Consider the following 68,636-nt stretch of genomic DNA (forward strand, 5'->3'; position numbering starts at 1 on the left):
AATCCCTATCAAAATACCATCAGCATTTTTCACAAAACTAGAACAAACAATCCTACAATTTGCATGGAACCACAAAAGACTGAATGGCCAAAGCAATCTTGAAAAAGCAAAACTGGAGGTTTCACATTCCCAGATTTCAAGATATACTACAATGCTGTAGTAATCAAAAGAATATAATACAGGCACAAAAATAGACTTAAAAAGATCAATGAAATAGAATAGAGGGTCCAGAAATAAACCTACCCTTGTATGGCCAATTAATCTACAACAAAGGGGGATCCCTGGGTGGCGCAGCGGTTTGGCGCCTGCCTTTGTCCCAGGCCGCGATCCTGGAGACCCGGGATCAAATCCCACGTCGGGCTCCCGGTACATGGAGCCTGCTTCTCCCTCTGCCTGTGTCTCTGCCTCTCTCTCTCTCTCTCTCTCTGTGTGACTATCATAAATAAAAATTTAAAAAAAAATCTACAACAAAGGAGGCAAGAATATACAATGGGGAAAAGACAGTCTCTTCAACAAATGGTGTTAGCAAAACAACAGCTATATACAAAAGAAAAGAAAAAGAAACTGGGCCCCCTTCTTTCAGCACACAAAAATAAACTCAAAATGGATCAAAGACATAAGTGTGAGACCTAAAGCCATAAAATTCCTAGAAGAAAACATAGGGAGTAATCTCTTTGACATTAGCTGTAGAGCCATTTTTGTAAATATGTCTCCTGAAGGGAAACAAAAGCAAAATTAAACTATTGGGACTTCACAAAAATAAAAAGCTTTTGTGAGGTGAAGGAAATCAAATCAAGAAGCCAACCTACTGCATAGGAGAAGATATTTGCAAATAATGTATCTGATAAAAGGTTAATATCCAAAATATATAAAGAACTTATACAACTCAACACCAGAACACCCAAATAATCCATGAATAGATGTTTTTTCCAAAGAAGACAGAGATGGCCAACAGACTCATGAAAAGATGCTCAACATCACTAATCATCAGAGAAATGCAAACTAAAACCACAGTGAGGTATCACCTTACACATGTCAGCAGAATGACTAAAATGAAAACAAATAATAAGTGTTGATGAGGATGTGGAGAAAAAGGCACTCCCTTGCACTGTTTGAATACAAGCTGGTGTAGTCACTGTGGAAAACAGTATGGAGGCCCTTCAAAAATTAAAAATAGAACTATCACATGGTCCAGTAATTCCAATAGTGGAAAATGGAAACACTTATTTAAAAAGATATAGGCACCCCTATTTATTGCAGCATTGTTTACAATAGACAAGATGTGGAAGCAGCCCAAGTGTCCATCGATAGATGAAAGGATGAAGGTGTGGTGTATATATGTACAGACATATATACATACAATGGAATATTAGCCATTAAATAGAATGGAGTCTTGCCATTTGCAGCATGGATGGATCTAGAGGGTATGATTCCCTCTATACTATGCTAATTGAAACAAGTCAGCCAGAGAAAGACAAATACCATATGATGCCATTCATATGTGGAATTTAAGAAACCAAACAAATGAACAGAGAAAAAAAGCAAACAAAACCCCCAGACTCTTAAAATATAGAGAACAAACTGGTGGTTGCTGGAGGGGAGATGGGTGGCTAGATGGGTGGAATAGGTGAAGGAAAGTCTGAGTACGCTTATCATGATGAGCACTGTTTAATGTATAGAATTGTCAAATCATTATATTGTACATCTAAAATTAATATTAATCTTGAATTTAAAAAGAAAAAAATAAGGGATCCCTGGGTGGCTCGGCAGTTTAGCCCCTGCCTTTGGCCCAGGGCGCGATCCTGGAGTCCCAGGATCGAGTCCCACGTCGGGCTCCCGGCATGGAGCCTGCTACTCCCTCCTCCTGTGTCTCTGCGTCTCTCTCTCTCTCTCTCTGTCTATCATAAATAAATAAATCTTTAAAAAAATTAAAAAATAAAAAAAATAATAAATCTGAATAACACTATCAATCATATTAACCAAATTGACATTTATGGACCACTGAACCCAACAATGGCAGAACACTTGTACTATCCAAATGCACATGGGGAATTCACCAAGATGGATCTTACTCTGGGCAATAAATAAGGAATTTTAAAGAATTGAAATTATTCAAGTTATGTTATCTGGTCATAACAAAATTATATTAGAAATCAATAACAGATGGGCACCTGGGTGGTTCAGTTGGTTAAATGTCTACCTTCAGGTCAGGTCATAATGTTGGGTTCCTGGGATGGAGCCACATGTCAAGCTTCCTCCTCAGTAGGGAGCCTGCTTCTCCTTCTCCCTCTGTTCCTCACCCTGCCATGTGGTGCTCAATCTCTCTCTCTCTCTCTCAAATAGATAAATAAAATCTTTTAAAAAAGAAATCACAAAGATATCCTGAAAATCCCCAAATATCTAAGCATTTTTAAAAACTCAATTCTAGAGCGTCAATCCTTTGGCTTAGGGCGTGATCCTGGAGTCTCAGGACCAAGTCCCACGTCAGACTCCCAGCATGGAGCCTGCTTCTCCCTCTGCCTGTGCCTCTGCCTCTCTCTCTCTCTCTCTCTCTCAATCTGTGTCTCTCATGAATCAATAAATAAAATCTTAAAAAAAAAAACATAATTCTAGATGATCCACGAGTTGTAGAAGAGATCAGAAGAAACTATTTAGAATTGAACAAAAAAATAAAATCAACATATCAAAATTTGTAAGATATAAGCAGTGCTTATTGTGAGCCAAGCAGTGCCTTTAGGTAAAGTTATAGCAATAAATGTTTATATTAGAAAATAAGAAAGGTCTAACTTAATACTCTAAGCTCTTGTCTTAAGAAATTGGAAAAGAAGAGCAAATTAAATTTGAAGCAAGCAGAAAGAAGAAAATAAAGATGATAAAAAAATAATCTAATGGCTCTTCCCCATCTTGCAAGATGGCAGGTGACAAAACTGAGAAGTCAGATACTAAGGAGAAGAAACGTAAAACTGAGAAGGCTGATGCTGGTGGCAAGGTTAAGAATGGTAACCTGAAGACTAAAATGCCAAAGAAGGGAAGCCCCACTGCAGCTGAAACCCTAGTTGGAGGATCTGGTAGATATTCCTAATTGGCTGTGTATTTCAAAAAGGCCATGTACAAGAGGAAGTATTCAGCAGCTAAATCCAGGGTTGAAAAGAAAAAGGAGAAAGTTTTCCATACTATCACAAAACCAGTTGGTGGTGAGAAGAATTGGTGGTACCCAAGAGGTTAAATTTCACAAAATGCTTAGGTATTTATTATCCTACTGAAGATGTGCCTCAAAAGCTGTTGAGCTGGCGGAGGGTGGGGGGACACCTTTCAGACAGCATGTGAGAAAACTGCAAGCTAGCATCACTTCTAAGACCATTTTGATCATCCTCACTGGACACGACAGAGGCAAGAGAGTGGTTTTCCTGAAGCAGCTGAGCAGTGGCTTGCTGCTTGTGACTGGCCTCTGGCCCTCAATCAAGTCTCTCTGCTTAAAACACATCAGAAATCTGTCATTACAACCTCCACCAAAATTGATAACAGTAATGTGAAAATTCCAAAACATCTCACTAATGATTACTTACTTTAAGAAGAAGCAGCTGCATAAACCCAGACACCAGGGGATCCCTGGGTGGCGCAGCGGTTTGGCGCCTGCCTTTGGCCCAGGGCGCGATCCTGGAGACCCGGGATCGAATCCCACGTCAGGCTCCCGGTGCATGGAGCCTGCTTCTCCCTCTGCCTGTGTCTCTGCCTCTCTCTCTCTCTCTGTGACTATCATAAATAAATAAAAAATTAAAAAAAAAATACAAGAGTTCCTTTATAAAAAAAAAAAAAAAAAAAACCCAGACACCAGGAAGATCTTTGACATAGAGAAACAAATGAGATTATAGACGAGCACAAGGTTGATCAGAAAGCTATGGACTTTCAAATTCTGTCAAAAATCAAAGCTATTCTTCAGAGCTACCTACAAAGGACCTAATTAAAAACTGATCTGTTAAAAAAAAGAATAATCTAATGATTACTGGTTTCACTCATATGGGGTATATAAGAAATATTGATAGGGATTGTAAGGGAAAGGAGGGAAAATTAATGGGAAAATTTAGAGAAGGTGACAAAGAGACTCCTAACTCTGGGAAACGAACCAAAGGGTAATGGAAAGGGAGGTGGGCGGGGGGATAGGATAACAGAGTGATGGGCATGGAGAAGGGCACTTGATGGGATGAGCACTGGGTGTTATACCATATGTTGGCAAATTGAACTTCAATTTAAAAAAAAGAATAATCTAATGAAATTGAAAATAACAAAATCAATGAAATAAAAGCCTGGTTCTTTAAAAATTCAATAAAATTAATAACTAGTCAAAGAAAAATGAAGAAAACACATTTCCAATATGAGGAATATTGTATGTAAAGATCAGAAAAAGAAAGAAGGGAGGGTACAGATTTTGGTACCTCTGAAAAGGTAAAGATTAGAATACAATAAATGTGAAGTGTCTCTATTCACAAATTACAGGGCTGTTGACAGAGAAAATCTCAAAGAACCTACAAAATAAGTGAGTTCAGCAAGGTCAATAAATAAAATCAGTTGTATCTCTATATACTAGCTATGAATAACAAAGATTGAAACTTAAAAAGTGCCAACTACAATAGCACCGAAAGATATGAAATACTAAATTATAAATCTAATAAAATATACATAGGGCCTTTATGATAAAAACTATAAAATGCCAAGGAAAGAAGTAAAAGAAAACTTTTATATATATATAAAATATATATATATATATATATATATATATATATATATATATATATATGATATACTGTGTTCAGGAATTGAAAACTAAACATTGTTAAGATGTCATTTCTCCCAAGACTAATCTATAGATTTAATGCAATCTCAAAACACTAGAAGGATTTTTTTGTAGAAATCAGAAATCTGCTTCTAAAACATACATGGGAATGCAAAGGAATGAAGACATCCAAAAACAACTTTGAAAAGAACACAGCAAGTTATTTTGTGAATACAGAAAACTGATTCTGAAGTTTGCACAGAAAGGCAAAAAGGCACAGTACAGCCAATACAATATTGGAGGAAAAGAACAAAGTTGGAGGACTGACAGTAGCCATCTTTAAGACAAAAGAAAGCTACTTTATTTATTTTTATTTTTATTTTTAATTATTTATGAGAGGCACACAGTGAGAGAGAGAGAGAGAGGCAGAGACATAGGTAGAGGGAGAAACAGGCTCCATGCACCGGGAGCCCGACGTGGGATTCGATTCCGGGTCTCCAGGATCGCGCCCTGGGCCAAAGGCAGGCGCCAAACCGCTGCGCCACCCAGGGATCCCAAAGAAAGCTACTTTAGTCCAGATAGTGTAATATTGCCCCCCGCCAAAAAAAAAAAAAAACCCGGGCAAATAGATCAATGGAACATAATCCCCAAGCACAGACTCACAGAAATATAGTCAATAGTCAAAGGAGCAAAAGCAACTCAATGGAGAATGGATATTCTTTTCAACAAATGGTACTTTAAAAACAGGACATACACATGCAAAAAAAAAAAAAGAATTTACACATAGATCTTACATCCTTCACAAAAGTTAATTCTAAATAGATCATAGAGCTAAATGTAAAACACAAAACCATAAAACTCCTAGAAAATAATATCAGAGAAACTCTATGCAAACTTGGCAACGGCTTTTTAGATATAACACAAAATCATCATGCATAAAATAAAGTGGATAAGTTGGATTTCATTAAGATTAAAAACTTTTCTTATGCAAAACCCAATGGCCAGAGAATGAAACAAACCACAGACTGAGAAAATGTTTGCAAAACACACATCTCATAATGGACTGGTATCTAAAATATACAAAGAACTCGTAAAACTCAACGATAAGAAAACAAACAACCTGATTTTTAAAATAGGCAAAAGATCTGAACAGATACCTTATCAAAGAAGATACAGATGGCAAATATGAAAGATGCCCAATGTCATATGTCATTAGGGCACTACAGATTAAAACAACGAGATGCCACTACACATCTATTAAAATGGTTAAAATCCAAAACACTGACAATACCAAACGTTGATGAGGATATGAAACAACAGGAACTCTAAATCATTGCTAGTGGAATGCAAAATGATATGGTCACTTTAAGGGACAGTTTAGTGGGGTGCCTGGGTGGGTCAGTCGGTTAAGCATCTGCTTTGGCTCAGGTCATGTTCTTAGGGTCCTGGGATAGAGCCCCACAATGGGATGCCTGCTCAGCTTCTCCTTCTCCCTCTGCTGTTCCTCCTGCTTCTGCTCTCTAGCTCTCTTTCTCTCTGTGTTAAATAAATAAAAATATTTTTTAAAAAGTTTAGCAATTTCTTACAAACCTAAACATACTCCCTCCATATGATTCAGCAGTTATACTCCTTGGTATTTACCCAAACGAGATCTAAACTGTAGACAAATGTTTACAGTAGCTTTATTCATAATTGCTCAAACTTCGAAGCAAGCAAGATGTCTTTCAATAGGTGAATGGATAAACAAACTCTAGTACATCCGTATAATGATAAAAAGAAATGAGGTATCAAGCCACAAAAAGACATAGAGGATTCTTAAATGCATATTGGTAAGTGAAATAAGCCAATCTGAAAAGGGCATATAGTGCAGGATTCCAACTATATGATACTCTAGAAAAGACAAAACTATGGAGATAATTTTTTAAAAATCAGTTGTTGCCAGGAGTACAGAGGGAGAGAGGGAGGCAGAAATAGGTGGAACACAGTGTTTTACAGGACACTGAAGCTATACCATATGATGCTATGATAGTAGATACATGCAATTATACATTTTTCAAAACCTACAGGAGGTAGACACACACAATGAATCCTTATCTAAACAATGGCTTTTAGTTAAAATATATTGATACTGGCTTATCAGTTATAACAAATGCACCATATTCATAATAGAGGAAGCTGAGTGGGTGGGGTAAAGTGTTAGAGGATATATGGGAATTATTTATATTTTATGTCCATTTTGCTGTAAACCTAAAACTGCTCTTAAAAATAGTCAATTAATTTATTTTTTTAAAGATTTTATTTATTTATTCATAGAGACAGAGAGAGAGAGGCAGAGACACAGGCAGAGGGAGAAGCAGGCACCATACAGAGAGCCTGACGTGGGACTCGACCCAGGGTCTCCAGGATCATGCCCTGGGCTGCAGGCGGCGCTAAACCGCTGCGCCACCGGGGGTGCCCAGTCAATTAATTTAAAAGAACAACAATAACAAAGTTGGAGGACTCACATTACCTGATTTCAAGATTCACTATAAAGCTACAATAACAAAGAATACATGGTATTGGCAGAAGGATAGACCTATAAACCTGTGGGATGGAATAGAGTTTTGAGGTAGATCCTCATATGTATGGCCAACTTATTTTCAACAAGACTCAAAGTAAATTCAATAAAGAAAAGGTGATCTTTTTAAGAAATGACACTGAGAAAATTGAACATACATATGCAAAACAAACATCAACCCATATCATGTACCCTATAAAAAAAAATTAACTCGAAATGGATCATAGGCCTCAGGTATCATGTAAAATGATCAAACTTCCAGAAGAAAATATAGGTAAAAATCTTTATTAACTTTGTCTTGGCAAAGTTTTCTTTTTTTTACTTTTTTGTATATATTTTTTGTTGGAGTTCGAAATGCCAACATATAGAGTAACACCCAGTGCTCATCCCATCAAATGCCCCCTTCAGTGCCTGTCACCCAGTCACCCCAAGCCCCCGCCCACCTCCCTTTCCACTACTCCTTGTTCGTTTCCTAGAGTTAGGTGTCTCTCATGTTCTGTCACCCTCGCTTGATATTTCCCACTCATTTTCTCTCCTTTCCCCTTTATTCCCTTTCACTATTTTTTATATTCCCTAAGTGAATGAGACCATATAATGTTTGTCCTTCTCCAATTGACTTACTTCACTCAGCATAATACCCTCCAGTTCCATCCATGTTGAAGCAAATGCTGGGTATTTGTCATCTCTAATGGCTGAGTAATATTCCATTTCCATCGTATAAATCTTCTTTATCCATTCATCTTTCGATGGACACCAAGGCTCCTTCCACAGTTTGGCTATTGTGGACATTGCTGCTATAAACACTGGGTTGCAGGTGTCCCGGCATTTCACTGCATCTGTATCTTTGGGGTAAATCCCCAACAGTGCAATTGCTGGGTTGTAGGGCAGGTCTATTTTTAACTCTTTGAGGAACCTCCACACAGTTTTCCAGAGTGGCTGCACCAGTTCACATTCCCACCAACAGTGCAAGAGGGTTCCCTTTTCTCCGCATCCTCTCCAACATTTGTTGTTTCCTGTCTTGTTAATTTTCCCCATTCTCACTGGGGCGAGGTGGGATCTCACTGTAGTTTGGGTTTGTATTTCCCTGATAGCAAGTGATGTGGAGCATTTTCTCATGTGCTTGTTGGCCATGTGGATGTCTTCCTCTGTGAAATTTCTGTTCATGTCTTTTGCCCATTTCATGATTGGATTGTTTGTTTCTTGGGTGTTGAGATTAATAAGTTTTTTCTAGATCTTGGATACTAGCCCTTTCTCTGATAATGTCATTTGCAAATATCTTCTCCCATTCTGTAGGTTGTCTTTTAGTTTTGTTGACTGTTTCTTTGGCTGTGCAGAAGCTTTTTATCTTGATGAAGTGCCAATAATTCATTTTTGCTTTTGTTTCCCTTGCCTTCATGGGTGTGTCTTGCAAGAAGTTGCTGTGGCCAAGTCCAAAAAAGGGTGTTGCCTATGTTTTCCTCTAGGATTTTGATGGATTCCTGTATCACATGTAGATCTTTCATCCATTTTGAGTTTATCTTTGTGTATGGTGTAAGAGAATGATCTAGTTTCATTCTTCTGCAGGTGGATGTCCAATATTCCCAGCACCATTTATTGACGAGACTGTCCTTTTTCCAGTGGATAGTCTTTCCTGTTTTGTCGAATATTAGTTGACCATAGATTTGAGGGCCCATTTCTGGGTTTTCTATTCTGTTCCATTGATCTATGTGTCTGTTTTTGTGCCAGTACCACACTGTCTTGATGATCACAGCTTTGGAGTACAACTTGAAATCCGGCATTGTGATGCCCCCAGCTCTGGTTTTCTTTTTCAATATTCCCCTGACTATTCAGGGTCTTTTCCGATTCCACACAAATCTTAAGATTATTTGTTCCAACACTGTGAAGAAAGCCCACGGTATTTTGATAGGGATTGCACTGAATGTGTGAGTTGCCCTGGGTAGCATTGACATTTTCACAATATTAATTCTTCCAATCCATGAGCATGGAATATTTTTCCATCTCTTTGTGTCTTCCTCAATTTCTTTCAGAAGTGTTCTGTAGTTTTTAGGGTATAGATCCTTTACCTCTTTCGGCAAAGTTTTCTTAACTATGACACTCAAAGCATAAAAGAAAAAACTTAGTAATTTGGACTTCATCAAAATACAAAAATTTTGCTCTTTGAAAAAAACAACAAACACAGACTGGGAGAAACATTTGAAAATCACATCTGAGAAATGACTTGTATCCAAAATGCATCAGTAATGCTCAAAATAAATAAAGAAAACAAACCAATTGTTTAAATATGCAAAATAGTTGATATTTTGCCAGAGAAAATATATGGGTGGCAAATATGCACAAGAAAAATGCTCATCATCATTAGTCTTTATGAAAATGCAAGTAAAATCACAATTTAACCACACTACACATTTATTATAATTATAGAGTATGATAAAAATCTGAAAATACCTAGTGCTGACAAAGAAATAATGCAAGTGGAACTCTCATATTTCTCTTATGTTGCTAGTGAGAATGCAAAATGGTATATATAACCTCTTGTAAAATAATTTGTCAGTGTCTCATAAATTTAAACAATATACCACCTAAAAATCTTACTCCAAGGTTTCCACTCAGGAACATTGAAAACTTAACATTCACACAAAAATTTGTCTGCAGATATTATTTATAGCAGCTTTACTCATAATCACCAACTGACATTTTGAGTGGTAGTGAATACCTCCAAATGATTAATGGATAAAAAACTGTGGTACATCTATATAGTGAAATACTACTACTCAGAAATAAAAAGGAACAAACTACTGGTATACATAACATGGGTGAATCTGAAATACATTATGCCTAATAAAAGAAGGCAAACCCAAAAGGCTGCACACTATATAATTCCATTTAAATGTACCTTCTGGAGATGGCAAAACTATAGGTACAGAAAACAGTTCAGTGATTACCAAGGTTTTGGGGTAGATGGAAGAGTTGAATAAATTAGCTACATAGGGCCATGAGGGAGTATTTTGAGATGATAAATGAGGGAATGTGGGGATACGTACCTTGAATGCAGTGATGATTACATTACTGTATATATTTGCCAAATAGAACTGCACTAAAAAGGGTAAATTTCACTGAATATAAACTATATCCCAATATATAAAAAGATTTTAGGAAAAATTTCCATTTCTCAACCACCTTTCCATCCCTTCCCATATATACAATTATAAAACCTAACAATGCTATATAAAGTATGTTTTAAATCCTATCAAATGCTTGCTGAACTTTCAAGAAAATAAAACAGTGGGCAAAAACAAATAAAAAGCTAGAAAACAGAATGACAATCAGTCACTAAGATCATGTTTTTCAGGAATGTTTGTAAACAGACTTCAGAACAGGAAGCAAACTCTTTACCTACACAATATAGGAAGTTAGAAATGAAATCTTGACTAAAGCTTGTATCCTCAAAGGTCTACACACTCAGTAAAAGAATGGACAGGGAAATAATCTTTCCATTGGCAGAGGAAAACAACATGGATATCTGTTTATGTTAGCCTGAATTCTGGGGAAAAAATAGTCCTTGAAAATTTATGATCACAAACCTTCACTCATGAATTTATACTTTGTGCATGGCCCCAGAATAATAATTCTAAACCAAATAATTATAAGATGATTCTGAGTTTGTACGTTTCTGGAATACTTGATAGATACAAACATAAATCCTCTCACAAAATAGACTGCACAAGATTTCCTTATGTGAAGTCCAGCTAAATATGGGCTGATAATCCAAAATTACAAAGCTACCATTCTGAGCAACAAATACCAGAAACAAAAAATATCACTAGTGACACCTTAGTATTTCCAGACAATGGAATTTTTGGCTTATTAATACCATGTAAGTGTGTTTAAGATGTCCAAAGAAATAAAATCTAAAGTTGAAAACATGAGAAAGGAACAAGATACTATCAGTGAAGCAGATATATTGGCAGAAAAAAATAAGATATAGAACTGCAAAATAGTTTTTGAAATAAAAAAACTTAGACATTTCAACAGTACCTTACACATCAAAGAAGAAACAATTAGAAAACTTATGAGATGTGGAGCTAAAGAATTACCCAGAACACAGCTCAGAGACCGTAAGATAAACTAAAACAAAATGGAGTTAGGTGGCAAATAGAATGATAAAAACTAATAGAGGCGCCTGGGTGGCTCAGTCAGTTAAGCGTCAAACTCCTGGTTTCATCTCAGGTTGTGATCTCAGGTCAGGGATCAAGTCCTGAGTCAGGCTCCAGGAGTCAGCTTGAGACTGGAGTCAGCTTGAGACTCTCTTTCCCTCTCCCTCTGCCCCTCCCCCACTCAAACAAATCAATAAAACTTAAAAAAACAAACGAATATACCAGAAAGAATGAAGAAGTGATATTTTAAAAGATAATGGCTGAATGATTTTTCCCAAGTTAATGAAGAAGTTTTATCTTAAATTTAGAAGGGATAACAAATCTCCAACAGGATAAATAAAAATTAAAAAGGTAATAAAATTTCAAAATTCTGAATACAAAAAGAAGGTCTTAGAATAGCCACAGAAAAGGATATTATTGACAAGAGATATTAGACCAAAAGAAGGATTTTTAGTAGCAAAAATAGAAACCAAAATATCTGGATTCTGGCTCATCAAGGATAACAATAGCTACCTAAAACTGAATCTCTCCACAAATACTTTTAAAACAGTATAGGTCAAAAAAATAAAAATAAATAAAAATAAAAATAAAACAGTATAGGTCAAAAAGAAGAGATAAAACTCACAAAACACACGCCTCAGCATAATTGGAAGACAAAGGGTGCCACAGACTTCAAACCACTCTAAGCAGAAAAACAGAAAATATAAACAAATCAATTCTTCATGCTCCCTTGTCAAGCTTTGGAGAGTAAGGGCCTTTCAGAAAAAAAGCGTGGAAGAAAGAAGAGAGGATTTAGTGAAGCACCTTGATTTATCTAAAATCACTTCCATAAAAAGAGAGTCTACCCAATATTAGAAAAGACTGAAAAGAAGTTCTGGGATTCTAGGAAATGCAGTTGGGAGTAAACTCCACTCTCTTTTACAATTCTTGTAATGTCTGCTTCCTGGAAGGTGGTGTCACATTAAACCTGTTAGCTTCAGTATCTGAAACTCCAGGACATTCAAACTCAACAGAATTATGCATTTACTATCTCATTATTGGCCCTGTAGTCTCTGGCCACCCTCTCAGCAGAGACCGAAATGCTGCTCTTATAGCTTCAGCCCTGTGCAATTTCTAAGCCCATCTAAAAAAGGCATGGAAGGAAATTATAACCTCTCCTCTGACAGCAGAGATATGCAGAATTAGTCTTGTTGACATGGGCCCACTCTTTCCTGTGCTGCTTGTAAGTTCTGGGTCTTGTTTGAATTTGAATTCTAAGAAACCAACTGTAAGAAAAAGAAAAGCTTATGAGAAAGGAGGATATTTTGAACGTGACTGGATAGCTGATTCAGTTCAGGAATTGTTCTGAATAAACATTTTTCCAAAGAAAACAACTATTCATTGCATTTCCCGCAGTCCCATGTTGGACTAGATCTCCCTGAACCCCTTGGGCTGAGGGTCAGAGTGATCAGTTCTAGATAGGTTCTGCCTTTAGGAATGAGGGTTCTTGGTCTGACATAGGGGAGCAGGAAACATGAAAACACCCTGACCCTTAATTCTTCCAAACAGCAATCTTGGGTGGGGAAAAGATTCTGCTTAGGAAATCTGAAACTAACTCAGAAGTTCCAGGGCCCTTTGCCAATGGACAGGTCCCCCCAAGGATCCTAGGACTGGTTTGACATGTGGTCAGACTTAATAAGGCAAACTGAAAGAATAGATTTTTCATCTGTTACAATTAGTCTCCTCTCAGTGACCAGTGAGGAGTAGCCTCTACCTCCCTAGTGTTAAGAGCCAACTGGATATCCTGTTACATCTGTGAGGGAGAGGATGTGTGTGAGAGAGAGACAGCATGAGGATTTTTTGACATTAGGGAGCAAGAAACATGAAAACACCAGAGGGAGCAGAGAATCAGGAGGTCACACCATAAATGAGCAGCTGGTTTACAGCAGAACTTACTGCATCCTCACTATGCGCCCGATAGTAGCACAGCCAGTGTCCTCACCTGCAGATACTGAAGCCCATGGAGAAGGTCAGTGAATATGTTCACTTCTCCTGTGCTGAAAGTTGGCATCTCTCAGAGATGAATCTCACTGCCTCCTTCAGCAATCACCTGTGTTCAGACTTGCACACTGTGGCCATTGATAAAATGTCACCGATCTTGACTCAGTTTACCTCTGCCTTACTGTTTCTTCTCTAGATGTCTAGCCATGTCTCTATTTTGTTAGCTCTTCCAGCTAGTTGCTTCTTTCTCTGTGTCTCTCCTCCATGTTTCCATCACGCTCTGAGTCTGCCCCACTGCCCTTTTGGCCCTGGCTAAGGGGCAGATAACTTGGATGAGAGGGCTGGTCTGGTTTGAGGTGACCTGTCTACAAGGCAGAAAGAACCCAGAGACCAGACCAGTTATTTTCAGAGTCACCTGGTTGAAGTGAGGAGATTCTAAACTCCTAGATTGGGGGATTGGTTTAATATAATCCAAAGACATATGCCATTATACTTAGGTGGGTCTCTCAGTCTGTTTCCTATTTGGCTTTTTATCTTTCTGGGGATTTTTTTTCTCTCTCTCTTTTTCTAGCCTTCTTTCTGCCTTCAGCATATCCTTCACCTCCCTCTCTCTAGATCCCCCCTTTTCATCATTTCCCCATTCTCTTTTACCATGAATAGAAGAAAAAGCACTGTCCCAGGAGCCAGAAATTTTCTTTTGATTTTAATATTTTATGTATAAGTGGCCTTGATCCACAGAGGTTTGAAGACACTAAAAGACCATAGTTAGAGTCTTGCCTTTATCCCTGTCTTGCTACTTAACAAGTCTTATTCTTGCTTATTCTTTCCTGAGACTCCATTTCTGCATCTTACAGTCTTGTTAGTGGCATCCTTTTAGAGCACAGGTTCCTTACAGGTTATTGTGAGGAACATCTGAGAGAATCTATACCATGGAGAGAGTCAAGGAAATGGGAGGGATTGCTGCAGTTATGTCTCTCACACTGTATTCTTGTCTCCTCTTATTTCTAACTTTCACTTTATTTTTCTATTTGACTTTATCTTCCATTTTCTTCTCATCTGTTTTTTTTCTTTTCTTTTTTTTTCAAAGATTTTATTTATTTATTCATGAGAGACACAGAGACAAAGAGAGAGGCAAAGACACAGGCAGAGGGAGAAGCAGGCTCCATGCAGGGAGCCCGATGTGGGACTTGATCCTGGGACTCCAGGATCCCACTCTAGGCTGAAGGCAGGCGCTATAGTGCTGAGCCACTCAGAGATTCCCTGTTTTTTTTCTTTTATCTGCCTCACTATTTTTCTTCCTCCTTCCCCATTTGTGTTTTTTTCTCAATCCGTTTGCCTGTGTAAATAGTTTTCATATGTATCTGTGCATTTTTCTTTCCTGCTTCTTTGAGAAAAAATGGGTTAGGGTTCTTGAAGAGGTTTGTTAATATATTTCAAAATAAGGTAAATAATGTGAAGATTCAATTTTTCTCATTTCCTCTAAGATAGATAGAATAAATAAAATTAAAAGGAAATGGGTCAAGGAGTCAAAGATAGGACAGGAGTTTAATCTGCTAAACAAAAGGATTTTCTGATCTGGAAAAAGTTTTTTTCCTAGGTGGAAACTATGGTTTCCACCTAGGAATTTTCCATGGCAGTGGAATATTGATTCAAGATCTTAAAAGATTTCTTCTAGCATATGAGGTACAAAGAAGAAAAGATGGGAGCAAAGTAAAGGAGAAGTTAATAAACATATACTAAGCAGTTACTATCAGTCACTTTAAGTGTATTATTTCCATTATAAATTTATCTTTAGGCCATTCGATAAGCCAGAGAGATTATCTCAAAATACTATTAGTAAGTGTCAAAGCCTCAGTACTGGTTTATCTAATTCCAAACCCTAAGCTTTTTCTACATATTTACTATATATATGTGAGTTTCACATGTGGATGTTGGATCTCAAGAAATTACTATTTCACTTCTTTTTTTTCCAAAAGATTTATTTATTTTAGAGAGAGAGAAAGCAGGAGGAGGGGAAGAGGGAGAGAGAGAGAGAGAGAAGCTCAAGCAGACTTCCCTCTGAGTGTGGAGCCTGACACAGGCTCAGTCCCAGGACCCTGAAATCATGACCTGAGCTGAAATCAAGAGTCGGACACTTAACTGAGACATCCAGGACCACCTATTTCATTTAATACTATCTATATCATTGACTAACGAATTATTTAGTTCTTTCCAGAACTTTCATATGTATCTATTTCATGTCCCTATCTTTGTGTTTCTGATTATTTTTACAATCAGTGCAATTTTTCAAGACAATATAAATGACATGTAGTTCACATTAATGATGGCTGAAAACACTGCTGTAAAAAGCTAATCTAATGCTCAGTTTTGCCTTCATCAATCACAGTCTGTCTGTATAGTTTCCTACAAATCAATCTTGTACAAATAGCCAAACCCTTAATATTTAAGGATTAGTCGTTCTATTGTGGATTAATTGTTCACCTTTTCATCTTGTTTTCTCAATATGTTTTAGGGTATTTTGGGGTCAGGAGGCAGTTTATGGGGGACTTTAGGAGATTTAGGGACTCTTTTCAAAAATTGTTTAAATCCCCTTCTAAGAGTAGCCATTGTCAAACCATAAGGCATGTATTCTTGGCTTTATTTGATTTTTTGCTCTCTCCATATATAGCTTAGATTGTTCCTCTAGAGGGGAAACTGTGAATAACTATTAAGTATTTTAGCAAAAAGGATAAATGAATATTACATCCCTCTAGAATTAAGAAAAAAGATTGAAATAAAGATCTAAAATAAGGTTATCTGTGCTGTCTCTCACTCATGTGGATACCAGAGAAATTTCACTGTAATAGAACTTGTGCTTTGTCTTGTCCTTAGCAGTAAAGATCTGTCATGCCAAGCAAGGGCCCCCACACTGTCAGTCAGACCATCATTAGATGTGAAGTGTAGTTCAGAGTCTCTCAATTATAGAAATAATGGAGACATTGCAGTGGATCCAACTATAAGAGGGTAGGATATATAATAGGGAAAAAGAAAAGAAACCAAATTACCTTGAAAAATGTCTAGATACATAGTTGAAATTATTATAATTTAACAAATTTGTTGTTTGTCTTCACATAGTAAAGAAAAGATGAACATAAATCCCAATTTTTACTAAGGCTAGGACAACATAAATTGCTCCAAAATAGATGTAGGTTAGACCTAGCCAGGCATTTGATATCAGTATTCCTTTTAATTCCCATAAAATATTCCATTACCTATTTAGTTATTAATTCTACTATGGCCCCAAGAGAGCAAACTAAGTATCCTAAAACCAATTCTATGAACCTAATGGTTAATTTTCACAATGTCAGGTTGACATTTATTAAATTTATAACATATGTAATTAAATGACTTCAAATATTTTCTATTTTTGCATTTGTTTATGAGTCCATCTTTGTTTCTTAATATTAACATCTAAGAAAATCATCTTACAATATGGTTGTCTGAAGTTGATATATATAAAAATTACGAAATTTGTTGGACTTTGGTTAATTATACCATGAGTCTCACCCTCTTAAATCCTTTTAAATCCGAGATATATATTTTTAGATGTCTCAAGATTCTTTTAGTCAAAGCCATTCTCACTTTATTTTCTCAGTTCCAGTGGAATGGGAGCATCATGAAAACAATAATCTTGATCACTTGCTATTTTCCAAGTGTCTAAAACAGGGCCTGGCCCATAACAGGGTCTTAATAAATATTTGTTGAGTGAGAGAATAAATTAGATATTTATTAAATTGATTTATCTTTTTTTAATGTTCTCAATATATTTTAATTACATACATATGTAACCATATATTTATTAAACAAGCTAGTACTACACAATGTTCAGTTTAAGAGGGGTATTTAAATACTAAGAGTAAGAAAGTTAATGGGTAAATGAGAAGTGTGTTATCTTTGGTGCACTAACAGTTAAATCAGAGAATAATAATATTACACACAGTGTCACTTTCTACCTTGAAAATGTATATAAAGAAATATGTAAAAGTAAAGAATGCTGAGTTTTAAATAAATGGAAAGCAGAGAAAAACTTTCCATTCATTTTAAACTCAGCATTCTTTACTTTTACATATTTTCTCTGTGGGGAGTCTGATTCTCCCTCTCCCTCTGCCTGCTGCTCCTCCTGCTAGTGAGCTCTCTCTCTCTCTCTCTCTGTTTCAAATAAATAAAATCTTTAAAAAATAAAAATAAAAATATTTTATAGCTCTATCATCAATAAGCAGCCATTAAACATTTTGGTGAACTTCCTCCAAATTTTTTATCAATGCAAAGGAAATTTCTTTTTTATTAATGTAGTGAGAGTACCAAATATACTGGCTTGCATTTTGCTTTTTGTTTCACTTAAAGTTATAATGTATTTCAATATTATTACACAGAATTCATAAACAATTTTAATGACTGTATAATATTTCATTAGTTTAATTTTCAATGATATAACTATTCTATTATAGCTTCTTATTTTTGCTATTATAAATAATGCTAATTTACAATTTTGTATATAAAGCTTTTTCTCAATTGGTGATTTCTTAGAGTAAATTTTTTAAAAAGATTTTATTTATTTATTCATGAGACAGAGAGAGAGAGAGAAGCAGAGACACAGGCAGAGGGAGAAGTAGGCTTCAGACAGGGAGCCCGATGTGGGACCCAATCCTGGGTCTCAGGATCACATCCTGGGCAAAAGGCGGCACTAAACTGCTGAGCCACCTGGGCTGCCCTTAGAATAAAATTTTTAAATAGTTAAATCTATTCACATTTAGCAGACTGATATAGCACTATGTGCCAGGCACTGTTCAAAAAACTTCACAAGTATTTATTTAATCTTCATAATCCAATAAATTAAGTACTATCACTATTATTCTCATCTTAGAAAAGAAGAAACTGAGGCATGTTCATTTAAGTCATTCAGTTTACACATTTGCTAAGTGGTGAAGCCAAGATTTAAATCCAGATAATTGGACTCCAAGGTCTGTATTTTTAAAGGAACCTTACATTAAAAGGAATTAACTTTTTTAAACTGCCAAACAGCTTTCCAACCAACAATGGAGTACCATTTCATCAGCATTGATGCTATAACTTAAATCTTTTTAATTTAATGAATCAGAAATGGCATCTACCAAGAAACAATCCAATCATGAAATGGGAAGAAGACATGAAGAGAAATTTCACCAAAGAAGACACACATGGCCAACAAGCACATGAGAAAATGCTCCGCATCACTTGCCATCAGGGAAATACAAATCAAAACCATAATGAGGGGATCCCTGGGTGGCTCAGCAGTTTGGCACCTGCCTTTGGCCCAGGACGTGGTCCTGGAGTCCCAGGATCAAGTCCCGCATTGAGCTCCCTGCGTGGAGCCTGCTTCTCCCTCTGCCTGTGTCTCTGTCCTTTCTCTCTGTGTGTGTGTGTCTCTCATGAATAAATGAATAAAATCTTTTTTTAAAAAAAAACACAATGAGATACCACCTCACACCAGTGAGAATGTTGAGTTAACAAGACATGAATCAACAAATGTTAGAGAGGATGTGGAGAAAGGGGAAACCTCTGTATTGTTGGTGGGAATGGAAACTGGCACAGCCACTCTGGAAAAGTATGGGGGTTCCTCAAGAAGTTAAAAACAGAGCTATCCTATCACCCAGCAATTGCACTACTGGGTCTTTACCCCAAAGATACAGATGTAGTGAATGCTGGGACACCTGCACCCCAATGTTTATAGCAGCAATGTCCATAATAGCCAGACTGTGGAAGGAGTCACGATGTCCTTCGACAGATGAATGGATAAAGAAGATGTGGTATATTTATATATACAATGTCGTATTACTCAGCCATCAGAAAGGATGAATATCCACCATTTGCTCCAATGTGGATGGAACTAAAGGGTATTATGCTGAGTGAAATAAGTCAATCAGAGAAGGGCAATCATCATATGGTTTCACTCATATGTGGAATATAAGAAATAGTGAAAGGGATTATAAGGGAAAGGAGGGGAACTGAGTGGGAAAAATTAGAGAGGGAGACAAATCATGAGAGACTCCTAACTCTGAGAAACAACAAATAAAGGGTTGCAGAAGGGGAAATAGGAGGGGGAATGGGGTAACTGGGTGACTCGCACTGAGGAGGACACTTGATGGAAGAGCACTGAGTGCTATGTTGGCAAATTGAATTTAAATTTTAAAAATGGGGCAGCCCCGGTGGCTCAGTGGTTTAGCACTGCCTTCAGCCCAGGGCCTGATCCTGGAGACCCAGGATCGAATCCCACATCGGGCTCCCTGCATGGAGCCTGCTTCTCCCTCTGCCTGTGTCTCTGCCTCTCTCTCTCTCCTCTCTGTGTATTCTAATGAATAAATAAATAAAATATTTAAAAGAAAGCTTACTCTGTTGGAGAGCCAGTAGATATTTTTGTCCCACAATTATATCCCTGTAGTTATTTTTCCCCTCACTATTTTGGTCCTGAGATTGATTCTATGTTAATGAATACAGATATTTAAATCAGAATTATACCAGCACCAAATTCATATAAATTATTGATATGAAATTACTCTTAATAATTAATTCCATTAACTTGAATCAATCCCTTAACCAATTTTCTATTATACTACTTATATACTTCCAATTTTGTCATCAGGGGAGGGGGGGTATGGGGTAACAGGGTAATGGGCACTAAGGAGGGCACTTGATGTAATGAGCACTGGGTGTTATGTGCAACTGATGAATCAGTAAACTCCATCTCTGAAACTAATAATACACTGTTAATTAATTGATTTTAAATAAAATAAAAATAATAAAAAACTAAAAAGACTATAAAAATACTAAATTATTTTCATCCAGACTGATTCATTTATGTTTAACTTATAAAGCAGTTCTGTTACCAGTCTTTGTCCAAATCAAATTTTACATAATAGCTTCTGCTACTATGTGTTTTCTTTTATGGGCATTATTTTTATCCAGTCCCATTTTCCCAGGTCAAAATTTATAGATCTACATTTTACAACATCCAGTTTTGGCTATTTTAATTTTTATTTTTGTACTGATTATTTCTGTCAGTTATATTTAGTATTTATTTCTTAGCTAATCCATTATATAAAATGTTAAATATCTCAGCATTGGTCTCTTCCCAAGAATGGATATAAAGCCAATTTAATTCTTCTGATTATTTTGAGGGCCTTGTATAAACTGTACACAGCACTTATGGCTCAAAGAGAAAATAGTGTTGCAGTGACAGATGGTAGCTACACCTGTGGTGAATATAGCATAACGTATAGAGGTGTTGAATCACTATGTTGTATACCTGAAACTAATGTAACATCATGTGTCAACTATACTCAAAAAAGAAAAAGAGAGCTAATAATGGAATAAAAAGAACTTACTTTGCCAAAATTAAACTATTTTCAATAAGAGAAAGTGGGAGGGGGGAATGGCAAGTTATTGGGGAAGACTTTGTTAAGGAAGTGGCATATGATCCACATCACAAAAAAATAAGAATTTCACTAGACGCCAATAAAGATGAAGGGCATTACATAGAAAACAACCAGAATGTGTGAATTCACGGAGGCAAGAAGGAGTGGAGTATGTGCATAGTAGCCACCAACTAATACCTGAATGAACAGATGGACGGGTTTCTATATGATAAATAGTAACTGCAGTATAAGGTGCATAAAGGTGGTGGAAGAGGTGAAATGAGAAAATGAAAGACTAATTGCATGTGGAAATGAGTGAGTAAGAAGCAGAAAAAGTCACCCAGTCTTCTACTTAAATAAGTGGATGTGTCTTGATGTTGTTAAACAAGAAAGCAAACAAGGAAGTGAAGGCTCCAGTCCACTCTTTGCTTTTGGACTGTTTTGAGCTGAAACAAGACCTGATGCTCTGGAATCTGTCCTAATTTTGGACACAGAGCATCCAATCACTTTGATGCTTTCAAATCCCTCATTAAAATCAAAATATTCCTTTTTCTCTATTTTAATACTCTTGTTGCACTTACCTCCATTCCTATTGGTCTGTCCTGTGGGAGTTGTAGAGCAAACAGCTGGTTGCTGTATTTGAATAGGAGTATTTTTCCAGATTGTTCTTTCTTAACCTCTTAAATCTCTCTTTTCAGGGTTCTGATTCAACCCCCTCATTAGTATATAATTCTTTGTTTCAGGGATGATCTGATCAGCCTGTCAGCCAAGGGTATTATACACATTCAATTTTTTAAAATGCAAAATGTGCTTATTTAGTTCTTATACTTTCTTTCATGTCTCCAATCCATTTCTTCTTTAGTTGTTCCTTTTCTTATTTCTGGAAACTTTAAAGGTAATGAGGAAATAAGGATAGCAAGACCTGATAAAAGCTCATGAATCCTCATGAATATTCAGCTTGAGGGACAAGGCTAAAATGGTTCATAAATGTATTCAAATTTCAAAGGGATTTCCGTGCCACACACATACACACAATAAATTGTTCTCTATCATGATTAAATTCAAAGAATGAGGAATATAACTATAAGGAAATGTGGGTCAGCACATAGTGTGTGCATGTGTATTCTTGACTAAATGGAACATTAATTAATGGTGTAACTTGCAAGAGGTAATAACATCTCTGCCCTAGCCACCTTGGTATGGTGGAAAGGTATTTTGAGGCCTTTTTTTTTTTTTAAGATTTTATTTACTTATTCATGAGAGACACACAGAAAGAGAGAGAGGCAGAGACACAGGGAGAGGGAGAAGCAGGTTCCTTGCAGGGAAACCCATGCGGGACTCGTTCCCGGGGCGGGGATCACGCTCTCTGTCGAAGGCAGATGCTCAACCGCTAAGCCACCCAGGCGTCCCTTCTAAGGACGTTAAAGATCTGGTCTGAGTTTCATTGGTTTCATGTAATAGCTGTATAATGTTAAGCAAGTTACTTTAGCTCTCTGAGTCTCAGTTTCCTGATCTGTGAAATGGAGGTAGTATCTACTTCACAGGATTTTTGTGAGAGTTAAATGGGATAATGTATGTGAATGTGCTTTGTAAACTATAAATTACTATAAATGGGTAAAGAAGTTTTATCTGAGTAGAATTGATTTGGAATAATTTGAGAGATTATATGTGAGAAATTATATAAATTTATAGGGCACCATCTTTTCCAGAGAGAACCCCAATATCAGATGTTCTCTCCCTGGGCTAGCTCATCCTCAGGCTCCATGAGATTGTCTTTCTTACCTGTTACAGTGATTTGGTGACAAAAAGACCATTTCCAGCCATAGCAACAGAATGAGGTAAGACTCAATTTCCAAAAGATTGTCCCATTTGGTGCATGTACCACAATATATATAACCAGTGCCCAGCTGAGGGATATTTATTTCTAGAGTAAAGATGAACAGTGGGATGAAAATGTTTCCTGTAACATTACTCCCCCTTAATGGGAGAAATTTAGGTAGAAATTATGGCCTCCCTATAGGTTGAGGCAGAAACATAAAGAGAGGAGAAATTCACTCTACTCCTGGAAATATCTTCTGCAAATGATAATTCTTCCCTTTCCTTTTCATTCCAGTGGTGTACTGAAGCCATTTGGTACCAGCTCTCAAAAGCCATTAAGTTTTCAGAAAGTTTAAGAACTAGTTGTCAAGTTTATATAAGCTTACTACTAAATAAATTATATTTAAAAACAAAGGTAATGCTAAAAATTTGTTACTTCCTAAGTTTTTTCACTCTCTTAATATTATCTATGCTATCAAGATTATTTACATCTGTTATGTATGTATGGTTGCAAAAATTATAGTAACCTAATGAACATATTTTCCTAAAGCATGTTTAGTGATGTCACATTTCTAGCTTGAAATAGGTCATGGTGGGAGTATTTACACTATAGAAATTGGCAAATGCTACAAATCAGAGCCCCTCCCAGATATCTGTTAAACACTTACCAATACACCACTCCTTTAATTTGTCATATGCTTTGGCTAATAACTTGTAGGGCAGTCAAAACCCTGAAAATGTGGGAGTAGTTGACAGTGAAGCTTCTGGAATCTGACTTCCCAGGTATTAATTTAAGATTCACTGTTCATTTACTGTGTGAAGCTGGGCAAATCACTGACTCTTTCTGTGAGGTTAAAAGAAAGATTGCCTACCCCATATATTATTTTGAAGTTTAGAACAATTACTACTTAAAGCACATGTAGAACAAACAATATCTAACACATAGTATGCATTATAATTCTTTTAATTTAGATAAATTTTTAAATTATGACATGGAAGGCTCTTTCTAGTCCTATTTTACTAAGGATTTTTTTTTAAATCAGACATTTCTGTTGAATTTTATCAAATGTCTTAACATTGCATTGATTAGAAATTTTTCATCTTTGTCATATTAATATGGTGAGTTGTATTAGTAGAATTCCTCATATAAGGAAAACTTTAAATCCCTGGGATAAATTTTACTTGGTCATAGCACAGTATGCTTTGAATGCACTGATAGATTCCATTTGCTAGTAATTTGCTTTGCCTATTTCATTATTAATAAATTATCTTGGTCACAACTTTCTTTTGTGTGTACTTTCTCAGGTTTTGGTATCAGTTGGTTTGATGACTTCTTAAAAATAATAAGCAAGCTTTTATTTTTTCTATTCTTGTAAATAGTTCTGGTAGTCTTCAAAAATACCTGATTGGTGTGAAGATTAGAAAGAACTCATATAAAAACTGTCAGGGCCTGGCATTATTTGGTTATAGCCTTTTGTCTCCTTTCTTTACTTTGATAATTCTCAAATTTAGTTGCACCATTGGACTTACTTACCTGGTGAATTTTTAAAAATATTGATGACTGAGTGAAATAAGTCAATTGGAGGACAAACATTATATGGTTTCATTCATTTGGGGAATATAAATAATAGTGAAAGGGAATAAAGGGGAAAGGAGAAAAAAATAAGTGGGAAATATCAGAAAGGGAGACAGAACATGGAAGACTCCTAACTCTGGGAAATGAACTAGGGGTGGTAGAAGGGGAGGAGGGCGGGGGGTGGGAGTGACTGGGTGGCGGGCACTGAGGTGGGCACTTGACGGAATGAGCACTGGGTGTTATTCTGTATGTTGGCAAATTGAACACCAATAAAAAATAAATTTATTATTAAAAAAAATATTGATGACTGAGCCATCTCAATACATTCTGTTTTAATGTGTCTGATATGTGGCATCATTAACATACAGTATTATATTAGTTTCAGGTGTACAATATAGTGATTCAACAACTACCCATTACTCAGTATTCATCATGATAAGTGTACTCTAATCCCCATCACCTGTTTCACCCATCTACTCACCCTCGTCCCCTCTGGTGACCATCAGTTTGTTCTCTATAATCAAGAGTCTGTTTCTTGGCTTCTCTCTCTCTCTCTCTCTCTCTCTCTCTCTCTCTCATCTTCCTTTGTTCATTTGTTTCTTAAATTTCACATATGAGTGACATCATATGGTATTTGTCTTTGTCTGACTGATTTATTTCACTTAGTATTATACTCTGTAGCTCCTTCATATTGTTGCAAGTCTTGAGATTCATTCTTTTTTATGATAGAATAATATTCCATTGTGTATATATACCACACATTCTTTATCCATTCATCTATCAATCAACAAATGAATAATTTGGCTGTTGTAAATAAAGCTTCTATAAACATAGGCACGCCTGTATCTTTTCAAATTAATGTTTTTGTATTCTTTGGGTAAATGCCCAGTAGTGGAATTACTATGTTCTACTACGTAGTGGATCATATAGTAATTCTATTTTTAATTTTTGATGAACCTCCATACTCTTTTCCACAGTAGCTACACCAGTTTGCATTCCCAACAGTACATGAGGGCTCCTGTTTCTCCACATCCTTGCCAACACTTGTTTCTTGTGTTTATTTTAGCCACTCTGACAGGTGCGAGGTGATACTTGAGTGTGATTTTGATTTTGATTTCCCTGATGATGAGTGATGTTGAGCATCTTTTCATGTGTCTGTTGTCCATCTCGATATCTTTGGAGAATGCCTGTTCATATCTTCTGCCAAGGAGACAATTAAAGGCTCTTCAAGTGAATATAATGTGAAGCCAAGGTTTAGAACAACTGCACTTTATTCCTTTCACTCAGAATAGTGAATACCCCTTCAGCGATTTTGTTTTTTTATTTCATTTCTCTCTATTTCTTTTTGTTGAGTAAAAAAACGATTTCAGGCTACTTTAACAAATATATGTGTATAGTCCTTAGTATATGCTGCTTTTCATTACTAGTATTTTTTTAGATAGCCAGTAATTACTGCTTTGATTGGTTGTTTGATCTAAGGATTGTTTTCAGAGGGGTTTTGCCCTAATTTTCAAGTAGGTGGGGCTATTTTCATAATCATGTCTAGTTTTATTGTCACAGAACTGCTTCTGAATTACTTGGACAATGCTTCTAAAACATCTGCTTGATCTTTTCTTTTTTAATTGCTATTGAAGGACGTCTACTTTATCTTAATTGAACATGTGTAACACCAGGCACTTTAAAAAGGGAAAGCAACTGATACAGTGAGTTTAATAAACAGAAAAAGAAGAGGTACCAGCTGCCCTTCCATTCAGGCAAATTGGTCTCCTAGTTTTAGCCTTCTTCTTGGGAAGAAAGTGCTTGAGTCTGGATGCACCGGAATCCCAAGTGTGTATTCGGGACTAAGTAAGGCCTTTTCATTGCTTCTCTTACACACCCTTTATGTCTTCTGTAAAGGGGCAGGTAGTAAATATTTTAGGCTTTGTCTGTTGGGTTAGTCATATTGCACAGAACATATTTATAATAAAAAACTATTCAGTGTCTTAAAAACACACTTAAAGCATCTTATATTTTTATTTTCTAAATCTGACAACCTTATTTATAGGCTATATGGTCTCTGTGGCAACTACTAAGCTCTGCCATTGTAGTGGGAAAACAATTATAGAAATACGTAAATAAATGGATGTAGCTCTGTTCCTCTTAAACTTTATAAAAATAGGCAGTGGATTGTATTTGGCTGAGGGGCCATAATGTGTCCACCCCTGTATTAAACCAGTAGTTTTAATGTTTAATGTGCATCAGAATCACATGGAGGGCTTGTTAAAATACTGGTTTCTGGGCCCCATCCCTAGAGTTTATGTTTCAGTAGCTGGAATGAAGCCCAACAGTTTGCGTTTCTATCCAGTTCTCAGGTAATGCTGCTGGTGTTGGTGGTCTATGGACCACACTTTGTATGCCAGTGCATTATAAGAAGTACTTTTTGCCTTTTTATTCCCAAAATCCACTCAGAGCAACACAGGCCTATTAATTGTTATTCATTCAAAATTTCACCAATCTAATAAGACAAAAAATGTAAGTGCCGAAATTTAAATATTAAATATTCTCACAGCTGGATCTTCTTGATCAGCAGTGCTTCCCTAGCACATATGGTACCTTTGGGATAATTACAAAAAGTCACTGTCTCAGAGAAGAATTAGAAAGAAGGCACCACTTCTGAACTCACACCTCACTAGGGTGCACAGCTTGATGAATTGAGCACAGGCTACATTGCACAGCCTGGATTTCAGCATTCATGCTGTACACAAATGACATAACACTCCTGGCGACCTTGCAGATCAGAAGAATGTTATTTATAATTTATTTATCAAAAAACACATCATAAATTTAAAATATTCAGTAAGAATTTACTTCTTTCCTTGAAGTAAAACAAAAACAAAAAAAACCAGCAAGCAATATTCTGTTTTATCCATTTGGATTTGACAGACTTTTTTCAGCTTTAATTAGGTATAATTGACAGTTATAAGATATTTAAAGTGCACAGTGATGGGATGCCTGGGTGGCTCAGTGGTTGGGCATCTGCCTTTGGCTTATGGAGTGATTCTGGGACCCGGGATCATGTCCCGCACCGGGCTCCCTGCATGGGGCCTCTTCACCCTCTGCCTGTGTCTCTGCCTCTCTTTCGCCATGTCCCTCATGAATAAATAAATAAAATCTTTTTTTTAAAAAAGTGCACGGTGATAATAAACAATATTGGTAAGCAAAATCCTACATACAAGGTGATCAACCACTTGTGCTTTTTTTCTCTCTCAAGGGAAGAAAATAAACACAATTTTAAGAAATCTCCTCTATACAGAAATTTAAGAATATTAATGCCTGGTGTTAGCATAGTGAATATAGTCTGAACTGTTTTGGCTCTTTGGAGTTCATTTAAGGTTTCTTTATACCCTAATACATCAACAGTATTTTACAAGTGTTCCATGACCCTTCAAAAGAATACATTCCCTATATGGATGCAATAGAATTTGAAATATATTTGCTTATACAAGTATGGTTTTTTGTTATTCCATATATTAACATATACGTTAATCCATACTCCATATATTATGTGGATTCTTTATATTCTTACTTATCCCCTTAATCTAATGACCTTGAATATAGTATAATACCCATGAAGTCAGAGAGAAAATTCTCATGCATGATTCTATATATATATATATATCCCTGGCACCTTGCACGATATATGGAACATGGTAGACACTCACGTATTAAATAAGTAAATTATTTTGGACTATAAAATGAGATGCAATGCAATTGTTCCCAGTTGCCCATTCAAACAAAAAGTGTATTTTTATCCTTTATACTTTCTCCCTGTTGGACTTACAGCAGATCTTCCAATCAGGAGCCAATGCTACATTTCATCCTAAAGATATAGTGCTCACCAACACTAAAGTTTTGAAGGCAGGTTCTGCTCAGGCCATATGTTGAACTTAAAAGCTTTTAAAATATAGAAAACAAAATGGTTGGGGATCCCTGGGTGGCACAGTGGTTTGGCGCCTGCCTTTGGCCTAGGGCGCGATCCTGGAGACCCGGGATCGAATCCCACATCAGGCTCCCGGTGCATGGAGCCTGCTTCTCCCTCTGCCTGTGTCTCTGCCTCTCTCTCTCTCTCTGTGACTATCATAAATAAATAAAATTTTAAAAAAATAAAAGATTAAAAAAAAAAAAGAAAACAAAATGGTTGAAAAGACATGAACTAAAATATTGATGTGTTTCTCTTTGGGTGATTCTTTTTTATTTTTATTATCTTATTTAAATTCAATTAATAAAAATATAGTGTATCATTAGTTCCAGACATAGAGTTGTTATTCATCCCTTGAATATTACACCCAGTGTTCAATACATCACATGCCCTCGTTAATGCCCATCACCCAGTTACCCCATCCTCCAACCCACCTCCCCTCCAACAACTCAGTTTGTTTCTTATAGTTAATAATCCCTTTGGGTTTGTCTCCCTCTCTGATTTCATCTTATTTTATTTTTTCTTCCATTCCCCTATGATCCTTTGTTTTGTTTCTTAAATTCCACATATGAGTGAAACCATATGATAATTGTCTTTTTCTGATTGACTTATTTCACTTGGCAAAGTACCCTCTAGTTCCATCCACATCATTGCAAATGGTAAGACTTCTTCCTTTTTGATGTCTGAGTAATATTCCAGTGCGTGTGTGTGTGTGTGTGTGTGTGTGTGTGTGTGTGTAGCACATTTTCTTTATAAACTCATCCATTAATGGACATCTGGGCTCTTTCCATAGTTTGGCTATTGTGGACATTGCTGCTATAAACACTGAGGTGCAGGTGCCCCTTCTGATCATAACATTTGTATCCTTTGGGTAAATACCTAGGAGTGTAATTGCTGGGTCATAGAGTAGCTCTATTTTTAACTTCTTGAGGAACCTTCATACTGTTTTCCAGAGTGACTCTACTGGCTTGCATTCCCACCAACAGTGTAAGTTTTTCCACATCCTCTCCAACATCTGTTGTTTCCTCAGTTGTTAATTTCAGTCAATATAACCAATATGAAGTGGTATATCATTGTGGTTTTGATTTGTATTTCCCTTATACCAAGTAATATGGAGCATTTTTTCATGGGTCTTTGGCCATTTGTGTGTCTTCATTAGAGAAATGACTGTTCATGTCTTCTGCCCATTTCTTGACAGAATTATTTTTTTATGGGTATTGAGCTTGATAAGTTCATTATAGATCTTGGATACTAGCCCTTTATCTGATATGTCATTTGCAAAGATCTCCCATTCTGTAGGTTATCTTTTGGTTTTGTTGACGGTTTCCTTTGCTATGCAGAAGCTTTTAATCTTGATGAAGTCCCTATAGTTCATTTTTTATTTTGTTTCCCTTGCCTTTGGAAACATGTCTAGCAAAAATTGTTGTGGCCAAAGTCAAAAAGTTTGCTGCCTGTATTCTCCTCTATATTTTGATGTATTCCTGTCTCACATTTCGGTCTTTCATCCATTTTGAGTTTATTTTCTGTATATGGTGTAAGAAAATGGTCCAGTTGCATTCTTCTACATGTGGCTGTCCAGTTTTCCCAACACCATTTGTTGAAGAGACTTTTTCCATTGGATATTCTTTCCTTCTTTGTCAAAGATTAGTTGACCATGGAGTTGAGAGTCCATTTCTGGATTCTCTTTTTGTATATTTTTTATTGGAATTTGATTTGCCAACATATAGTATAACACCCAGTGCTCATCCCGTCAAGTGCCCCCCTCAGTGCCCATCACCCAATCACCCCATCCCCCACCCACCTCCCCTTCCACTACCCCTTGTTCATTTCCCAGGGTTAGGAGTCTATCATGGTCTGTCACTCTCTCTGATATTTCTCACTCATTTCTGTGTTCTCTATTCTGTTCCACTGATGTATATCTCTGTCTTTCTGCCAGCACCTTACTGTCTTGATGATTATTTTTATTTACTTACTTTTGGTTTTCTTTTTTGGTATTTTCTAGATGTTCTGTAATGAATAGGCATTACTTTTATATATAAGAGAAGAAAAATGTACAATCATAAATATCAGGGGCAGCCCTGGTGGTGCAGCGGTTTAGCGCCACCTGCAGCCCAGGGCATGATCCTGGAGTCCCAGGATCGAGTCCCACGTCAGGCTCCCTGCATGGAGCCTGCTTCTCCCTCTGCCTGTGTCTCTGCCTCTCTCTCTCTCTCTCTCTCTCTCTCTGCATCTCTATGAATAAATAAATAAAATCTTAAAAAAAATAAATATAAAAAAATAAATATCAGTCATTTTTTTCTTTGACATTTCTGCTCTTTGATTTGAGTTCTACTCATTAAGATTATATAGAAAAATAAAATTCACTCTACTAGATGCAGAACCCATTAAGATTTATTTATAAAATTATTTTTACTCATTTATTTTCATTTCCAGTTTTTATTTAAATTCTAGTTAGTTAACATACAGTGTAATATTGGTTTCAGAAGAAGAATTTAATGATTCAACACTTACATATAATACCTACTGCTCATCACAACAACTGCTTCCTTAATATTTAAATAGATCTCTCAGATTCTCCTTGAGTTAAGGTGCCTGGGTGATTCACTTGGTTAAGCATCTGACCTCAGCCCAGGTCATGATCTCCGGATCCTGAGATCAAGCCCCCATCAGGCGTTGTGCTCAGCATCAAGTCTATGTGAGATTCTCAGTCTCCTTTTGCCCGTTCCAGTCATGTGTGCTTTCTCTCTTTCTCAAACAAATCCATAAAATTGATTCTACTCAAGTCTTTGGGGTTTTTTAAAAAAATTTTCTTGATATATGAGAGAAAGAGCATAGGAGCAGGGTGAGGGGCAGAAAAAGAAGCGGACTCACAACTGAGTGGAGAGCCAGATGGGTGACGTCATCCAGGAGTCTGGGATTATGACCTGAGATTAAGTCAGATGTTTAACTGCTTGAGTCACCCCAACTCAAGACCCCTTGAGTCTTCCTTACAGTTTCCTTCAAAATATTGTCACATGGTTCCTATATTTTGACAGCTAGCATTTTCAATGCTCATGACAATATGGATACATGTGGAGTATGCTAAAATTCCTGGTTTTCATTCCTTTGTCCTCAAACTTTTTATACAACTAGGTAGCATCTATACACAACTATCTCATGTGTGCTTTTCCTGTCCTCCCTCCTCAAGCATGTCACAGATGGTGGAACTTAGGAACAGGATCACAGTGACAGAGTTTATCCTCGTGGGCTTTGAGCAGAGCTCCTCTTCCACTCAGGCACTACTCTTTGCTCCCCATGTCCATGAATGGCCTTATCATCTTCATCACCTGGACAGACCCAGGCTCAACAGCCCCATGTACTTCTTCCTTGGTCACCTGTCCTTCCTGGATGTCTGCTTCATCACCACCACTATCCCACAGATGCTGATCCACCTGGTGGTCAAGGAATATCTCCTTTGCCTCTTGCTTGACCCAAATGTATCTGGTTTTTGGTGTAGGTGTGGCCAAGTGCACCCTCTTGGCTTTTATGGCCTATGACGGTTATGTTGCTATCTGCCACCCACTCAGCTATGCCCAGATCATGAGTCACAGGTCTGTGTGAAGCTGGTGAGTACTGCCTGGCTCTTTGGGCTGATCAATGGCATCTTTCTTGAGAATATGTCATTCTGGAATCCCTTCTATAGAGACACCTACATAGAAAACTTGTCACTGGCCTGGATGCATGTTGTGCAGTTTAAATATTTCCCTTTTCTCCATGAAGATTCCTTCCTGTGTCTTGCTTTATTTATAATACACTACATTTCTTGAGGCTCTGCTCACACCTCTTCTTTTTCTCCTACCCCTAGTCAGTTACCTAAAGTCTAGAGCATGGGTTCTCAGCAGAGATGATTCTCTTGCCCAGGAGGTATTTGGCAATATCTGAAAACAGTTTTTAGTTGTCACAACAGGAAAGGGATGTGTGCTACTGGCACCTAGTAGGTAGAGGCCAGGGAAGTTGCTGAACATCCTATAATACATAGAACAGCCATCACAATAAAGAGTTATGCAACCCACGAAATCACTGGCACTGAGGATGAGTAACCCTGGTAAGGAGATGAAGTATTTAAAGAGCAGAATGAAGAAGATGATGAAAGATATTAATATTGCAAAAAGAAGAGGCAAGATAAAACCAAGAATTTAGAATACAGAATTCTATATAAAAATAAACATTTGGTTTACTGTGGGCATGATTCCTGTTAGCACTGCCATGGCAACAATCTATATAAGTAGTCGTAATAAAAAAAAAAAAACCCTACTCTAAAACCTCTATGTTTGTCTCTATCTGAGCTTACTGTACCCATAGGTTTATCAAGTTACAGGACTTTTCTACCCAGTAATGTCCTCCTTGAGCCACTAGCATGGACTCACTTAAAATCTTCCCTTTTCCAGTGTTACTTCAACCCAAACCTTATCTACTCAGTAGTCATCTTTCCCTTGTTCCCATCAATCTCACGTTCCTGCCTAACTGAAAACTAATATTCATCACCTTTGCTCATTTGCAGTAAGACTCCTGCAAATGCCATTTAGTGCAAAACCTGAAAACCATGTAGGAAGACTTATGGGAATACTTCCTAAAATGTCAACATTTTTCTCATTCACTTTATTAATCTCCTTCTTTCACCAACGCATATATTTCCCCATCCAGATGGTCCACTCTACCTTTTACGCATGCTACATATTTTCTTTTGCCCCTCTAGAACTAAATACACACTTTTCCCTCTGGTCTGTATCTGGAAGACAGACTTTGTTGGTTGCCTCATTGGTTGCCTTCTACAACCTAGGTGGCCTCAACTAAGAGTTACTTAGTAGGATAGAGGAAGGCAGGAGAAGAATATTTGAGGATGTTTATTGACCTGGTCCTTCCCTGATGTGCCAGAGTTACTGTCGGGTGGCCTTCTCCTACAGCTCCCTTCCCTGGCCCAATAAGGTGTTATCTGCTCCTTTCTCTTGAGAGGCCAGGATGCTTCACCATCCCTTTTTGATTCCTCTTAACCCTTCCACATCCTTGTAAGCACCTCATTATTCCTATTTAAGTATACCAACCATTTCCCCCCAGCACAGTAACCTAGTAAAGGTAGCAGGCATGTATTACCAAACACAAATTGAAAATATCTCAAAATAGAACATATACTAGTCCATAGAGCAAATCTCAAATCATGTCAATGATATGAAGTCACACAGACCAAGTTCTCTGATGATAAGGCACTTAAGTTAGAAATCAGTATCAAAAAGTTAACTAGGGGATCCCTGGGTGGCGCAGCGGTTTAGCGCCTGCCTTTGGCCCAGGGTGCGATCCTGGAGACCCGGGATCGAATCCCACATCGGGCTCCCGGTGCATGGAGCCTCCTTCTCCCTCTACCTGTGTCTCTGCCTCTTTCTCTCTCTCTCTGTGACTATAATACATAAATAAATAAAAATTTAAAAAAAAAGTTAACTAGAAGGAAACCCATATGGTTGGAAATTAAGAAACAGAACTCTAATTCTCCCACTTACCAAAGAAGGAATAGAAGTCTGGTCCAACATGGAAAAAGTAAAGAGCTTGGACATTGTCACTTCCACCGTCACCAAAAACCAAGGGTAAACCAAGGGAACGTCAACAACACTTCTTAGATCTATCACAGAATTAAAGGCACAGGGGAAAGCACCACCCCAAAAACTGGGAAACAGGCGAACACAGAAAATGACAGCTTTCTGGGAGTAGAAACTGTAACTGGAGACTGGCCAGAATACTTAGAGGGGCATCGACTACTTATTGGAGTCTGGGAACGGGCTAACTTCAGAGATAAAAACTCCTAAGGGTCTGCCCTTCGTGGAACCCTCATAGATTCATGAGTTTTAGTTCCAGCAGCTTCACCAGATTCTCATGATAAAGATTAGGAAAAAATCCCCTTGTGATCAGCAGGGAGAAGGGACAAGTTAACCTTTAGAAAGAAGCCCAGAGAGCACTGTCTGGCCTCAAGGAAAACTATCTTATGAGATCCGAACGAATCTAAGGAAGGATTCATGAGACACAGACACAGAGACACACACACACAACACTGAGAAAGACCATTGAGTGTTACAGCCCGGGGGTACAGGCACACTGGAAGACCTAATCATAGGACTATGGAATGCTTCTGCTCCCCTTTACCTAACCACCACATCAATATGGTGGCAACTTTCAAAGATCACAGCTGAAAGAACTGCAATGCTCAGACCTTATTTAAAGAGCCTAAAGGGAAACCAAAAAGGACAGCAAAGGAGAGAAAAACAAGGACATGAAAAGAAATGTGAACATCTGAAACCACAGATATAGCAAGCATTAAAGCATTTGTTAGTCTAATGCCTAACAAAATTTCCCACTAAGTGCCTATTTGTGCCAGTTCCTTTTAACTGATACCTCATGTTGGGGTTTCAACAACAGAATTGATTATGATACTAACTGGAAAATTTTACAAACTCAAAATTAGTAATGGAACTAATTATAATTTTGTGGGATATACTTAGAGCAATGGTCTCTTATTAGGAAAAAAAAGTTAAAAAGTAATAAATTAGGCTACCAACTGAATCACAGAATAATGGACTGTGCAAAGAATATAGATGGATAAAAATGCATATAATATATTGATTCAGACAAATCTAAAGATTGATTAAATTGTTAGAATTAGTAGTTTTGCAGGTCTGTTGCATGTCTGATAAAAAATAAACATACTTAAACAATATTAAGAATGAAAGCACAGAAGTCAAAATCTCTCTCTTTGCAGATGACATGATACTGTTCATATAACACCCAGAAGACTCTACTCCAAGGTTGCTAGAACTCATATAGCAATTCGGCAGTGTGGCAGGATACAAAATTAATGCCCAGAAATCAGTGGGACTTCTATACACTAACAATGAAACTGAAGAAAGAGAAATTAAGGAGTCAATCCCATTTACAATTGCACCCCAAAGCATAAGATACCTAGGAGTAAACCTAACCAAAGAGGTAAAGGATCTATACCCTAAGAACTACAGCACTTCAAAGAAATTGAGGAAGACACAAAGAAATGGAAAAATATTCCATGCTCTTAGATTGGAAGAATTAATATTATGAAAATGTCAATGCTACCCAGGGCAATTCACACATTCAATGCAATCCCTATCAAAATACTACGGACTTTCTTCACAGTGTTGGAACAAATAATCTTAAGATTTGTGTAGAATCAGAAAAGACCCCGAATAGCCAGGGGCATATTGAAAAAGAAAACCAGATCCAGGGACATCAAAATGCCAGATTTCAAGTTATACTCCAAAGCTATGATCATCAAGACACTGTGGTACTGACACAAAAAGAGACAAACAGAATCCTAGCAATGGAACAGAATAGAGAATCTAGAAATGGGCCCTCAACTCTATGGTCAACTAATATTTGACAAAGCAGGAAAGACAATCCACTGGAAAGGACAGTCTCTTCAATAAAGGGTGCTGGGAAAATTGGACATCCACATGCAGAAGAATGAAACTAGACCACTCTCTTGCACCATACACAAAGATAAACTCAAAATGAATGAAAGATCTACATGTGATACAGGAATCCATCAAAATCCTAGAGGAGAACACAGGCAACACCCTTTTTGAACTTGGCCACAGCAGCTTTTTGCAAGATACATCTATGAAGGCAAGAAAACAAAAGCAAAAATGAATTATTGGGACTCCATCAAGATAAACAGCTTCTGCACAACCAAAGAAACAGTCAACAAAACTAAAAGACAACCTATAGAATGGGAGAAGATATTTGCAAATGACATTATCAGAGAAAGGGCTAGTATCCGATCTAGAAAGGACTTATTAATCTCAACACCCAAGAAACAAACAATCCAATCATGAAATGGGCAAAAGAACAGAAATTTCATAGAGGAAGACATCCACATGGCCAACAAGCACATTAAAAAAGGCTCCGCATCACTTGCCATCAGGGAAATACAAATCAAAACCACAATGAGACACCACCTCACACCAGTGAGAATGGGGAAAATTAACAAGACAGGAAACAACTAATGTTGGAGAGGATGTGGAGAAAGGGGAACCCTCTTGCACTGTTGGTAGGAATGTGAACTGGTGCAGCCACTCTGGAAAACTGTGTGGAGGTTCCTCAAAGAGTTAAACATAGACCTGCCCTATGACCCAGCAATTGCACTACTGGGGATTTACCACCAAGATACAGATGCAGTGAAATGCCGGGACACCTGCAACCCAGTGTTTATAGCAGCAATGTCCACAATAGCCAAACTGTGGAAGGAGCCTCAGTGTCCATCAAAAGATGAATGGATAAAGGAGATGTGGTCTACACATGCAATGGAATATTAGTCAGCCATTAGAAACAACGAATACCCACCATTTGCTTCAACTTGGATGGAACTGGAGGGTATTATGCTGAGTGAAATAAGTCAATCGGAGAAGGACAAACATTATATGGTTTCATTCATTTGGGGAATATAAAAATTAGTGAAAGGGAATAAGTGGGGAATGAGTGAAAACATCAGTGAGGGTGACAAAACATGAGAGACACCTAACTCTGGGAAATGAACAAGGGGTGGTGGAAAGGGAGGTGGGCGGGGGGTTGGGGTGACTGGGTGATGGGCACGGGGCGGGGGCACTTGGCAGGATGAGCACTGGGCGTTAGCCTATATGTTGGCATATCAAACTCCAATAAAAAATATACAAAAAAAAAAAGAATGAAAGCACAAAATTACAGATGTTACCGAATGAGTTATAAGAGGCCTTCTGTTTCTGATATTGAGGGACCAATGTAATTTAGACCAACTACATCACTAAGAACAACAAAACCTGTCAAAAACATTTTAAAACATCCACTTGAAGTCACTAAAGCACTAACTAAAAAGGAATGGGGAGATCTGCATTTGAGCATATCTAGGAAGAGCTGATAAGAGGATTAGTAAAGTGGGAGATATGTCATAAAGAAGATGAAGGAAAGAATGGATAGAGCAAATACAATATCTGAAGAGATATTTTTCCAAATCTGAAGATCTTGGAAATCTTTTTCCAAGATTTTTCCTAAAATGAAGGACATCACTTCACGAGTTAAAGAGGCCCTAAGTGCACCCAATGTATATCATTTATAAAAAGAAATACACACGTGGGCACATCATTAGAACTCCTGAAAAAGACACAAATAGGGAAAATTTAACAGCTGCCTGAAGAAAAGAAAAATTCCTTTCAAAAGAAGCAGAATTAAGGATACCTGGATGTCTCAGCAGTTGAGCATCTGCCTTTGGCTCAGGTCATGATCCCGGAGTCCTGAGATGGAGGCCCACATCAGGCTGCCTGCATGTATCCTGCTTCTCCCTCTGCCCATGTCTCTGTCTCTGTCTCTGTCTCTCTCTCTCTCTTATGAATAAATAAATAAAATCTTTTTAAAAACAACAAAAGACACAAAAGAAACACAATTAGATTGACAGCTGTCTTCGCAACAATAAAAGTCAAAGTTTAAAATTATCTTATAAAAAACTCCACTGTAGTGGACTAGAGAGGAGCTGGAAGTCAAAGATAACACTCCAGCAGGACTGGAAGAGAGCATACATCAACATTGTGAACTGCCTGTGGTGGCCATGTGGCCAGGACCCATGGGCAGCCTTCAGAAACTGACAGCAATGCCTGACTAACAGCCAGCAAGGAGGTAGGTACCTCAGTGGTACAACTGCATAGAAATGGCTTTTACCAACAACCAGTGAGCTTGGGAGAGGATCCCAAGCCTCAGATGAAAATCACAGCCTGGCTGACAGTTTGAGGTCAACCTGGTGGGACCCTGAGCAGAATACCCAGCTAACCATACCCAGACTCCTGACCCAAGGAAACTGAAAGATAATATATTTGTCTTGTTTTGAGTCCCTGAATTTGTGGCAATTTGTTACATAGCAATAGACTAATAACACAAGCTTCCGAAATTCTAAGATAATCCTATGAAAAGTTTTATGATATTAAATCTGCTTGGATAAATAAAAAAGTAAAGGAAAAATATTATTTTCATGGGTGATGAAAGAAACATAACACACTTTAAATCATAAAGCTAAGTGATTAGCTTAGGAATACTTCAAAAATATGAAGATGACGCAAAGAAATAGACATTCCATGCTCATGAATTGAAAGAACAAATATCAATAAAATGTCCATTCTGCTCAAAGCAATCTACACATTTCATGCAATCCCTATCAAAATACCAACAGCATTTTTCAGAGAAGTAGATTTTAAAAATCCTAAAAATCATGTGGAACCACCAAAGACCCCAAATAGCAAAAGCAATCTTGAAAAAGAAAAGCAGGGCAGCCCCGGTGGCGCAGCGGTTTAGCGCCGCCTGCAGCCTGGGGCATGATCTGGAGACCCTGGATCGAGTCCCACGTCAGGCTCTCTGCATGGAGCCTGCTTCTCCCTCTGCCTGTGTCTCTGCCTCTCTCTCTCTCTCTCTCTCTCTCTCTCTCTCTCTCTCTCTCTGCATCTCTATGAATAAATAAATAAATAAAATCTTTAAAAAAAAGAAAAGAAAAGCTGGAGGTTTCACAATTCCACACACTCAGCCACTGAGCCCCTCATGTGCCCCTGAATTAGGTGTTAATTTGAAAATGGTGGTGGAGGTATATGGTAGAGTTCAAAGAAGAAGCAATCTGCGTATTTAGAATGAGTCAGGACAACAGCATCAGAAACTTCAACTTTATAGGAGTCCAGGCTCTCCAGGAGTACAAAGAAGAGCATTAGAGATTGCGGGGATATGAAGATGACCGCAGTTTTCTTAGGTTTTACACAATCTAACTCAGTGCTGAGCAGGCTGGATCTTAGAAGAACAGTGGGTGGATCAGGAGAAAAAAAGTTCTTCAGATCTGAAGAAGGGAAGTGTGATCAGGGAGTGGTAAAGGACGCTGGTTAGGAGGGGAGCATGTTATCAAGGTGAGCATGTGACTGTGTGTTTACCACCCTATTGACATCATTTAAAAAGTTGACTGGAGCAGAGTGGGTACTCACCCAATGTTTATTATTGTGTTGAATGCAGCATAATAGTATGAAAAAGTATTTCATTGGGGACACAGGGAGCACTGCCTACGTCATCAGAAACCCTAGCTAGAAAATGATTTCAAAATAAAGCTGATAGACTAGAGTTAAAAGGCTTCAGGATTTGAAGCTGAGGACATGGGGATAATGATACCTCTGGGCCACTTTGTCTATCATATTATCAGGTCAATGGACCAGAACTTTCGTGGGAAAACCTGAGACTATTCTATACACCAGGCACCTGCCATGGACATAGCCTCACAAGGGAGCATTGGAATGAACTGGTATGAGACTATCCCTGGAGATCCAGTTAGAATGGTAATACCTCACAGAAGATAGTTGTTGGCCTTATTATACTTGGCTCCTCACAGTAACTGGTTAGAATCTCACACCTGCCTGTGTGCATATACTCCTTGCCCTATAAACAAGCTTCTGGTTTGGAGCAAAATTCACTGCACCCTCACTCTGTGTCTGTGGATCGCTCTTCCGGGCCTGAGATCAGCACAGCCAATGTCATCGCCTTCATTTACCAAAGCCCATGGAGAAGGTCAGTGAACGTGCTCACTTTTGCAGTGAAAGCTGACACCGTCTGGGATGGCATCCTTCAGAGATTAATACCCCTGGTTCCCTCAGTGACCACCTGTGTTCAGATGCCACCAAGGGTCTGCACACGGAGGCCATGAAGGAGACTCCATTAACCTCCAGCTTGTCCATTTCTCCCTCTCTAGTTGCCTACCTCCGTCTCTGCTCTTCTAATTCTCTCCCAACTACTCTGTTCTCTGAATCACCCCTCTGAGTTTCCATCAGGCTCTCAGAGTCTGCCCAGCAGTGCTCATGCCTCTGGATGAGGGGCACATGCCTTGCATGTGTCTGGTGGGGCCAGTCTGGTTTGCAAAGACCCGTCTCTAACTGATGCAGAGAGGGAGACAATCCAGAAGGTCAGTCTTCCATTTCCAGAACTTGAGGGAGCAGTACCTTAATACCTGGCTATTTGATTCTGATTCACATGACCAGGGAGCTATGCCTAGCCTGCCTAGTCACCCTCTTAGTCTCGTTTTCCACCTTTGGCTTTTCTCCTCATTTATTCTGTGCCATGATTTGGGTCCTTAGTTCTCTGTCTCCTGATGAGCTTTTCTCTGTCCTTTCCCTGCAGGGCCACCTGTTCCTAACTTTTCCACATATACAGCATTTTATGACATGTGAAAACTTTTCCTAGTTCCTTCTCTCTATTGCAGTCTCTCTCCAGTTCTCTCTTGGGCTTTAACTTTTTTCCTTTTTTGTTTAGTGTGGGTGGGATCTCTCCACTATGTCTAGGACTACTTTTTCTCATTTCTTCCTTCTCTCAACCCTTCCACTTGGTGTTTTTGCATGTTGGTATTACCTGGCATTTTGCTTTCTTGTTCCCTGGAGAAAGAGAGGCTGATAAGTGATTCAAGGATGATCCTCTCTTAGTGATTGTGCTCCAGAGCTTAAGGCTGATGTTTTTGCAATGTTTCTGTAAGCCAGATTAAGAGTAAATGGGACTCGAATATTTGGGGGTTAAAACTGAGTCAGATGGAAAGATCCTCCTGACAGAGAGAGGTAGGAACCATTAGGAATAAGGAGATCCTCCTCTTTCTCATGGTTTCTGCATGTGAGAAGTTGGCCAGATGTTTACAGTAGTCCTTGCACATGTGAAGTGAAACCACAGAGAGAGGGAGAATAAACAGAGATCACATCTAATGTTTTTTAATGTGCAATATATGGCAACCTCTAATTACATGTTATTTTAGCTAATCCTTATTTTATAGGAGAAAAATCTTGTGACTCAGCTAGCCAACTGCACATTATAAGTGACAATGCCAAGATTGAATTTCAGGTATGCTTGCCTCTAAAGTTCCTGTCCTTAGCCCCTTAGCCTCACTGCTTCCCTATAAGGTGAGATACCAGGTTCCAGATATTTGTGATGTCTAAATATGTAAGTATCCACCTTTTAAAATCATCCATTTGTTAGTCTAGGAATCCTTCTGACTTCAGCTTTTTTTCTTTTCTATTCTATCAGTACGTATTTCTCTCCCTCCTCTCTCTCACGATCTCTCACTTTTTCTCTCTTTCTTCTCTAAGGTCCTTAGAGTCATTCCAGATTTCTTTCTCGAAATTTAAAATGCAAATTAGATGAGATTCACTAATACCACAGAACAGCTGAAATTACCTACTCTTCCCATGTTGAATAATTCTTGATTACTAAAGTCTCCTCTTCAATTTCTTATTCATCCCTCTTTGGACATATACACAGGCCCTCAACATTCAGGGAAGATCATTAGGCATACCTTGCATATCATTTCCTCTCTCTTTCCCTTGGTTTTTTGGTTGTTTTTAAGTTTCCATATGGCAGGTGACTGCATTAAGGGAAAAGAGCAACACGTGTAGTCTGGTTTCACTATAGGTTCTAATGGGACAGTAAGTTCACATTAAGGGTCAGATAGTGAATGGAGAAGGCTAAGGGAGAGCAAGTCCTATGGGATGGAGACAGGCAACATATGGAGTTAGAACTTCAGCTATGATATGAAATTGAGGTTATTTTTGGTAATTCCATTATTTATGGTGTCTCCCATTAGTTCAGATCAATAGGAAGGATCTTCTGGGAGAGCATGTAACCTACATTTACCTTTTGCACATCACAGGAATCTAGCCCATCACAAACACCTGCCATGCTCAGCATTGGCACATGCATAACACGTGTTGGCCAGGCTGGTCATTGTCAAGGACTGCAGGCACTCCAGAGAGCCTCAGGTTCAGAGATATAGGGAGAGATAGAAGTGTATCCAGGAGCAAAGAGGTAGCTGAAGCAAAAAGAAGGCAGAAGACTAAAAAAGAATGAGAGAATTTAGAACATTTCTACAATTTACCTCAATGGGCTAAATCTCTGTTGTGGGCCAGTTACGACCACACCCAGTGAGGAGCAAAGAGACTACTCAGTGTCCATCTCACTTAAGAAAAAGAGATATTGGAATGGGCTTAAAATAGAAAAGAGGGGAAATGGTAGGTCTATAGAAACACTTCTGCAGTGAGTTTGTAAGACATTGACATGGGTTGCTAAGTTGCAACAGAGTTGCCAGAAGAAGAGGCCTCCAGGGACTCTCAGTGATGATTGGTTGTCCTTCCTTAGAAATCACTTACATCTGTCTTCCACATGCCTTCTCAACCATGGATCCATATGCTTTGGTCTCTACAACTTTGTTAGGTCCTCCATGGCAAAAATCTGTTACCCATTGCCTTCTAATTTCATTCCTAAATTCCTCAAAGTTCATATACATGTGTTAGTGAAAATCATGGCATTCCAAAGCTACTTCTCAAATTTGAAAATCTTCAAAACTGCCACAATTACCGGCACTCCCAAATAATGTGTAAATTCAGAAGGAAAACCAAGGATATCTTTCTGGCCATGTAAGGATTTGTTTCTATTTTCTAATGATGGAGCTGGTGCAGTAGGATGCAGAGTAAGGCCCGGCAGATAATGGTTCTTTCTAAAGACCTTACAAGGTCTTTCTAATTTCACTTTTTGCTCCTGGTGAACAGGCTCACTGTAGTTTACTGTCTCCAATAATTTTGATGTGAGACCCCACCTAGCTAGATACAACTACTTGGTTCTCTCCCTCCGCAGATAGGTAGCAAAATCTTCCAAACAACTCTAAGTTGTGCATCTTCCTGATCTCTGGTTGTGGATGTCTCACTAACAAAGAGCTCTATAGATCCTGGTTGCCGTTCCCTTTTAGCAAGGCCAAATCCAGGGTTCACCCTCATTCCTTTCTAGAGGTTTTCATCATGTCTATAATTCTGAAAGATTAATAGCCCTCCTTTTGCTTTTTCAAATCTGATTTCTTTTTTTTTCAAGATTTATTTATTTATTTATTTATTTATTTATTTATTTATTTATGATAGACACAGAGGGGCGGGGGCAGAGACAGGAGGAGGGAGAAGCAGGCTCCATGCCAGGAGCCCAACCTGGGACTCGATTCCGGGACTCCAGGATCGCGCCCCGGGTCAAAGGCAGGCGCTAAACTGCTGAGCCACTCAGGGATCCCCTCAAATCTGATTTCTAAATCATCATTGTCCCTGTTAGTTAGAAATTGACTACCCCCTTTACAGTGAACCTTACCTTGTCTGAGCTGGAATCAGGTGGATGCCATTGCCTTCTTCCTGAAGGCTGCCTGTTGATCTAATTTTATTAGGAGATTTTTCAGCCTGGCTCTTAGCTCTCAGTCTTGAGAAGCAATGGAAATCTTCACTCAATTTCCAAAGAAGCTCAATGAGTTAACATTTTTTTCATTTTATAAATTTGATTTCAAATTTATTGGGTATCGGCCAGTATAGAGTTTGGTGCCTCTAATATATATATGTGTATTGTCCAAGTGGGGACAGGAATTCAACCTTTTTATTAAATATTGATGAGAAACTGGTTTTCATCATGGAATCTATCCTTTGTATCACCATAATCACCTATCTAATAATAATTCCATTTACTAAAAGAACACCTCTTTAGGGGCACATTCTTTTTCCTAAAATCTTTTTCAAAGATTAGGTATAATTTCATTTGGTTTCAGACTTTCTAGGCTTAATCCATGTTCCTGTTTAGATTGGCCACGTTTTCTTTTATACAAATGCACTTGTCCAAGAACCACCTCTGAATCTCTCAGTCATTAGCAGATATTTTTTCTTGAACCTGATATTTTTTCTTGCTATACATATTTTGCCTGAGTGTTTCATTATTGTATTATTCTGAGATATGACATATTTTATTGAAGCCCTAGTGGAGCTCTTAACTATATCATAGTACAGTTAAACTGTGAATTATCTCTACCTTCAACTGTACTGCATGTTCTGCCAGAACATAACAATGCTTAGAAATACATTTTTAATTTGCAGAATCAGTGTTTAAAAGGCTTCAGGCATTTGGAGCATTACTGACATTTTTTTTCAAGGTTATATAATTTGTTTTCTTTTAATAAATTTATTTTTTATTGGTGTTCAATTTACCAACATACAGAATAACACCCAGTGCTCATCCCATCTAATATTTTTTATTTATCCAGAGACCTGGAAGAGGAGACTTTAGATTTGTTGAGCACTTTCCCTAGTACAAATACTGTTCTGTGTGATTTACATATATACATGTTTACATACACTCACATTTTTTTACATTATTTTATTTAAATTCATTTTGCCCACATATAGTATAACACCCAGGGCTCCTCCCATCTAGTTCTCTTCTCAGTATTGGTCACACAGTTACTCCATCCATCCCCCCCACCCCTGGCGCTTCCACAAACTTTTGTTTGTTTCCCAGAGTTGGGGGTCTGTCATGGTTTATCTCCCTCTCTGATTTTTCCCACTCAGTTCCCCTCCTTTCCCTTATAATCCCTTTCACTATTTCTTTTATTCCACACATGAGTGAAACCATATGTTGATTGATGTATTCCACTCAGCGTAATACCCTCTAGTTTCATCCATATCAAAGCAAATGGTGGGTATTCATCTTTTCTGATGGCGGAGTAATATTCCATTGTATATTTATACCACATACTTTTTTACACAACAAATATATTTATTGGTTTATGTAATATAAAAGTCCAGAGTAAGATTTTGAGTGTATCTCCACACAGTTTTCCAGAGTGGCTGCACCAGTTCACATTCCCACCAACGTGTAAGAGGGTTCCCTTTTCTCCGGATCCTCTCCAACGTTTGTGGTCTCCTGCCTTGTTAATTTTCCCCATTCTTACTGCTGTGAGGTGGTATCTCATTGCGTTTGATTTGTATTTCCCTGATGGCAAGTGATGCAGAGCATTTTCTCATGTGCGTATTGGCCATGTCTATGTCTTCCTCTGTGAGATTTCTCTTCATGTCTTTTGCCCATTTCATGATTGGATTGTTTGTGTCTTTGGTGTTGAGTTTAAGAAGTTCTTTATAGATCTTGGAAACTAGCCCTTTATCTGATACATCATTTGCAAATATCTTCTCCCATTCTGTAGGTTGTCTTTTAGTTTTGTTGACTGTATCCTTTGCTGTGAAAAAGATTCTTATTTTGATGAAGTCCCAATAGTTCATTTTTGCTTTTGTTTCTTTTGCCTTCGTGGATGTATCTTGCAAGAAGTTACTGTGGCCAAGTTCAAAAAGGGTGTTGCCTGTGTTCTCCTTTAGGATTTTGATGGAATCTTGTCTCACATTTAGCTCTTTCATCCATTTTGAGTTTATCTTTGTGTATGGTGTCAGAGAATGGTCTAGCTTCATTTTTCTGCATGTGGATGTCCAATGTTCCCAGCACCATTTATTGAAGAGACTGTGCTTTTTTCCAGCGGATAGTCTTTCCTACTTTGTCAAATGTTAGTTGACCATAGAGTTAAGGGCCCATTTCTGGGTTCTCTATTCTGTTTCATTGATCTATGTGTCTGTTTTTGTGCCAGTACCACACTGACGTAATGATCACAGCTTTGGAGTACAACTTGAAATCTGGCATTGTGATGCCCCCGGCTCTTGTTTTCTTTTTCAATATTTCCCTGGGTATTCAGGGTATTTTCTGATTCCACACAAATCTTAAAATTATTTGTTCCAACACTGTGAAGAAAGTCCATGGTATTTTGATAGGGATTGCATTGAACATGTAAATTGCCCTGGGTAGCATTGAAATTTTCACAATATAATTCTTCCAATCCAAGAGCATGGAATATTTTTCCATTTCTTTCTGTCTTCCTCAATTTCTTTCAGAAGTGCTGTAGTTCTTAGGGTATAGATCCTTTACCTCTTTGGTTAGGTTTACTCCTAGGTATCTTATGCTTTGGGGTGCAATTGTAAATGGGATTGATTCCTTCATTTCTTTTTCTTCAGTTTCATTGTTACTGTATAGAAATGGCACTGATTTCTGGGCATTGATTTGTATCCTGCCACATTGCCGGATTGCTATGTGAGTTCTAGCAATCTTGGGGTGGAGTTTTTTGCGTTTTCTACGTACAGTATCGAGTCATCTGCAAAGAGGAAGAGTTTGACTACTTCTGTGCCAATTTGAATGCCTTTTATTTCTTTTAGTTGTCTGATCGCTGAGGCTAGGACTTCTAGTACTATGTTGAATAAGAACAGGGAGAGTGGACATCCCTGTCTTGTTCCTGATCTTAGGGGAAAGGCTCTCGGGCTTTCCCCATTGAGAATGATATTTGCCGTGGGGTTTTTGTAGATGGCTTTTAAGATGCTGAGGAATGTTCCCTCTATCCCTACACTCTGAAGAGTTTTAAGCAGGAATGGATGCTGTATTTTGTCAAATGCTTTCTCTGCATTATTGAGAGGATCATATGGTTCTTGTTTTTTCTCTTATTGATATGATCTATCACGTTGATTGCTTAATGAGTGTTGAAACAGCCTTGCATCCTAGGGATAAATCCCAGTTGGTCATGGTAAATAATCTTCTTAATGTACTATTGGATCCTATTGGCTAGTATCTTGTTGAGAATTTTGGCATCTGTGTTCATCAGGAATATTGGTATAATTCTTTTTGGTGCGGTCTTTGTTTGGTTTTGGAATTAAGGTGAAGCTGGCCTCATAGAACGAGTTTGGAAGTATTTCATCCCTTTCTATCTTTTGGGACAGCTTTAGTAGAATAGATATTGTTTCTTCTTTAAATGTTTGATAGAATTCCCCTGGGAAGCCATCTGGCCCTGGACTTTTGTGTCTTGGGAGTTTTTTGATGAGTCCTTCAATTTCCTCCATGGTTATTGGCCTGTTCGGGTTTTCTATTTCTTCTTGTTCCAGTTTTGGTAATTTGTGGTTTTCTAGATATGCGTCCATTTCTTCTAGATTGCCTAATTTATTGGTGTATAGCTGCTCAGAATTCATTTCTAAAATCATTTGTATTTCCTTGGTATTGGTTGTGATCATTCCTTTTTCATTCGTGATTTTATTAATTTGAGTCTTTTTTCTTTTTAATAAGGCTGGCTAGTGGTTTATGTATCTTATTAATTCTTTCAAAGAACCAACTCCTTGTTTTGTTGATCTCTTCTACAGTTCTTCTGGTCTCTATTTCATTGAGTTCTGCTCAAATCTTTATTAACTTTCTTCTTCTGCTGGTGTAGGTTTTATTTGCTGTTCTTTCCCTAGTTCCCTTAGGTGCAAGGTTAGCCTGTGTATTTGAGTTTCTTCCAGTTTTTTTAAGGATGCTTGTATTGCGGGGTTTTTCCCTCTTAGGACTGCTTTTGCTGTATCCCAAAGATTTTGACTGGTTGTGTCTTCATTCTCATTAGTTTCCATGAATCTTTTGAATTCTTCTCTAATTTCCTGGTTGACCCTTTCACCTTTTAGCAGGATGCTCTTTAACCTCCACGTATTTGAATTTCTTCTTGTGATTGAGTTCTAGTTTCAAAGCATTGTAGTCTGAAAATATGCAGGGGACATTCCCAATCTTTTGGTATCAGTTGAGACCTCATTTGTGACCCAGTATGTGGTCTATTCTGAAGAATGTTCCATGTGCACCTGAGAAGAATGTGTATTCAGTTGTGTTCAGATGCAAAGTTCTGGAAATATCTGTGATATCCATCTGGTCCAGCGTATCATTTAAAGCTCTTGTTTCTTTGGAGATGTTGTGCTTAGAAAATCTGTCATTTGCAGAAAGTGCCATGTTGAAGTCTCCCAGTATTAGTGTATTATCTAAGTATGTCTTTACTTTGGTTATTAATTGATGGATATGCTTGGCAGTTCCCACATTAGGGGCATAAATATTCATGATTGTTAGGTCTTCTTGTTGGATAGATCCTTTAAGTGTGATATAGTGGCCCTCTTCATCTCTTACTACAGTCTTTGGGATAAGCTTTAATTTATCTGATATGGGGATTGCTACCCCTGCTTTCTTTTGAAGACCGTTTGAATGGTAAATGGTTCTCCAACCTTTAATTTTCAGGCTGGAGGTGTCCTTAGGTCTCAAATGAGTCTCTTGTAGACAGCAAATAGATGGGTCTTACTTTTTTATCCAGTCTGAAAGCCTGCCTCTTTTGATGGAATCATTAAGCCCATTCACTTTCAGAGTTACTATTGAAAGATACGAATTTAGTGTCATCGTAATACCTATTCAGTCCCTGTTTTTGTGGATTATTTCTTTGAGATTCCTCTTTCTCTTACAGGGTCCCCCTTAATATTTCTTGCAAAAGCTGGTTTGGTAGTCACATATTCTTTCAGTGTCTGCCTATCTTGGAAGCTCTTTATCTCTCCTATTCTGAATGAGAGCCTTGCTGGAGAGAGTATTCTTGGCTGCATGTTCTTCTCATTTAAGACCCTGAATATCCTGCCAGCCCTTTCTGGCCTGCCAGGTCTTTCTGGAGAGGTTTGCTGTTAATCTAATATTTCTCCCCATACAAGTTAGGGATCTCTTGTCTCTTGCTCCTTTAAGGATTTTCTCTTTATCTTTGGAATTTGTGAGTTTCACTATTAAATGTCAAGGTTTTGAACGGTTTTTATTGATTTTAGGGGGGGAGTTCTCTGTCTCCTGGATCTGAATACCCATTTCCCTCCCCAAATTAGGGAAGTTCTCAGCTATGATCTGTTCAAATATACTTTCTGGCCCTCTGGCCCCCTCAGCACTCTCTGCAACCCTAATTATCCATAGATTTTTCCTTCTGAGGGTATCATTCATTGCCTTTAACCTTTCCTCATGGTCTTTTCATTGTTTTTCTCTTTTTTCTTCAGCTTCCTTCCTTGCCATCAACTTGTCTTCTATGTTACTCACTCTTTCTTCCACCTCATTAATTCTTGTCTTTAGGACCTTCAGTTTGGATTGCATCTTATTTAATTGATTTTTAATTTTGGCCTAATTTGATCTAAATTCTGCAGTCATGAAGTCTCTTGATTCCTTTACGCGTTTTTCCAGAGCCACCAGTAGCTTTTTAATTGTGCTTCTGAATTGGCTTTCTGACATCGAATCCAAGTTCTGTAACTCTGTGACAGAGAGTACGTTTCTGATTCTTTCTTTTGTGGTGAGTTCTTCCTTCTAGTCATTTTGCTCAGTGCACAGTGGCTGAATGAGTAGGCTGAGTAAAGAATATCAACCATGACTTAAGTAAATTTCACCCTAGATGATCCTGATGAGATCAGAGACCAGAAATTGAAAACAAAGATCAGAATGAAATAAAACAAAAGGACCACTAAAGTGAAAAACAAATTTTAAAACAAAGTAGTAAAAAATAAAAGGCCAAGAACCCCAAAGAAGAAGAGAAAAAAAGAAAAGAGAAAAAATCAAAAGTACAGAGGGGGAAAAAAAGAGAAGAAAAAAAAGGAGGAGGGTCTGGGAGATGGTGGTGGTGACAAAGTAGTAGTGGAGCGAGAATGTAGTCTACCTGAGGGGTCCTAGAGGCTGATCCTATTGGTTCTGAGTATATTAAGTTCTGTATGTTAGAAGATGCTCAGTCCAAATTTATATAAACCAGAAATACTTGTAGAGGGCCACAAACATTGACCACCAAAACATAAATGAGATAACAGGGGGGCAGAATGGGAATGAGGAATCTCACAGAATGAACAAGCACGTTATACCAGTTGGTTCCAGGTGCATGCTGGTCATGTTTTAGAAGGTATTAACTTCCACCATTGTAGAACAAAATGAGGCAGAGAAAACAAAAAACACAAAACAAACAAACAAACACACAAAAAACTTATCTTGTATATCTCCCAAAATTAAGTTGAGTATGTTGAAGGGATTCTAGAGTGGAAAATATATCTAGGACCTGTAATTTGTAGAAATATGAAAGTCTAAAAGGAAGAATCTTAAAAATGAAGACCTGGTAAAGTATTATAGTCAAGATAGGAAAAGAGAAAAAAATTGGAAAATTTTTTCTTTTCTTTTTTTTTTAATAATAAATTTATTTTTATTGGTGTTCAATTTGCCAACATACATAATAACACCCAGTGCTCATCCCGTCAAGTGCCCCCCTCAGTGTCCATCACCCATTCACCCCCACCCCCCGCCCTCCTCCCCTTCCACCACCCCTAGTTCGTTTCCCAGAGTTAGGAGTCTTCATGTTCAGTCTCCCTTTTTGATATTTCCTACCCATTTCTTCTCCCTTCCCTTCCAGTCTGATATAAAAACGAGTTAAACTGGAAAAAGGAAGAAAAAAATCAAAGGAGTATCCTCTAGTTCTATATACTGTAAATCCCTTGATTTCACCTGGAGCTTTCCAGCGCTGCTGGATCAAACTTTTGGTCTTCCCCTGTCCTTCCAGCTGGTCTTTTGGGGGAGAGGCCTGTTGTGCTGATTCTCAGGTGTGTGCACCTGGGGGAGATGCCCCACCCCCCCGTTGGGTGCTGGGCTCAGTGGGAGCTGTTTACCCCATGAGACCCCTGCTCCGTGGCAGCCCCACTCCATCCCAGGCACAGGTGACACCAGGAGGAACAAGAACACTGGCGGCGGCCAGCTCTCCAGCCCTGGAGTCAGCTCCCGCAGAAACTACCACAGCTCCCAGTCCACACTGGCCTGGATGCTCTCAGGGTGGCGGGGCACTGATATAGCTTGGGGGCCACCCAGAGGCTGGAGCGTCCTCGTTGTCCTGTGCCCTCCCCGCCTCCGCCTGTCCCGGGGGGAGCGCAGGACCCTGGGCTGTGTCCACCTGGAGCCCTGGGATCCGGGGCCTGTGCTGCTGGAATCCCGCTCCGGGCTGTGGCCCCAAAGGCAGCAGGTGTAGCCCCCTCCGCCCAGAGCCCCTGCCTGACCCACGGGCTTCTCTCTGCGGCCCCACTGGGTGCACGCTCCAGCCCTTTACCGAGATCGGTGCACTCTACCCCCGGCGCACTTCTGTTAGTGGCTCCAGGAGACTGGAGTCTCCACTGCCCCTCCTGCGATTCTGCTCGATTTCCCTGCTAAATGCCTTTCCGTCTGGGAAGAATCCAGTGTGGATATTTAAAGTTCCTGCTTCTCCAGGGCTGGGCTCTCCTGTCCCAGAGGCTTTCCCGCCGGGCTTTAGCCCAGCTCCTCAGGGTGCCCCTCCCTGCTTGATTGTTTATTTTTTTATTTTTTTCCACCTTCCTACCATGTTAGAAGCAAAAACTCTTTCTCTCTGTAGCTCTCTAAATCTCAGGTCGAATTTGTAGGTTTTCAGGATGGTTTGAAAGTTATCTAGGTAAATTGGTGGGGACAGGTGAGATGAGGACCCTACTCCTCTGCCATCTTGCTGGTGGCCTATACCACATACTCTTTATCCATTCATCTATCAAAGGACATCGTGGCTCCTTCCACAGTTTGGCTATTGTGGACATTGCTGCTATGAACATTGGGGCTCAGGCATTCTGACATTTCACTACATCAGTATCTTTGTAAATACCCAATAGTACAATTGATGGCTCCTAGGGTAGCTCTATTTTTAACTTCTTGAGGAACTTGCAGGCTGTTTTCCAGTTGGCATTCCCACCAACAGTGCAAGAGGGTCCCCTTTCTCCACATCCTGTCCAATATTTGTTGTTTCCTGCCTTGTTAATTTCCACCATTCTCACTGGTGTGAGGCAGTATCTCATTGTGGTTTTGACTTATATGTCCCTGATGACAAGCGATGTGGAGCATTTTTTTCATGTGCTTGTTGGCCATATGTATGTCTTCTTTGGAGAAATTCCTGTTCATGTCTTCTGCCCATTTGGATTCTTTGTTTCTTGGGACATGCACACACATTTTTGATTGAATGAATAAATTTCCTGGTAATCTTCAAACAACCATACAGATAAATGTGTTTTTCCTCATTTTATAGGGAAAAAGAAACAGGTTTATGGAAATTTATTTCTAAAGTTGATGCCACTGGCAACATTAAATAATGAAGAAAGTTGGAATTCAGGTGGTCATTTATTCTACTATTCTTTCAGTAAATGTATTTGAAGACTGCTATGTGCTAGGCAGTCTTCCCAGAGATATGGATGCATAATTTCTGTGGTTATGGAGCTCATAATAGAAAGACAGAGATTAAGTAGCATGTAATCAGTGTTTCCTCTAGAACTTCAGGAACAAGTGAAACTTCAGATGGGCAGAACTGGGCAAGAGTGGCAGAAGGCTTCAATTATGCAATGTGGACTTGAGGTTGGTGTTGTAAAGGCAAGATCTTGCTGAATAGAGAAAATGCATGAAGAGTGAATTTCTGAAAGACAGAAGAGCATATACAGATACTTGAAGGCCTAGAAAATTATGGTGTTTGTGGGGGAATGTGAGCTGTGGCTGGACTTCAGGGTGTCTGTAGGAAAGTAAGGGGGAGATTATCTGGACTTAATATAATATGGGGATTAGAAAAAGGGGAGTGCAAGGTGACTTTGTGGTTTCTGATTTAAAGTACTAAGGGTTCAAATAATACCATTAACTAAGAAAGGAGGTTAGGAGGAGGAAATCATTGATCCTCCTGAGGACACTGATAACTATTCAGGCTGGGTGTCTATCCTCTGTCTTTGTACTGCACCAAGTCTAAACCAGACGTGACATACTGGATTTTCATTGAAATATTCTCAAAAACCTACAGACCAGGAACCTAGACCCTGAGGCTCTTGTATCATTGTTTAAAGCCCTTGTGGGACAAAAAGTTCCTCTAACTACCATTTGTGCTTGTCCTAAACTTGAATGTTTTTGTAACATTTTCCCATCAGTCTAGTCTAAAAAAGCAGACTTTGTTCTTTGTGTTCCTGTGATCATGGAATATACTTTTCTCTCCCTTAACTCACCAGCACTGTACTTTAAGAATTCAGCATATTTCTATCAGCAGAACTTTCCCTCTCAGGATCATCTCAGACATCATTGTGACTCATGGTTTCTTGTCATTTTAACCAAAGCTCTATCACATTTCTTTCTTTGAAATTTATTTCCATATATGTGATTATGCTACTGCTAATACCATTAGGGATTTTGAGGGGTCCAGCAAATAACACTGCTCTTCCCATCTGGTTCTGAATCATCTGAGCAGTGAGACAGTTTGCAGGTAGAGGCTAAAACAGCACCTTTATTTTAACAAAGCAGACATTCCAGCAATTGGGCTTCCTAATCCAGAAGCAGAGTTAAACAGACAAACCTATTACCCTGTAACTAGCAGGACTGTACAACCACAAAGTCTCTCTAACCACGGATAGAGTCTGCTCTGAAGAAGGCCACTCACTCCCAAGGGGAAAGTGAGAGGAAAGGGATAGAAAACTCATGCTTGGTTTCTCCTAAAATCACCAATTCAGTAAGCCACTCCACTCCCCATGGGAGGGTGCGAATGACAAAGAGAAAGGTCAAGAATGTTATGTTATCACAGTTTCAGCCATGTGAAAGGAAACATCAGGAATATGGAAGAACTTATTCCTTACCTACCCACCCCTAACAGTATCTAGCATTGTATTCTTACCCCATGAAGTCTATGATTAACCATAAGAGGTAAGACACATAAATAGTCCTACTTCCACCATCCTATTGGCTGCTCCTCCAACACAAATCACTGCCCTGCAGAGAGGCTCTTGGAATTTTTGAAAAGTTATATCTTGCTTGCAAGTAGTTCTAAAAGGAATCAGAACAGTATGTGTAATTAACCATTCTGAAGCCAATCTGGACCCACAGCTGAAAACTTCCTCCCTATTCCTCTCTCCTTGCCAAACTCTGCTCAACTGCATTGCCAACATAACTTACCAGAGGTTCTTCGATTAGATTAGATTGAATAATTAAATTACAATAAAAACTCATGGCATGTGTGAAATATTTAATAAACTAGTATGAATCATGGCGTATATGAAGTATTTAATATATTATTATGAATTTAAATGAGGTTACATACCCTAGACTCTTTAAACAAGAAACCCAAGGGGTCATGGATGGTTAATTATTTTATATCTACACCCTTGGCAGAAGAAATCCCATCATCCTCTTCTGGTTTATAAGCAAAATCTCACAAATATTTCTAAAAGTAGAATTTAAATATTAATTAAATATTTAATTTATTAAATTATTAATTTATATTAAATTTATTAAATTTAATTAAATTAATTAAATATCAATTTAAATATTACTATGATCATTATTAAGACCACCAACAAAATGATATTTTGGAGGTTCATCATTAGTTTTAGACCACTTAGCAACAATTTCTGATTTCTAGTTTCGGAAAATTCTGTTTTGGAAAAAACTACAAGAACAAGTTTTATGTTGTATAATAATAAGGGATTGTCTATAGCTAAAGGAATATGATTTTTTTTATTATTTTCTTGCGGTGATTCTTCAAGTGACAATTAAGAGAGCGTGTGATTTTCTACTCAAGGTGCTAAAACTCAGCACTGGGATAAAATTAAAAGTCTTAAGAAGGTCAAAACATATAGTATGAAAAGTGGGAGCAACTATGTTTATTAATAAGTGGAATATGTGACAGTTAAAGTGCAGTACATATGCAACGTAGTAGTATTTTTTGAGTGAACATTCATCATCTACATTATGAATGTCGAAGAACTGACATGGTACCACCACAACTATCTTCCAGAGTGGACCAGCAGGTCAGACCATCCTCCGTGGACCAGTTCTTCAGACACAATGAGATTTTCTCTATTATTTGCTGCAGTGATTCAATGATAAAACATCATCACCAGCCAACCCACAGAATGAGGTAGGATGTGATTTTCAAGTCATTGTCCTATTTATTTATACAAATGCTTGGCTGATTAACCCCAGTATTTACCAGGGCTAGATGCCACTTATCACCAGGTATTCTTTCTGGTACAATGAAGCACAATAAGCATTTATATACTACTATGGATCCTAGAGTCTTCTGAGGTTGAGCTTCAGTGTCTTCTTGGACAGGTCCCAGGCTTGTCTGGAGCATAGCTCACTGCCTTTCCTTGCCCAGACTCTGACCTCAGCCGCAACAGTCCACGGTCCCATGATCCCAAGCCACTTCTCAGGTTAAACATTGCTCTTCGACCTCCCTGCCCTCTCTAGGCCCTGAAGAGGAGTTCTAGGGACAAGTTCTAGGGGAGCATCCCAAAGTACGGATGATGGAAATGGCCTACTGCCTTGAGGTATCAGGAAATCACCTAGAGGGAATCCAAAGTGAAAAGGAGTGACAGGAACGGGGCAGGTCTCTTCTAAAATTAAGATAGGCAACATGAAATATTTAAAGACACAGAGAAGAGAGGGGTGTCCAATCAGAGGTCACTGAATAGCAGACACCCACACCAAATATGAGAAAGGGAGAGGGAGAAGAAAACAGTGAGAAGTAGAAGTGCAAAAAGGAGGGGGAAAGACTAACACACGGGTAGAGTAAGAATGTGTGGGAGAAGGCCTGAGAGAAAAGAAAATAAAGAAGAGTGGTTGGCAGAACTGAAGGGTAAGAAGGAATATACAAACCATCTATAAGGATCTGAGAGTGGAAGGGATCTCTCTAGCATCCTAACTCTGAGATAAGATGAAAAGTGCAAGAGAGATTAAACATGAACATAATGACTCCCTAAAAGTTGCAATAATGAGAAAAGAAGATGAGACTTCTGAACACTCATTCTCTGATGATGGGAAAAGAACAAGACTTATCCTGGAAGCAAATGGACAGATCAAAGTTTTTTGAAGGTCCATTCCAGAAATGCTGAATTTGTGCCCACTCATACCTTTCCTTGAATCATGGCAATGGTTGCATCCTTTCCACCCAACAGTGCATAGCCCTGTGTTCCAACCTCTGTAGGAAACTGCCTCTCATTAAGTAATAATGCAAGAACTCAGAACTAGGTCCCATCTCCTGCATGCGCAGCATGGGTGGTGGATGCAACAACCACTGGGAGAGGGAGTCTGGATAGAGGGTGGATGACTGGTAAGCATGGATGTTTCCAGAGATTTGCAAATCATTCTCACCTAAGGGGCAATGCTGAAGGGGAGAATGTTATTGTTTCCTCTGAAACTTCAACCCATTCATCATTTTAAATACATACAGTAAGGCTGAGCACTTTTCTCTTCTCGGAATATATGTCTGTAAACATCTCCCAAATATGATCTTCTATAAGCCAACAGCCAGCATGCCGTTCCCTCAAATATTCCATTCCTCACTTTCTTAAACCTTTCCTCATTTGCCATGAGTACCAGGCCCAACCATCTTAGCTTTGCATCTCTGAACACATTTTGGAGAGTGGCTAATCCTTCAGTGTTTACAGCCCTGGGGCAGATGTGGTACTTCATTTGAGGCCTGCCCAAATCAGAATAAAGTATAACTATCGCTTCCTCAGTTTTTTGATATTACAATTCCATGTATGCAGCCTGTGGTGACCCTGGTATCCTCACTCCCCACAACATTGCCAATTACATGATTCCTAAAGTTCTAAAACATTTGCCACCACTCATTGTTCTTTTATAGTTGGGTCTCTGGGCTCAAGTGAGTACCTTACATTCCCTACAGACTATCTCACCTGTGCTTTCCTGTCCTCCCTCCTCAAGCAGGTCCAAGACAGTGGACCTAAGAAATGGCAGCACAGTGACAGAGTTCATCCTCGTGGGATTTGAGCAGAGCTCCTCTTCCACTCAGGCACTACTCTTTGTCCTCTTCCTAGCCCTCTACAGCCTTGCCATGGCCATGAATGGCCTCATCATCTTCATCACCTGGACAGACCCAAGGCTCAACAGCCCCATGTACTTCTTCCTTGGCCACCTGTCCTTCCTGGATGTCTGCTTCATCACCACCACTATCCCACAGATGCTGATCCACCTGGTGGTCAAGAACCACATTGTCTCTTTTGTCTCTTGCTTGACCCAGATGTACTTGGTCTTCTGTGTGGGTGTGGCTGAATGCATCCTCTTGGCTTTTATGGCCTATGACCGTTATGTTGCTATCTGCCACCCACTTAGCTATGCCCAGATCATGAGCCGGCAGGTCTGTGTGAAGCTGGTGAGTGCTGCCTGGCTCTTTGGGCTGATCAATGGCATCTTTCTTGAGTATATGTCATTCCGGAATCCCTTCTGTAGAGACAACCACATAGAAAACTTCTTCTGTGAGGCCCCCATAGTGATTGCCCTGTCTTGTGGAGACCCCCAATTTAGTCTGAGAATGATCTTTGCCGATGCCATCGTGGTGCTGCTCAGCCCCATGGTGCTCATTGTCATCTCCTATGCCCGCATCCTGGCCTCCATCCTTGGCAGAGCCTCCTCCTCAGGTCGAGGGAAGACCTTCTCTACTTGTGCCTCCCATCTGACTGTGGTCATCTTTTTCTACACCTCTGCCATGTTCTCTTACATGAACCCTCGCAGCACACATGGCCCTGACAAAGATAAGCCTTTCTCCCTCCTCTACACCATCATCACCCCCATGTGCAACCCCATCATCTATAGTTTTCGAAACAAGGAAATGAAGGGAGCCATGGTGAGGGCCCTTTGGAGGACCAGCCTGGCTTAGACTGAGTATTGAATCTGTCTAGTGGGAAGCCTCCAGAAAGAGAAGCTCCTTCACTAAGCCTTGACAATTGGGCAACTCACCAACACTGAGAGACTCCAGGAAAAAGCATTTATCATTTTCTTCTTACTAGCCCCAGACTTGGAAGATCCTGTTGATGTTTAATGCATGAGATTAAATCCTTCCAAGTTCTCCTACTAATACATGTCCATATGAAGTGGCAAGTGTAATGAAATGGAAAAGTTTATTCTCAAATTATATGAAATGTAGTAGTCTCCTAAAGAGAAAGAAGGCTAGCCCATTGTTTGGGACATTTACTTCTAGTTCGAAAGCAATTACTGGTATTTCATCTTTGAGAAGATAGCGTAGTGAGACCCATGAGGCAAACAGGGTGATGTATAGAAGTTAAGTGAAAAGTGAGTGGGACAACTATTCAAAGAGTTGTACAATATTATCCCTATATGATGGCATCAAAATTATGCAAGAAGTTCCCAGAAAAAATAAGAACTGCAGAGATTTGGATTACTCCTTAAAGGAAGCAAGAGGATGAGCTCTATGCCAAATACATGTGAATTATAAATGGGGAGGTGGGTGGGCAGAAGCAAGAGCAAGAAGGCTAAGGAGAGCACCCACTTCCCCAGAGTATAAACCGGGAGTGGGGGTTATAGAATAAAATTTCCTAGGGTCAGAGAAGCTTCTAGTGACATCTGTGTTTTATAAATAGAATATAAAATGAGCACTTAAACTTATTTGTGCATTTGTTTGCTTCCACTGGAAAACTTAGTCACTGGCTGGATGCCTGTTGTGCAGCTTAAATGTTTCCCTTTTCTTCATGAAGATTCCTTCTTATGTCTTGCTTTATTTATAATACACCACATTTCTTGAGACTCTGCTCACATCTCTTCTTTCTCCCCTACCCCTAGTCAATTACCTAATGTCTACAGCAGGGGTTCTCAGCAGGGATGAGTCTCTCGCCCAGGAGGTATTGGCAATATCTGAAAGCATTTTTTAGTTTTCATAACAGGAAAAGGGTACGTGTTACTGGCACCTAGTAGGTAGAGACCAGAGATGATACTAAACATCCTATAATACATAGAACAGCTATCACAATAAAGATTTATGCAGCCCAAGAAATCATTGGTGCTGTGGTTGAGTAACCCTGGTCAGGAGATAATGTATTAGAAGAGCAAATAAGGGAGATGATGAGAGGTATTGATCTGGAAAAAGAATAGAAAGGAGGAAACCAAGAATTTAGAATACAGAATTCTATATACCTAGACATTTCTGGTTTACCATCAGCAAGATTTCTGCTGGCACTCTATAGCTGGAATCCATATAAATATTTGTGATAAAACCTTCCCTAAAACCTCTCTGTTTTATGACTAGTTAAGGTGGTGAGGAACAAGACCCTAAGCTTGCCTAGTCCTTTGAACATAGCTTGACTACCAAATTATTCTGATCATGTTAGAAATGTGAGGACTAAGAGAAGAAATTGTGCTTTACAGGTGGAAAAACATCTAACTCAAAGAAGGTAGGAGCTGTAGAGAATTGATTTTGGGAGAAAAGAATTACAGGTATTGTGGAAGGATGGAGCCCTGATCATAGAGAGAGAAACAAGAGAGAGATAATGAGAAAGCAGTATGTAGGTATTGCAAAAGAAAGAATTTTCCCAAAACCATTGACTAGGAAAAGGAGTCGGGCTGACTACCACCAGTTTTTATAAGCATTGGAGCGCAAAATTTGAAGTTTTACAAATCCTCGCCATAGGCAGTGTCATGCCTGGTAGGCCGACGGGTGCTCTGGTGGGGAAGGAGGGTCGAGGTCCAGGAACGGTCAGTACAGTCTAAGAATTCCCTGGGTTGCACGGGAAGAAACAGTTCCCCTTCTTGGACAGCATTTCAGAATGGTAGCACAGCAACTCTAGGGATAAAAGAACTGGCAGTGCCAACATGCTGCCCCATTCACCAATATAGGAACAGAGACACTAGCTCAGGGCAGTATACCTTGATGCTGGCTTTTTGCTGCACTTTACTATAAACTCCAAACCACTGTTTGAGTATGTGATGGCTTTTCTGGGATAAACCAGCACCAGCCACAACATGATGACAACCTCCCTCAGGGCATCAGCAGAAGTATATTCCTAGTGGGTATCTGAAGTTGGAGTTCTGAAACCTAGCTGTGACCCTGAGATAAAACACAGAAGTATTGCACTAATGGTAGTCAGACAGCTCAGGCACAGACAAGGTGAAAACAGGGATCTGACACAACCTGGTGATTGTTTGCTTTTCTGTATGTACTTCTTGAAGAGTAGTGAACTTCCTGGAACAACAGAGAAGGGCAATGCCATTTTCCTCCTGCCTACCTGCACTGACTGACTTCAGTGAGCAACAGAGCACAGCCCAGTGGAGATCAGGGCTGCTTACATGAATCCCTGATCCCCTGTGCCCTGAGGCACATCTCCAATAGGGAAGTCCACCTGAGAATCAATTCAGCAGGCATCTCCCCCAGATGACAAGAACAATCCCTCTGCATATACCAAGTCACTCATCATAGAAAGCTGGAATGCTCTAGGTGAAACAGGATCTTGCTGTGTTTTTTTGTTTGGGGCAGGGAGGGAGGCTCATTTTAATATAGCCTTACTCTCAGGAGCAGAGATATAGCAGGCTTTCCTAACAATCACACAAAAACCTGTGACTTAGACAAAACGAAAAGATGAAAGAATTCACCCCAAAAGAAAGAACAGGAAGAAGTACTGACCAGGGATTTACTCAATACAATTATAGGTAAGATGTCCGAACCAGAATTTTTTTTCCTGAACCAGAATTTGAAACAACAATTATAAGGATACTAGCTGGGCTTAGGAAGCATAGAAAACACTAGGGAATCCTTTACTGCAGTGATAAAAGAACTATAATGTAGTCAGGCCAAAATAAAAAATACTACAGCTGAGATGCAAAACCAACTAGACGTAATGACAATGAGGATGAACAAAGCAGAGGAACAAATCAGTGATATAGAAGATAAAATTATGGAAAGTAATGAAGCTGAAAAGGATAAGGAAAAAAAGGTATTGGATCATGAATGTAGACATAGGGAATTTAGCAATTCCTTAAAGCATAAAATTGTATCATAGGAGTCCCAGAAGAAAAGAGAGAAAAGGGAGCAGAAGGTTAATTTGAGCAAATTATAGCTGAAAACTTCCCTAATCTGGGGAAGGAAGCAAACTTAAAAATCCAAGAAGCACAGTGAACTCCATTAAATTCAACAAAAGCTGGCCATGACCAAGACATATCATAGTCAAATTCACAAAATACACAAGCAAGAAAAGAATCTGGAACGCAGTGGGGGTGGGGGCTTAACCTACAACAGAAGACAGATTAGGTTTGAAGCAGATCTGTCCACAGAAACTTGGCAGGCCAGAAAAGAGTGGCATGACACATTCAATGTGCTGGATGGGGAAAATATGCAGCCAAAAACATTCTATCCAGCAAGACTGTCATTCAGAATAGAAGGGGAGATAAAGAGTTCCCAAGACAAACAAAAACTAAAGGAGTTCATGATGACTAAACCAGCCCTGCAAGAAATATTAAAGAGGACACTTTGGAGAGAAAAAAAGACCAAAAGCAGGAAAGACTGGAAAGGAAGAGAGAATATCACTAGAAAGACCAACTTTACAGGTAACACAATGGCACTAAATTCGTATCTATCAAAAATCACTCTGAATGTAAATAGACAAAATGCTTCAATCAAAATAAATAGGATATCAGAATGGATAAGAAAAAAAAAATACCCATCTATATGCTGTCTACAAGAGACTCATTTTAGGCCTAATGGCACTTGCAGATTGACAATGAGGAGGAATGAAACAGAGGAACAAATCAGTGATGTAGAAGATAAAATTATGGAAAATAGTGAAGCTAAAAAGAGAGAAAGAAAGGTATTGGATCATGAATGTAGATTTAGAGAATTTAGCAACTCTTCTGTGTGTGCTTACTTAAGAGTAAGGGGAGAGAGAACCATCTATCATGCTAATGAATGTTAAAAGGAAGCCGGAGTAGTAATACTGATATCAGAAAAACTAGATTTTAAACGAAAGACTAACAAGAGATGAAGAAGGGCATTATATCAGAATTAAGAGGTCTACTCATCAAGAATACCTAATAATTCATGCCCCAACTTGGGAGCACTGAAATATATAAATCAATTAGTAACAAACATAAAGAAACTCATTGATAATAATACAATAATTGGAAAGACCACAGATATATGGAGGTTAAAGAACATCCTACTAAATAATGGGTTAACCAGAAAATTAAAGGAGAAATTACAAAATATATGGAAGCAAATGAAAATGTAAACACAACAATCCAAAATCTCTGGGATGCAGCAAGGGTGGTCCTATGAGGGAAGAGTATTGCAATACAGAACTATCACAAGAAGCAAGAAAAATATCAAATACACAATTTACCTTACACCTAATGGAGCTGAAAAAATAAGAAAAAGAAAAAAACACAGATAAAGCTGAAAGCTAGCAGACAAAGGGAAATAATAAAGATTAGAGCAGAAATAAACAATATAGAATCAACAACAAAAAATCACCTGGTAGAACAGATCAAGGAAACTAAAGGCTGGTACTTTGAAAGAAATCATAAAATTCATAAAGCCTTATCAAAAGATTTATCTTTATCAAAAAGAAAAGAGAAATGAGCCAAATAAATGGAACTATGAATGCAAGAGGAGAGATCACAACCAACACCAAAGAAATACAAATAATTGTAAGGGAATATTATGAAAAATTATATGCCAACAAACTGGGCAATCTGGAAGAAATGGATGAATTCCTAGAAACATACAAACTGCCAAAACTGAAACAGGAAGAAATAGAAAATTTGAACAGACCCATAACTAGCAAAGAAATTGAATCAGTAATTAAAATCTCTCAACAAACAAAAGTCCAGGACCAGATGGCTTTGCAGGAGAATGCTACCACAAATTTCAAGAAGAGTTAATACCTAATCTTCTTAAAATGTTCCAAAAAATAGAAAGGGAAGGAAAACTTCCAAACTCATTCTATGAGGCCAGAATTACCTTGATCTCAAAAGCAGATTAAGACCTTGTTAAAAAGAAGAATTACAGACCAATATCCCTGATGAACATGGCTGCAAAAATTACTAACAAGATATGAGCAAATCCAAAAGTGCATTAAAAGAATTACTCACCACAATCAAGTGGGATTTATTCCTGGGCTGAAGGGGTGGTTCAATATTTGCAAATCAATCAACATGATAGACCACATTAATAAAAGAAAGGATAGGAACCATATGATCCTCTCAACAGATGCAGAAAAAGCATTTGACAAAATGCAACATCCATTCTTGATTTTAAAAAACCATGTCGGGGATTCCTGGGTGGCTCAGTGGTTTAGTGTGCCTGCCTTTGGCCCAGGGCGTGATCCTGGAGTCCTGGGATCGAGCCCCACATCAGGCTCCCTGCCTGGGGCCTGCTTCTCCCTCTGCCTGTGTTTCTGCCTCTTTCTCTCTTTCTGTGTCTCTCATGAATAAATAAATAAAATCTTTTTAAAAATAATAAAATAAAAAAATAAAAAATAAAAAAAAAAATAAAAAACCACGTCAACAAAGTTGGTATATATGGAACATACCTCAACATCATAAAGGCCATATACAAAAGACCCACAACTAATATCCTCAATGGGGAAAAACTGAGAGCTTTTTCTCTACAGTCAGGAACAAGACAAGGATGTCCACTCTCAACATTACTATTTAAAATACTGGAATATATATATACTTATAATATATAAGTACTGGAAGTCTTAGCCTCAGCAATCAGACAAGAAAGGAAATAAAAAAGATCCAAATGGCAAGGAAGAAGTCAAACTTCCACTCTTTGTAGATGGCATGATACTCTATGTAAAAAACAAAATAGACTCCAGAAAAAATTTGCTAAAACTAATACATAAATTCAGCAATGTTGCAGGATATAAAATCAATGCAAAGAAATATGTTGCATTTCTATTCACCAATAATGAAGCAGCAGAAAAAGAAATCAAAGTATCAATCCCAAATGCAATTGCAGCTAAAACAGTAAGATACCTAGGAACAAACCTCACTAAAGAAGTGAAGGATCTATATTCTGGCAACTATAGAACACTTATGAAACGAATTGAAGGTGACACAAAGAAATGGAAAAACATTCCATGCTCATGAGCTGTAATAATGAACATTGTTAAGATAGCTATACTCCCCAAAACACTCAACATATTTAATGCAAACCCTGTTAAAATCCCACCAGTTGAATGGGATGAACACTGGGTGTTATGCAATATGTTGGCAAATTGAACTCCAAGTAAATAAATAAATAAATAAAATGTGAAACAATGAAAATAATAATAATAATAATAAAATTCCACCAGCACTTTTCACAGAACAAGAAAAACAATCCTAAAATTTATATGGAACCACAAAAGACCCCAAATAGTCAAAGCAGTCATGAAAAAAAAAGAAAAGAAAAGCTGAAGACATCATGATTCAGGACTTCAAACTATATTACAAGGCTGTAGTCAGCAAGACAGAATGGTACATAGACCAATGGAACAGAATAGAAAACCCAGAAATGAACCCACAACTGTGTGGTCAACAAATCACTGACAAAGCAACAAAGACTATCCAATGGGAAGTAGACAGTCCCTTCAACAGATGTGTTGGGAAAACAGGACAGCAACATGCAGAAGAATGAAACTGGACCACTTTGTTACATCATACACACACACAAAAAAAACTCAAAATGGATGAAAGGCCTAAATGGGAGACAGGAAACCAAAATTGTAGAGGAGAACACAGGCAGCAGCTTCTTTGACTTCAGCCAGTGCAACTTCTTACTAGACACGTTGCCAGAAACCAGGGAAACAAGGACAAAAATGAACTATTGGAATTCCTCCAAAATATAAAATGTTTCTGCACAGTGAAGGAAACAAGCAACAAACCTAAAAGACACTGTACAGAATAGGAGAATATATGTTAAATGACATATCTGATAAAGGGTTAGTAACCAAAATCTATGAAGAACTTATCCAACATTACAACCCAAAAACGAATGATCCAATTTAAAAATAGGTAGGGGTGCCTGGGTGGCACAATTGGTTAAGCCTCAGACTCTTGGTTTCAGCTCAGGTCATGATCTCAGGTGGTATTGATCCCCACATTAGGCTCCCCACCCAGCTCAGAGTCAGCTTGGGATTCTCACTCCCTCTGCCTCTGCTCTTCCTGATCATGCTCGTGATCTCTCTCTTCCTATCTCAAATAAAAATAAATTAATTTTTAAAATTTTTAAAAAGCACAGAAGACAGAATAGACATTTTTCCAAAAAAGACACAGAGACGGCTAACAGATGTCTGAAAAGATACTCAACAGATGTCTGAAAAGATACTCAACATCACTCATCATCAGGGAAATACAGATCAAAAGCGTGATGAGATAGCACCTCACACCTGTCAGAATGCCTAAAATGAACAACACAGGAAGCAATAGATGTTGGCAAGGATGCAGGAAAAGGGGAACCCTCTTGCACTGTTGGGGGGAATGCAAACTGTTGCACCCACTCCAGAAAACAGTATGGGGCACCTCAGAAAGTTAAAAATAGAACTACCCAATATTCCAGTAATTGTACTATTGGGATTTACCAAAAGATACAAAAATACAGATCTGAAGGGCAAATGCACCCCAATATTTGTAGCAGCATTATCAGCAATAGCCAAACTATCACCCAAAGATCCATCAACTTCTACTGGATAATGAAGATGTGGTCTGTATATATAATGGATGTTTACTCAGCCATCGAAAAATGATATCTTGCCATTTGCAATGACATGGATGAGCCAGAGAGTCTTATCTTAAGTGAAATAGGTCAATCAAAGAAAAAAGACCAAATGAATTCACTCATGGAATTTAAGAAACCAAACAGATGAACACATGAGAAGGGGGTAAAAAAAGAGAAAAAAAAAGAAATCATAAGAGATTCTTAATGATAGAGAGCAAAAAAGGAGCGATGATGGAGGGAGGGAAGTGGCAGATGTTCTAAATGGGTGATGGGTTTTAAGGAGGGCACTTGTTATGTTGAGCACTGGGTGTTATATGTAAGTGATGAACCACTAAATTAAAATTAAAAAAAAAAAAAAACCTTATGTGTTTGTCTCTGTCTCAGCCTACAACTTCTCCTAAAGTTTTCTCAAGGGCTGCCCGGGTGGCTCAGCAGTTTAGCGCTGCCTTCAGCCCAGGGCCTGATCCTGGAGACCCTGGATCGAGTCCCATTTCGGGCTCCCTGCATGGAACCTGCTTCTCCCTCTGTCTGTCTCTGCCTCTCTCTCTCTCTCTCTCTCTCTCTCTCTCTCTCTCTCTCTCATAAATAAATAAAATCTTTTAAAAAATAAAGTTTTCTCAAGTTATAAGACTTTTCCTACCTGACCATGCCCTTTGGCCTACCACTAGTATGGACTCTTACTTAAACTCTGTCCTTTTCCTCTGTTACTTCAGCTCTGACTTCATCCACCCAGCAGCCATCTTTTCCATCTTTTCCATCAATCTCACATCCCTACCTAACTAAATCCTATCATTCATCACCTTTGCTATTTGTAGTGGGACACCTGCAATTGCCATTTAGTGAAGCCTGTGAAAATCATGTGGGGATACTTATGGAAAGACCTCCTAGAATGTCAACATTTTTCTCATTCACTTTAACAGCCTCTTTCTTTTGCCAATACTTATTATTTCCCCACCCATATGATCCACTCAAATAAAGGATTCACTCTACCTTTTATGTATGCTACATATTTTCTTTTGCCCCTCTAGAACTAAATACACACTTTTCCCTCTGGTCTGTGTCTGGAAGACAGACTTTGTTGGTTGCCTCATTGGGTTTTCTTGTCTTCTACAACCTAGGTGGCTTCAACTAAGAGTTACTTAGTAGGAGAGAGGAAAGCAGGAGAGGAATATTTGAGGATGTTTATTGACCTGGTCCTTCCCTGGTGTCCCAGAGTTACTGTCAGGTGGCCTTCTCCTACAGCTCCCTTCCCTGGCCCAATAAGGTGTTATCTGCTCCTTTCTCTTGAGAGGCCAGGATGCTTCACCATCCCTTTTTGATTCCTCTTAACCCTCCCACATCCTTGTAAGCACTTCATTATTCCTATTTAAGTATACCAACCATTTCCCCCCAGCACAGCAACCTAGTAAAGGTAGCAGGCACATATTACAAAAATAAATTAAAAATATCTCAAAATAGAACATATACTAGTCCATAGAGCAAATCTCAAATCAAGTTAGTGATATGAAGTCACACAGACCAAGTTCTCTGATGATAAGGCACTTAAGTTAGAAATCAGGGATCCCTGGGTGGCGCAACGGTTTGGCGCCTGCCTTTGGCCCAGGGCGCGATCCTGGAGACCCGGGATCAAATCCCACGTCGGGCTCCCGGTGCATGGAGCCTGCTTCTCCCTCTGCCTATGTCTCTGCCTCTCTCTCTCTCTGTGACTATCATAAAAAAAAAAAAAAGTTAGAAATCAATATCAAAAAGTTAACTAGAGGGCAGCCCTGATGGCTCAGCGGTTTAGCACCTGCCTTCAGCCCAGTGCATGATCCTGGAGTCCCGGGATAGAGTCCGACATCGGGCTCCCTGCATGGAGCCTGCTTCTCCCTCTGCCTGTGTCTCTGCATCTCTCTCTCTCTCTCTCATGAATAAATAAATAAATAAAATCTTTTAAAAAAAAGTTAACTAGAAGGAAACCTATATGGTTGGAAATTAAGAAACAGAATTCTAATTCTCCCACTTACCAAAGAAGGAATAGAAGTCTTGTCCAACATGGAAAGAGTAAAGAGCTTGGACATTGTCACTTCCACCGTCACCAAAAACCAAGGGTAAAGCAAGGGAACATCAACAACACTTCTTAGATTTATCAGAGAATTAAAGGCACAGGGGAAAGCACCACCCCAAAAACTGGGAGACAGGTGAACACAGAAAATGACAGCTTTCTGGGAGTAGAAACAGTAACTGGAGACTGGCCAGAATATTTAGAGGGGATAGACTGCTTATTGGAGACTGGGAATGGGCTAACTTCAGAGATAAAAACTCCTAAGGGTCTGCCCTCCATGGAACCCTCATAGATTCATGAGTTTTACTTCCAGCAGCCTCACCAGATTCTCATGATGATTAGAAAAAAAATCCCCTTGTGATCAGCAAGGAGAAGGGACAAGTTAACATTTAGAAATAAGCCCAGAGAGCACTGTCTGGCCTCAAGGAAAACTATCTTATGAGAACCTAATGAATCTAGGGAAGAATTCATTAAAAAAAAAAAAACTGAAACAAAACATGAAAAACATGCAATGGACCTGTGAAGGTTCGAGCCCAGGTCATAAGCTCACTAGAAGACTGACCAAATGATGGGAGTATGGAATGCTTCTACTCCCCTTTACCTAACCACCACATCAATACGGTGGAAACTTTCAAAGGTCACAGCTAAAAGAGCTGCAATGCTCATACCCTAAAGAGTCTAAAGGGAAACCAAAAAGACAGCGAAGGAGAGAAAAGCGAGGACATGAAAAGAAATTTGAGCATCTGAAACCACAGCTACAGCAAACGTTAAACAGCCTAAAGCCTAACACAAAACTTCCCACTAAGCGCATATTTATATCAATTCCTATAATCTGATACCTCATGTCAGGCTTTCAGCAACAGATTTGATTATGATTATAATTGGAAAATTTTACAAGCCCAAAATTAGTAATGGAACTAATTATAATTTTGTGGGATATACCTAGAGTAATGCTTTCTTTTATTAGGAAAAAAATTTTGTTAAAAAGTAATAAATTAAGCTACCAACTTAATCACAGAATAATAGACTCTGCAAAGAATATGGAAGGAATAAAAATGCATATACTGTATTGTTTCAAACAAACCCAGTGGTACACCTGGGT

At 38.6% G+C, this 68,636-nt stretch overlaps 1 protein-coding gene and 2 pseudogenes across 1 annotated transcript; all 3 read left to right on the forward strand.

The window, feature by feature from the left end:
* The first annotated feature begins 2,911 nt into the window (after window positions 1-2,911).
* On the forward strand, window positions 2,912-3,961 carry LOC112921224 (large ribosomal subunit protein eL6 pseudogene; annotated as a pseudogene).
* Window positions 3,962-31,432: 27,471 nt separating this feature from the next.
* On the forward strand, window positions 31,433-32,050 carry LOC112921223 (olfactory receptor 10AD1-like; annotated as a pseudogene).
* A 1,753-nt stretch (window positions 32,051-33,803) lies between these two features.
* On the forward strand, window positions 33,804-57,660 carry LOC112921222 (olfactory receptor 10AD1-like). The gene is made up of 2 exons (XM_026000470.2): window positions 33,804-33,859; window positions 56,712-57,660. Exons 1-2 carry the CDS (start codon window positions 33,804-33,806, stop codon window positions 57,658-57,660), a joined length of 1,005 nt encoding a protein of 334 aa, XP_025856255.2.
* Window positions 57,661-68,636: the final 10,976 nt, after the last annotated feature.

The sequence above is a fragment of the Vulpes vulpes genome, chromosome 8 (genome assembly GCF_048418805.1).
Source record: "Vulpes vulpes isolate BD-2025 chromosome 8, VulVul3, whole genome shotgun sequence".
NCBI classification, from domain to species: Eukaryota; Metazoa; Chordata; class Mammalia; order Carnivora; family Canidae; genus Vulpes; species Vulpes vulpes.

Bases quoted from the DNA above. Each gene is read 5' to 3' on its own strand.
- LOC112921222 (XM_026000470.2), top strand. From the start codon at position 33,804: ATGGAAAAAGTAAAGAGCTTGGACATTGTCACTTCCACCGTCACCAAA. The intron at 33,860-56,711 runs GTAAACCAAGGG...CTCCTCAAGCAG, and splicing joins ACCGTCACCAAAAACCAAGG to GTCCAAGACAGTGGACCTAA.